The sequence below is a fragment of the Sus scrofa genome, chromosome 13 (genome assembly GCF_000003025.6).
Source record: "Sus scrofa isolate TJ Tabasco breed Duroc chromosome 13, Sscrofa11.1, whole genome shotgun sequence".
Classification (NCBI taxonomy): domain Eukaryota; kingdom Metazoa; phylum Chordata; class Mammalia; order Artiodactyla; family Suidae; genus Sus; species Sus scrofa.
The window spans coordinates 101,011,650-101,083,738 of record NC_010455.5 but is presented as its reverse complement, the minus strand read 5'-3'; the positions used below and the strand labels follow the sequence as shown (position 1 = coordinate 101,083,738).

General features: G+C 38.4%; 1 protein-coding gene across 7 annotated transcripts; it reads left to right on the top strand.

The window, feature by feature from the left end:
• Positions 23,822-60,501, top strand: SPTSSB (serine palmitoyltransferase small subunit B). Of its 7 annotated transcripts, none has more exons than XR_002337741.1 (4): positions 23,822-24,040; positions 24,561-25,437; positions 34,864-34,957; positions 52,467-52,711. XR_002337741.1 is itself a non-coding variant. In XM_005669959.3 (4 exons), the coding sequence occupies exon 4, from the start codon at positions 52,498-52,500 to the stop codon at positions 52,726-52,728; it is 231 nt and encodes a 76-aa protein (XP_005670016.1). In that variant the 5' UTR covers positions 25,178-25,437; positions 34,864-34,957; positions 50,064-50,164; positions 52,467-52,497; the 3' UTR covers positions 52,729-55,795. The 7 variants fall into 7 exon arrangements, 4 of the variants coding, with proteins under 4 accessions (XP_005670016.1, XP_013837628.1, XP_005670015.1 ...); XR_002337743.1 differs by adding an exon at positions 59,146-60,501 and having other exon boundaries at positions 23,823-25,437; XR_002337742.1 differs by lacking the exon at positions 23,822-24,040 and adding an exon at positions 24,246-24,351.

Sequence of the window (72,089 nt, the reverse complement as noted above, 5' to 3'; positions counted from 1 at the left end):
TCACTGCAGCAACAGGAGTAGAAGGGGCAAAGGAAGAGAGACCGTGAGTTTGAGAAGAGAAGAAACCCAAGTGCCTCTGACACTCTCCTTGTGCCTCCTCCTCCTACAGAATGACTGACATAGGCTTATATTCCTATTACAGGTTCTCAAATGTTAGCCTACATCAGAACTACTGGGAGCAGTGGGAATGTCTAACAAGTCACCAGGTGAGGCTAATGCTCCTGGTCTAAAATCCACTTTGCAAACCACTGACCTATAATATTAATCCCTCCCAAGCCTCTGCTGAAATATCTCCAACCACAAAAGACACCAAAGTGAAATGAACACTGCCCACTCAATAAAGCAGGAAGTTACACCTTTACTCACTGTCCATGAGGAGATGCTGCCAAACGTTAAGTAGAAAAACACTTTGTAATAATAAATTCTAAAGCTATTTATTTCTTAAATACAAACAAACATTACTATATTTCACTAAAAAAAAGAGTCATACTTTATTTTATTTTAAATAATTACCAGAAAGCCCAGGTCAAAACTGTCCATGTGCCATATTTTTGCCTGGTCAGAAGAAAACCCCTGCATACTCAGAGGCTAATGCACAAATTCTGCATAAACGCTGACAGCCAGAGTCTCAGTTGAGCTCATTTATTTTAACAAGTCTCTAGTTCCAGTTCACAGTGAGAAGCAGAGATCAATAAAACCTTCATAATGCTTTTCTGTTAGTCTCCAGACTTTCTTTGCTCAAGATGATAAAGGATGAGCAAGGGTCAATAGTGTGATAGACATAAACCTAGAGCTGCCCACTCATTAGAGCTCCCTGCACACAGAATTAGCTGACACTTTTTTACAGGTTTCTATATTTGTCTGGGGTCATTTTGGAGAAATCCCTCTTTCTTGGTTGATCACCAGTCATCAAATCCTAGGCTGAAACGGGCCTTAGAAATCTTTTGGTTTGACTTCTCGACAGCCTGTATGGTAAAAATTTTGCCTACAATACCGTTAGGAGATACAAGTATGACAGTCCTCAAAAAGGTGAAGACAGATCTTCAAGACTTGTCTCTTTCAGAGCAACTTTACCTGGCTTCAGTGATAAGATTATTGTTTAAAATAAATCCTTCAAAACTACAGTATCTAAAACAGGCTTGGAAGGGAGTCAAAACTGCTCAACTAAAGAATTTACCATCACAAAAATAAAACTCCGTGAAGGGAGGAAATCAGCCTGTGTTTTTCACCACTCTATGCTAGAGTGGGCACAGCTGGGCATAAGTGCCCAATAAATATTAACTGGATAAATTAGGGAGTGAATGAAACCATCCTGGTATTCATGGCTATCATAACATTTAGTAACTTTCCAGAATTACCCTAAATGACTTGGTCTATTGCTGAGGATCCCACCAACCTCACTGGGCTTCAGATCGGAAGGGACTGTGTTTTACATCCAAAACACTTGCTAGTGATACTAAAGGGACATTTTAAAATAGTCAGAAGAGATTTCAAGTGTGTTAAGCCTTGGATGCAAATATGAAATATTAAATTAAATTACTGTGGTTAAATTTGAGCTTTTAATTTTAGTTGGATTCTAACAAGACTCTCTGTATATTTGAACATGGAATCTATTCAGAAAGAAAAGTGGAGCCTTAATTAACCCATTTAATTTTAGACTGTAATCTTGCCACTTTAAAAAAAAATTTTTTTAACTTTCCTTATGAGCCTCACTGTTAAGGAAGAAAAGAAATAACCACCAAGCACCTGCTCTATACAAGGCAATGGGAAAGACTCTTTCACAAGCATCATCTTACTCACCAAATTATTAGGGACTAACTCACAGATAGCCAGGTAATCTAGACATCCAGATATCTATTGAAATCAACAGTAAGCCAATCAGGAAACTTATGTGTTAAATTTAAATTAAATGATCCAACAGCTAAGTTGAAAAGTGAAAAAAAAAATTTTTTTTTGCTTCTCAAGGACATGTTATTTTATTTTATTTTATTTTATTTTAACTCAATGAATTTTATTACATTTATAGTTGTACAATGATCATCACAACCCAATTTTATAGCATTTCCATTCCAAACCCCCAGCCCATGCCCCCTCCACCCCCCCCCAACTGGTCTCCTTTGGAAACCATAAAATTTTCAGTCTGTCAGTCTGTTTCTGTTCTGCAAATAAGTTCATTGTATCCTTTTTTTAGATTCCACATATAAGTGATAGCATATGACGTTGGTGTCTCACTGTCTAACTTCACTTAGCATGATAATTTCTAGGTCCATCCATGTTGCTACAAATGCCATTATTTCTTTCCTTTTTATGGCTGAGTAATATTCCATTGTGTCTATGTACCACATCTTCTTCATTCACTCCTCTGTCAAAGGACAATTAGGCTGCTTCCATGTCTTGGGCTATTACATATAGTGCTACAGTGAACACTGGAGTACATGTATCTTTTGGAGTCATGGTTTTCTCTGGATAGATGCCCAGGAGTGGGATTGCTGGATCAAATGCTAATTCCATTTTTAGTTTTTTGAGGAATCTCCATACTGTTTTCCATAGTGGTTGCACCAATTTACATTCCCGCCAACAGTATAATAGGGTTCCCTTTTCTCCACACCCTCTCTGGCATTTATTGTTTGCAGACTTTTTAATGATAGCCATTCTGACTGGTGTAAGGTGCTACCTCATGGTGGTTTTGATTTGCATTTCTCTAATAATGAGTGATGTTGAGCATCTTTTCTTTTTTTTTTTTCTTTTTCTTTTTTGCTTTTTATGGCTACACCTGTGGCAAATGGAAGTTCCCAGGCTATGGGGTCTAATTGGAGCTACAAATGCCAGCCTGCACCACAGTCACAGCAACTTAGGATCTGAGCTGCATCTGAGACCTACACCACAGCTCATGGCAATGCTGGATCCTTAACCCACTGAGTGAGGCCAGGGATCAAACCCACAACCTGATGGTTATTAGTTGGATTTGTTTCCACTGAGCCACAACAGGAACTCCTGCCCTTTTTTGATGAAGTAGTTTGGTTTTTTTGCTATTCAGCTGTAGGAGGTGTTTATAAATTTTGAGGATTAATCCCTTGTCAGTTGATTCATTTGTAAATATTTTCTCCCATTCTGTGGGTTGTCTTTTCATTTTGTTTACAGTTTCCATTGCAGTGCAGAAACTTTTAAGTTTAATTAGGTTCCATTTGTTTATTTCTGTTTTTATTGTCATTACTCTAAGAGGTGGATCTGAGAAGATACTGCTATGGTTTATGTCAGAGAGCATTTGGCCTATGTTTTCCTCTAAGAGTTTTATAGTATCCAGTCTTATATTTAGCTCTTTAATCCATTTGGAGTTTATTTTTGTGTTTGATGTTAGGAAGTGTTCTAGTTTCATATTTTTGCATGTAGCTGTCCAGTTTTCCCAGCACTACTTATTGAAGGAACTGTCTTTTCTCCTTTTCTCTGTTGTATATTCTTGCCCCCTTGTCACAGATTAGTTGACTGTAGGTGTATGGGTTTAATTCTGGGCTTTCTATCCTGTTCCATTGGCCTATGTTTCTGTTTTTATGCCAGAACCATACAGCTTTTATGACTGTAGCTTTGAAGTATAGTCTGAAGCCCAGGAGCCTGATTCCTCCAGCTCCATTTTTCTTTTTCAGGATGGCTTTGGATATTCTGGGTATTTTGTGCTTCCAAACACACTTTAAAATATTTTGTTCAAGTTCTGTGAAAAATGTCCTTGGTAATTTGATAGGGATTGCATTGAATCTGTATATTGCCTTAGGTAGTATAGTCATTTTGATAATATTGATTCTTCCAATCCAAGAGCATGGTATGTCTTTCCATCTGTTTGTGTCATCTTTGACTTCTTTCATCAGTGTCTTACAATTTTCAGAGTACAGGTCTTTTGTCTCTTTAGGTAGGTTTACTCCTGGGTATTTTATTCTTTTGGATGTGATGGTAAACGGGATTGCTTCCCTAATTTTGCTTTCTGATTTTTTCATTGGTAACATATAGAAATGCAGTCAATTCCTGTGTATTAATTTTGTATCCTGTGACTTTGCCAAATTCATTGATGAGTTCTAATAGTTTTCTGGTAGAGTCTCTAGGATTTTCTAGGTATAGTATCATGTCATCTGCAAATAGTGATAGTTTTACTTCTTCCTTTCCAATTTGGATTCATTTTATTTCTTTTACTTCTCTGATTGATGTGGCTAGGACTTCCAAAACTATGTTGAATAGTAGTAGCAAGAGCAGACATCTTTGTCTTATTCCTGATCTCAGTGGGAATACTTTCAGCTTTTCACCATTAAGAATGATGTTATCTGTGGGTTTGTCATATATGGCCTTTATGATGTTGAGGTAGGTTCCCTCTATGCCCACTTTCTGAAGCAGTTTTATCAGAAATGGGTGTTGGATTTTGTCAAAGGCTTTTTCTGCATCCGTTGAGAGGATCAAATGGTTTTTATTCTTCAGTTTATTAATGTGGTGTATCACACTGATTAATTTTTGGATATTGAAGAATACTTGAATCCCTGGGATAAATCCCACTTGATCATGATGTACAATCCTTTTAATGTATTGTTGGATGTTATTTGCTAGTATTTTGTTGAGGATTTTTGCATCTATGTTCATCAGTGATATTGGCCTGTAGTTTCTTTTTTTTTTTTTTTGTGGTATTTTTGTCTGGTTTTGTTATCAAGGTGATGGTGCCCTCATAGAATGAGTTTGGGAGTGTTCCTTCCTCTGCAATTTTTTTGGGATAGTTTCAGAAGGAGAGGTGTTAGCTCTTCTCTAAATGTTTGATAGAATTTTCCTGTGACATCATCTGGCCCTGGACTTTTGCTTGTTGGAAGAAGTTTTTTAATCACATTTTCAGTTTCAGTACTCGTGATTGGTCCATTCATCTTTTCTATTTCCTCTTGGTTTAGTCTTGGAAGATTGTACTTTTCTAAGAATTTGTGCATTTCTTCTAGGTTGTCCATTTTGTTGGCATATAGTTACTTGTAGTCATCTCTTATGATCCTTTGTATTTCTGTGATGTCTGCTGTAACTTCTCCTTTTTCATTTCTAATTTTATTGATTTGAGTCTCCTCTTTTCTTGATGAGTCTGGCTAAGGGTTCATCAAGTTTATTGATCTTTTCAAAGCACCAGCTTTTAGTTTCACTGATCTTTTCTATGGTTTTCTTCATTTCTATTTCATATATTTCTGCTTTTTATGATTTCTTTCCTTCCGCTAACTTTAGATCTTGTCCTCTCTCTAGTTGCTTTAGGTGTAAAGATGTGAGCTTTTTCTTGTTTCTTGATGTAGGCTTGTATTCCTATAAACTTTTCTGTTAGAACAGCTTTTGCTGCATCCAATAGGTTTTGGAGTGTTGCGTCTTTGTTGTCATTTGCTTCTAGGTATTTTTTAATTTCCTCTTTGATTTCTTCAGTGATCCATTGGTTGTTTAGCAACATGTTGTTTAGTCTCCACGTGTTTGTGTTTTTTGCAATTTTTATGTTGTTGTTGATTTTCAGTTGTATAATGTTGTGGTCAGAAAAGAGGCTTGATATGATTTCAATTTTCTTAAAGTTACCAAAGCTTGATCTGTAGTCTAGAATGTGATCAATCCTAAAGAATGTTTGGTATGTACTTGAGAAGAATATGTATTCTGTTGCTTTTGGATGGAATGTTCTATAAATGTCTATTAAGTCCATCTGGTCTAATGCATCACTTAAGTCCTGTGTTTCCTTATTAATTTTCTGTCTGGATGATATGTCTATTGCTGTAAGTGGGGTGTTAAAGTCCCCCACTATTAATATGTTATTGCCAGTTTTTCCTTTTAAGGTTGTTAGCAATTGCCATATATATTGAGCTGATCCTATGTTGGGTGCATAGATATTTAAAATTGTTATATCTTCTTCTTGGATTGATTCTTTGATCATTAGGTAATGTCCTTCTTTGTCTCTTAAAATATTCTTTATTTTAAGGTCTATTTTGTCTAATATGAGTATTGCTACTCCAGCTTTCTTTTGATTCTGGTTTGCATGGAATATTTTCTTCCATCCTCTCACTTTCAATTTGTATGTGTCTCTAGAACTGAAGTGGGTCTCTTGAAGACAGCATATATATGGCTCTTGTTTTTGTATCCAATCATCCAGTCTATGTCTTTTGGTTGGGGCATTTAGTCCATTTACATTTAAGGCAATTATTGATATGCATGTTCTTAAGGCCATTATATTAACTGTTTTTGATTTGTTTTTGTTGGTCTTTTTTCTTCCCTTATCTTATTCTCTTCTCTTATGGTTTCATTAATGTCTTTAGCATTGTATTTGGATTGCTTTTTTCTTATTTGTGTGTATATCTATCATAGATTTTTGGTTTGCAGTTACCCTGAAGTTTTGATATAGGAGTCTATATATATATGAGATGGTTTTAAGTTGTTGGTCTCTTAATTCCAAGTGCATCTCCAGGGTCCTTCATTTGTACCCTCCTCGTCTCACAATTTCTGGTTTGGGTAGCATATTTGTATGTGGAGGATTTCCTAGCTTTACTATATGTATGCCTATATTGGTGAGCCTTGTCATTTGCAATATTTTTGCTTCTAGCTGCGGCCTTTTCTTTTCGTCTAGAGAAGTTCCTTTAGTATTTGTTGTAAAGCTGGTTTAGTGTTGTTGAATTCTCTTAGCATTTGCATATCTGTAAAGCTTTTGTTTTCTCCTTCAAATCTGAATGAGAGCCTTGCTAGGTAGAGTAATCTTGGTTGGAGGTTTTTTCCTTTCATCTCTTTAAGTATATCATTCATTCCCTTTTGGCCTGCAGGAGTTTTGCTGAAAAATCTGCTGATAACCTCATCAGGGTTCCCTTGTATGTTATTTGTTTCTTTTCCCTAGCTGCTTTCAAGATTTTGTCTTTGTCTTTAATTTTGGTCAGTTTGATTAATATGTGTGTTGGGGTATTCCTCCTTGGATTTATTTTACATGGTACTCATGCTTCCTGGATTTGATTGAGTGATCCCTTCCCATATTAGGGAAGTTTTCAGCTCTTATCTCTTCAAATTTTTTTTTTTTTTTTTTGGCTTTTCTCTTTCTTCTCCTTCTGGCACACCTGTAATATGGATGTTGGTGCATTTAACATTGTCCCAGAGTTCTCTGAGACTGTCTTCATTTCTTTTCAATCTTTTTTCTCTTTTCTTTTCTTTTTTTTTTTTTTTTTTGTCTTTTCTAGGGCCACACCCATGGCATTTGGAGGTTCCCAGGTTAGGGGTCTAATCAGAGCTGTAGCCACCAGCCTACACCAGAGCCACAGCAACACAGGATCTGAGCCACATCTGCAAACTACACCACAGCTCACAATAACACTGGATCCTTTAACCCACTGAGCAAGGCCAGGGATTGAACCCACAACCTCATGGTTCCTAGTCAGGTTCATTAACCACTGCTCCACTACGGGAACTCCCTTTTATCCCTTTTCTGTTTCACATCAGTGATTTCTAACTAGTCTGTCCTCCACCTCAGTTATTCTTTCTTCTGCCTCCTGCTGTTTGTTTCTTCTAATGAAGTTTTTATTTCAGTTATTGTATTTTGCATCTCTGCTTGCTTAATTCTTAAATCTTGTATTTCTTTGCTTTACATCTCTTATAATTTATCAATCTTCACCTCTAGTTTATTTCTCAGATCTTGAATCATCTTCACTATCATCAAAGTCTTTTTCATAGAGGTTGATAATCTCCCAATCACTTAGCTGTTTTTCTGGTTTTCTGTTTTTTTTTTTTTTTTTCTTGCTCCCTTATCTGAGTCACAATTCTCTGCCTTTTCACTTTGTATAGACTTTTGTTGTGGTCTCCTTTTTGCAGAAAATAGAGTTGTAGCCTCTCTTACTTCTGATTTCCACCACCCTTGTCACTGAAGTTGGTACAGGGGCTTACTGTAGACTTCCTGATGGAAGGGACTGGTGCCTGACCACTGGTAGGCAGAGCTTATTCTCATCCCACTGGTAGGTGGGGCTTCATCTATGGGTAGATTAGAGAATGGCTGTGTGCTGGGGGGTGTCTTTAGGCAGCCTGTTTGTTGATGGGTGGGGTTGTGATCCTACCTGGATTATTGTTTGGCCTAGGGCTTCTCAGTCCTGATGGCTGGGGCCATATTTTTCCAAAATGGCCACCTCTAGAAGAGCACACACTGATTATTATTCTCGAGAACTTTGCCTCCAATGTCCTTCCCCCACAACGAGCCACAGTCACCCCCTGTTTTCCCAGGAGATCCTCCAAGAACTGCAGTCAAGTCCGACCCATATTCCTATGTAATATCTGTCCTAGGACCCAGTACATGTGGAAGTCTGTGTGTGCCTTTCAAGAATGGGGTCTCTGTTTCACCCAGTCCCACGGAACTCCACTGGCCTTCATTGCCAAATACTCCAGGGGCTCCTTTTCCCAATGCTAGATCCTCAGGTGTGGGGAACTGACATGGGGTTCAGAACTCTCAATCCCATAGGTGAGTCTCTGTAATACAGTTACATTCCAGTCTGTGAGCTGCCCACCCAGTGGATATGGCGTTGCTTATATCGCATAATCACTCCTCCTACCATCTTGATGTAACCTTCTCTTTGTTTTCTGGAGTAGGATATCTTTTTTGATATCCTACTCCAGTTTTCAGTGTATTTGGTTGAAGGTTGTTCAGCGGTTGGTTGTAATTTTGTTGCTTTTATGAGAGAAGGTGTGAAAAGTAAATTCTGAACACCTAACACACTCCTTGCATATGTGTTAAGTGACCAGAATTAGAGAAAATAAACATTATCTTTAGTAGATAAGAGTAGGAAAAATACTTAGTCAAGTGAGGTATCCTATTGGAGATAGCTGGAGATGACAGGCATTTCAAAGGATGTTTATAATTTTCTCATGGAAAAAAAAAGGTCAATCAAAAGGGCTGCAAATGATATTTTAAAAGGATACATGGAGGGTAAATATGGTCATCCCATCCCTCACAAGAGGTACAGAAGTCAAAACCCTCCCCTCATACAGTATGGTTTATTAGGATAGTTAAAATGAGGGTAATTCTTGAGCACATTTGCCACTAAATCCTCCATCCCATCTCTCTCTCTATTCTGTCTCTTTCCCCAGATGAACCATTTTTTATTCTTCTTTTTGTTCAAGGGAAAAACTGCCCGATTGATTTCTCCCCATCTTTTCATCATCCCCATCCTTGTTTTCCCACTTCCTTCCTTCCTCCCTCTCTCTTTTAATGGCCATAATATAGGATTGAAGTCTTTGGTGGTATAGTCCTTGGTCGAAAATCTTATCATTCTCCCTTAAGAAGTCCTCAAGATTTTTTTTTTAATGAGCTTCAATTTTGTTTAAAACTCAAAGTTTTGAAATTGTCTTGAAATATGCTAAGACCGGAAAAACTTGTTCTATGCCTCCATGAAAGATAACTTTTAAATTACCTGTCATTTTACTGTGATAAATTTTGAAATTCGGAAGTGAGAGAATTGCAATTTTGTTCTTTTCTTTTAAGATTATTTTGACTATGCTGGATCCCTTGCATTTTCATGTGAATTTTAGAATCAGCTTGCCTATCTCTGTAAAAAAAGGCAGCTAAAATTTCAATAGGGATTTCTATCCCTCTCTACAGCTTGAATCTGTAGATCAATTTGGGGAGTATGCCGTCTTAACAGTACTAAGTCGTCTGGCCCATGAACATAAGATATCTTTCCATGTATTTAGATCTTCAAATCAGGAAAAGAATGACTTTTGCTGACGCAAAGAAATACACACTGCAAGAGTGTGTATGTAGCTAGGAATGCCTAACCACTTGTAAAGCCAATCAACAGCTTTAAAAAAATAAAAAATAAAAGGCAAAATGAAAGAAAAATCCCATTATAGAAGATTTAGGGCAAATAAAATGCACCATTACTGAGATACAGTGACTCAAACTACTACATGGTTTTAGTGTAAGTAATGAAAACCTGAAGCAGAAAAGGGAAAAACTGTTTGTCTTAATATAAGTTATTTTTCAAAGGTAAAGAGAAAGTCCAAATGCTCATTTTGTTTCAGCTATTGATCTACCTCTTAATTGCTCCTTCTTTTGTCATTATTGATTTCAAAATCAGGAGGTCTTCACATTTATTTATTTGTTTATCCCTCAAATGCCTGCAGGGAATGGGGGAAAGGATGGTATCCTCTTGCCTCTGAAGCTTCTAAACTTAGAGACAGACTTGGAGCCAAATACCTCAAAAGGGAGGACACAGATGCTGATATACTGCTAACTGAAAAGATTTGTCCTGCTTATAACCATCAAAGAACAAATATCTGTGCTCCAAGACTCTTTTCATCTTTAGCACCACCATCAGGTACAAATTCATAGTGCTGTCCTCTGTTCTCCCAAATCAAGTCCTTTCTTGCTAAATTCAATGAGCCCCACTTTGGCTTTACTCTCCAGGGACCTGAAATATCCTTAGTCCTTAGAAGGACTTAGGTTTAGGTTTGAAATTTCCAACATCTTCTCAGAGACCTCCAAGAAATTCTGTGACATCCAAAGAATAAAAATCACTTTCACTCTTATAACCTGGAATTGATCATTATGCACACAACACTTTGAGGAAAATGCCTAGAGAACCTATTACTCAAAACTGTATCTCAACTTTCCTTAGCAACGACAATAATCTGATTTTTTTCTTTTCAAGAAATGATGAGCTTACTTGAAACAAAGATTAAAAAAAAAAAAACTCATGCAATTTTTAATTTTGATACTGAGTATGGTAAGAGCAGCTTCATGTCAAAAGTTTTCCCCTTCCTACTATTCATCATCTCTAAAAACTCCTAAATATAAATGTGGCACCAGAGTTCCCTCTATGGTGCGATGGGTTAAGAATCCAACTGAAGCGGCTCCAATTCAGTGTTGCCACAGGTATGGGTAGGTTGAAGCTGTGGCTCAGATTCCATCCCTGGCCTGGGAACTTCCATATGCCACAGATGAGGCCATAAAAGAATGAAAGAAAGAAAGAAAAAGAAAAAAAAATGTGGGAAGACGCCATCTCCTCCAAATAAACGTGGTGATTTAAGTTGTAAAGGATAAGGTTAACATGAAATAAAACCCAAGTAATTCAAATATTTTACTGAAAATGTTTATGTTACCCCCTATATATTTTTACCAGAGCTACTGGAAAATTAAAAACGAAAACAAAACAACTTTTAAAGATTACCTCTTATTTATTAGATAGGTCACTTGCTGATTAAACAACTTGCTCTTTCATTCCAACCTCCAAGTCAGAAGTCAAGCTTGCAGCTCAGCAAAATTACAAATTTCCTGGAGTGAAAGAATGATCTGAATATAGTAGAACTAAAAATCCTACATTCATATATGTCAAGGGTCTATTTCATGGCCTTCATTAAATGTTTGCCTTTCCTTTATATTTATTGGTTTGACTTTTAACAATTAATAGACAACATGTATGTGGTTAATAGCAATTCATCTCATATCTTCATCTGCAAGTTCTTTTGTGTTTAACTCACATTTTAGAGTCCCCCTGTCTGTCTACTTACATTTTCCTACGAAAAGACATATCCTATTCTTTTTACCTGGCTTCCTAAGGGAATACTTCCTAGACTATAAAGTCATTTCTTTTTTAACCATTTATAATTAAAATTTCTTCGTCTTGGGTCCAGACACCTGTCATTATCCATCCAGTTCAGACTGAAAGTCATCAATCAGTCACAGAGGTTTCTGCTAGTTCACAATGTCTAATACACTTGATAACAACTATTCCCCCCCCCCATTTTCTAGAGTTCTATTGAAATACAGTTGATTTACAATGTTATGATAATTTCTGCAATACAACAGTGATTCAGTTATACATATGCACATCTGCTCTTTTTCAGATTATTTTCCCATATAGATTATCACAGACTATTAGGTAGAGTTCCCTGTGCTGTACAGCAGGTCCCTGTTGGCAAGTAATTCCATATACCACAGTGTGCATAGGAATAGGCATTTCTCTTAATGTACCTGTTTCCATCATCAAGAAACACTCAATGGGGCTCCTTTCCTCTTTCTAGTGAGAGTTACACAATCAGTAGCCAAGTCTACCACTCTTCTGTTGGTCCCTTCAGTTTCCTGACCTTGACAATGTCATCCTGGTTGGTAAGTGTTCCCAGTAAAGGTTAAACACCCATATGTGGCTCTCCTTTCCATTGCAATAATTTAATACCCATTTCATCCCAACCTTCTTTATCAGATACTAAACCAAATGTTCTACTGGATGCTCAATTCTAAACCCTGAGTCAGAAACCATTCTAAAAGGTGTTAACTCATAAAAGAGATCTTTGAAATACAAGTAGAGGAGAGAGTCTACAAAGTTTGCCACATCTTTTAACTCCATTTCTGGTAACTAGACTTTAACTTTCATTTAGTCAAATTTCTTGTATCTTCATATCAGTGAGTCGCTGAAATGTGGCATGGAAATAACTGTAAGCCTTTTTGCAAACACTTTCCTAATTTAAAACTCAAGAAAGAAATATATCCCCAAAGCAAAACCCTTATTTTTGCCCTGAAGAAGCTGGATGATAGGACAATATACATTTTTAATATAATTCAATAAAAATCACTCAGTGCCATACCCCATTTCCACCTGATTTTCTCAATGTGCTTCTTGGCTTAAAAGCTTTCAGAATTAATACAATGCCAGGGGAAATGTTGAATTTTCCTCTTTCTATTTGACATGAACTGAGTACCTTTTTCTGTTCCAATGAATCTTCTTGGCTTTATATATTACCCATCAGTTAAATTTCTTATTAAGTGAGGTTAATATTTGGTCTGTGTTCTTAAAGGGATGCTACAATATAAAGGAAAAGATATTATGAATTTTATATAATTATAAAAGGCATTTTCTCAATTTACTTCAATAGGCACAGGAATTGCCAACCACAGTTCAAGATACTAAGCCAGGTAGGAAGGATGCTGGGTTAACCAAGACATGATTCCTGGACATTGCCAAGCTTTATTTATATTTGTGGTTTAGAATAAGAGTTTAACAAAACTGCAAAACTTATACACTGACAATTATTAGACACTGTTGAAAAAAATTAAAGAATATCTAAATAAATGGGAAGACAGCTCATCATCATGGATCATAAGACTTAATATTGTTCAGATGGCATATTCCCCAAATTGATCTATAGGTATAACATGTAGAAAGAAATAGAAACCCCTATTAAAATTTTACCTGCCTTTTTCACAGAAATTGGCAAGCTGATTCTTGAAATTTCAAAAGTCTAGTCTTTAAAACAATCTTAAGAACAAAACTAGAAAGTCAACACTTCCCAATTTCAAAATGTATTACAGTAAAACTACAGTAGTCAAAACAGTGTGATAGGCATAAGGCTAGATATATTGATCAAAGGAATAGAATCGAAAGTCCAGAAATAATCCCAGCATTTATGGTTGTCAGTTTAGGCTGCTATAACAAAAATATCATAAACTAGGAGTTCCCGTTGTGGCTCAGCAGGTTAAGAACCTGACTAGCATCCATGAGGGTGCGGGTTCAATCCCTGGCCTTGCTCAGTGGGTTAAGGATCCAGCTTTGCTGCAAGCTGTGTAGGTCACAGATGTGGCTCAGATTTGTTGTTGCCGTTACTGTGGCATAGGCTGGCAGTTGCGGGTCTGATTTGACCCCTAGCACGAGAACCTCTGTATGCCGCAGGTACAGACCTAAAAGAAAAAAATATATATCATAAATGAAATGGTTTATAAACAGCAGAAATTTATTTATATTTATTTGACAGTTTTGGAGGCTAGAAGTCCAAGATCAGGGTATCAGTTTGGTCAAGTTCTCAAAAGGACCCTCTTCCAGTTTGCAGACAGCTGACTTCTTCCTGTATTCTCACAGAGTGAAAAGAGAGTTATCTAGCTCTCTAGCCTCTTCCTATATGGGCACTAATCCCATTCATGTGAGCTCTACCCTCCTGACCTAATCACTTCCTAGAGGCCCTATTTCCAAATACCCTCACACTGGGGATTAGATTTCAAAGTATGAATGTTGGGGGACACAAGCCTTCAGTCCATACCAATAGTCAATTGATTTTGGCAAGTGTGCTAAGACCAGTCAATGGAGAAAAAATAGTCTTTTCAACAAATGATGTTGGGAGAATTTGATATTCATATGCAAAAGAATGAATTTGGATACTTCCCTCACACTATGCACAAAAATTAATTCAAAATGAATCATACACCTAAATGTAAAATCTAAAACTCTAAAAGTCCCAGAAGAGCATATGAGTGAATCTTTATGACCCTGGGTTAGCAATAGTTTCTAACATACAATACCAAAGGAACAAGAGGTCAAAGAAAAAAAGATAAATTAGAATTCATCAAATTATTTAAAAACTTTTACACTTCAAAGACCACCATCAAGAAAGTGAAAAGACCCCACAGGATGGGAGAAAATATTTTCAAATCACATATTGACAAATAACTTGTATCAAAATATTTAAAGAACTCTTACAACAACAATAAAAACATCCAATTATATAACCAAATTTAAAAGATGGACAAAAAACTGAATATATACCTATCTAAAGATAAATACAAATAAGGAACAAATTTATGAAAAATTGCTTAATGTCATGATTCTTTAAGGAAATGCAAATGAAAGCCACAGTGAGATACCATGTCACACCCAGAAGAATGGTTAAAATTACAAAGACAAACAATAACAAGAGGTGGCCAGGGTGTGAAAAAACTGGAACCTTCATACATTTACTGGTGGGAATACAAAATTGTGCACCCACCCTAGAAAATAGTTTTGCATTACTTCAAAAAGTTGAACAGGGCTTTCTTATCATCCAGTCATTTCACTATTAGGTTTATATCCAAAAGAAATAAAAACAACTGTCCACAAAAATATATATACACAAATGTTCACAGCAATGTTATTTGTAATAGCCCAAAGTAGGAAGAACTCAAATACCCATCAAATGCCCATGATAAATAAAATGTGGTATAGCCACATAATAGAATATTATTCAGCAATAAAAATGAATGGATAACTGATATATCTACAACATGAAAGAATCTTAAAAATAAAATGTTATGCTAAATAAAGGAAACCAGGCATAAAAGACCACATATTGTATGATTCCATTTATATAAAGTATCTAGAATAGGCAAATTTATAGAGACAGAAATTTGGGTAGTGGTTTTGCCTAGGGCTGGAATTGGAGGTGAAGAAATGAGAGGTGACTGCTAATAAATATGAAATTTCGGAGTTCCCGTCATGGCCCAGTGGTTAACAAATCTGACTAGGAACCATGAGGTTGCAGGTTCCATCCCTGGCCTCGCTCAGTGGGTTGAGGATCTGCCTTGCCGTGAGCTGTGGTTTAGGTCGCAGATGTGGCTTGGATCTGGTGTTGCTGTGGCTCTGGCATAGGCCGGCAGCTGCAGCTCCAACTAGACTCCTGGCCTGGGAACCTCCGGATGCTGTGGGTGAGGCACTAGAAAAAGACGAAAAGACAAAAAAAAAAAAAAATTAAATTTCTCCTTGAGGTCATAAAAATATTCTAGAATTAAATAGTGGTGATGGTTGCACAACTCTGATTTAGCAAACACACTAAAACCAACTGAACTGTACCTTATAAATGAATGAATTAAATGGTATGTGAATTATATCTCAATAATGCTGTTTTTAAAAATAATAGGTAAAAGAAAATGGTAGCCATTTAAGAAATAAAAAGATGAAGATCAATATAAACTTTTGATGCCTAGTCGTGTGACAATCTGTTTTAATTTACACAGATAATGATAAGTTGTGACCTGCCTGATATTTAAAGTCTAGTTCTACTGGAAAGAATTTCTTAGGTGATTAATAAATGGTTTGTGAGAAGCTTCACCAAATTACCTTTGCCTTCCATAAAGCTGTCATATATATTTCAAATACAGGTCACTAGATCAGCTTTTAAACACTGGGACAGACTACCTAAAAAGACCATGGCTTCATTTCCAGTTGCCATTGGTGTTTCCATGAGCTTCTTTTCCTGTTGTTTACTCTTAATGTCAGCATTTTCTCTTGTTGCCGTATTTTCTTATGTCTTATTTTCACTCAAGGTTTCTTCTTTTTATCTCTAATTCAATCCTGGCCCAAAAGTTTAATTTGACAATATTTAAAAATATTTTACAACAAATGCCATATCCTCCACAGAAAAGATGTCACAACACTAGAGAAGCTAAAAATTTCCATAGTGCATAAGAGTCAGAGAAAGAGGCTTTGTTGAAGATGAGGGAACAACTCACCCAGTGGGGAATAGGCAACAGTGGGGCTGGAGTCCTCCCTTTCTCATCACACAGCTATTCACTATAGCTGACCAGTCTTACTCCAACTAATTAAGGAAAAGAAAAGAAGCCAGAGAAGATTGTTGCTAAAGCAAAAGCCTTAAATGAAGCAATAAATCCCTCAGCAAAGTACAAGCAAACTAAATTTGTTCTGGGAGAGATGCAATCACATGTCAAAACCCACAGCTAAATGGCTGGATCAAGCAAAATTTTGGGCCACTGTGATGATGAATTTTATGAATTGACTTGACTGGGCCATAGGGTGCCCAGAAATTTGTTCAAACATTATTATGAGCGTGTCTGTGAGGGTGTTTCTGGAGGATATTAACCTTAGAATCTGTTAGACTGAGTAAAGCAGATTGCCCTCCCTACTGTGGCTTCCTCTGATGCTACTAAAGACCCAAATAGAAGGAAAAAAAAAAAACTAAGTAAGAGGTAACTCCTCCTGTCTGACAGCTTGAGCTGCATGTCAGTCTTTTCCTACCTTCAGACTTGAACTAAAAAATCAACTCTTTTCAGAGTTCCCAATTTGTCTCAGTGGGTTAAAAGCCTGACATAACGTCTGTGAGGATGTGGGTTTGATCCCTAGCCTCACACAGTGGGTTAAGGATCTGGCGTTGCAGCAAGCTGCGATGTAGGTCACAGATGCAGCTCAAATCTGGCGTTGACATGGCCATGGCACAGGCCTCATCCACAGCTCTGATTCGATTCCTAGTGTGGGAACTTCCATATGCCACAGGTGTGGCTGTAAAAAAAAGGAAAAAATATATAAAAATAAAAAATCAACTTTTTTGAGTCTCAGGCCTGCCAGGTTTTGGACTAGAATTTATGCCATCAGCTTTCCTGGGTCTCCAGCTTGCCAATTGCAGATTTGGTGACTCCTCAGGCTGCGTAAACATGAATGAACCAATTTCTTTTAATAAATATCAATAGATGGATAGATGATATAGAGATAGATGATATAGAGATAGATGATAGATAGGTAAATTGGTTCTTTTTCTTGGAGAACCCCAACTAATACAACTACTTTAGACCAATCTGTATCTCAGATATTGATAGTTCTGTCATTATTATCCTTATTCAATCAATCTTTCTTTCATAAAATAGGAAGTTTTTATCTTTGAGCTAATTTCTACTCTCAAAACCAGAGAATTCTTTTTTTTTTTTTTTTTTTTTCTGCACCCTTGGCATATGAAAGTTCTCAGGCTAGGGATCAAAACCCAGAGGCAACACCTGATCCTTAACCTGCTGTGTCATAGCAGAACTCCTGATCATTCTCTCTCTCTTTCATTTTAATAAATTTCTGTTTTAGCAAAAATCTCTCAAAAAGATAGTAGTAAAGAGTTCTTTCCCTGAATATGTGATAATGAATTAAAGTATGTTTTATGTTGCTCTGGAACATTAGGATAAACCAAGCATCTCCCTGAAAAAAAATGGTTCATAGACAACAATACAGTTGAGTAAGTCATTATTGGGACAAAAAGTGAGGAAGGAGAGAAGTTAGGGATGGATGGAGGGAAAGAGAGAGGAATAAATCATATTCCTGAAAGACTATTTTAAAACTGTGTATGTTCTCTGAACACATCACATGGAGCAGGATGGGAAATGATGCTCTATCATTGTAAAATATCAGCACCTCTTCACCTCCATTTATCAACTGAAATGATAACAAGAGAGTCTCCATAGCAGTCCAAATATTCATCCTTAATAGTTCTTGCCAAGGCTCGGTTTTTCTAGAAGCACACGCAGCTCTTTGTAAAAACATAGATAACACTGCAAAAGCAGAACTACACCCAGGTGGGAGGGTAAAAAGTTTCTAGTCATGTGTCAAGTGATTAGTCATGAATGCTATCAACAGCAGTTGGGGATATGTGGGAGAGATGGATGAGGGCAAGAATAAATGACACAGATGACAGTAAACTGTTCAGTGAGTTACCCACTGACATGAAACCTGCAAAATACTCCAATAAAGTTACTTCCTTCTACTTTAAATGGAAGATTCCATTACCAAAGTATGAGAATCTCAAAAGTCTAATTTTACTAAAGAATAAAAATATCCTCACCCCCTTCAATGGTGACAGGGTAAGTAAGCAAGTATATTGAACCAAATGCAACAATGCTATAAGAATTTGGAGATTCCTGTGTCATGGATATTGGTAGAGAATAGAGGTAAAAGCAGAGACAGGAGAAATAAAGAGAAAAAGACAACTCTAAAAAAAAGAGAGAGAGAGACAAAGAACTAAGTAGGGGCTTTTAGGTCATACATTTTCCTTCCTGTTTTGTTTACATAACTTGAGTGGAGAATTCCAGCAGGTAGTAATTTTATTACTCCATCTCAGTAATGGCTTATTATCTACTTTTCCTTTGGAAACCGTATTTTTATTTTATTAAGGAATCTGTTTCCATGACTGTCACAAAGCCCAGGCTGAGGTAACAGAAATGGGTTCTGGAAGTCACTACAACCTGGTCCGAACTATCTGGGTTTACAACCACTGTCTTCTCTCTCTACCTCAACTAAAGACCCAGACTCATGACACCCCAATCCCTGCCCTCCCATTCCTGGAAGATGCCAAGGCCAATTATGTAAGAGGCTTTTTCAGGGGAGAAGACAGCTTTTGCCTTCCCAGAAGACAAACCCTCTACTTTGCTCTATGAGGCAGATAGCAACCCCAAACCATAGACAAGTGGGGGCCTGCGCAGGCCTCAATTCTCACTGTCAATTACAGCACCAATCTTCTTACCCCAATGCAAAATATTTTAATTACACAGTTTATGTCATTTTTTTCTCTATTTCATTTGAATTGGTAACATATTTAAGTTGATAAGGCAGTTAACCCGCTTACACTGAAAGTTTTGTCGAAAGAGAACATATATGGGTGAAAAATATGTTATATATTAACAAAATATCATAAATGCAATAGAAACACTTTACAATAGAAACACTTCACCTAATAAATATCATATTCTTAAAAATAAAAAAATTAAAATAAATAAATAAAACTGTGTATGTTGGATTTCCTGTCGTGGCTTGGCAGTTAATGAACCTGACTAGCATCCACAAAGACACGGGTTCAATTCCTGGCATTGCCGTGAGCTGCGGTGTAGGTCTGGCTCTGATTAGAACTCTAGCCTGGGAACTTCCATATGCCACGGGTGCAGCCCTAAAAAAAAAAAACAAAAAAAAAAAAAAACAAAACAAAAAAACCTGTATATGCTACAAAAATAAACATTTTTAAAAGTGAAATCATTTATTAAGCATTTTCTAAGGGCCAGACACTGAATTAATTTACATGAATTATAATCTTACCAAACTATCCAAACAATAGTAGTGAACAATTATGGGACATTTACTCAATGCCGGGCAGGCTTCTACATGCTTTTTGTATATTAAACATACAAGAGGCAATTCAATATGCAATTCAATATACAATCCAATATGGTTATTATCTTTTACGGTAGGTAAGGAAATTGAGGCATTAGAGTTAGCTGTCCTCATTCACAAGATTTAAGTGGTCGAGGTAGGATTTAAAATACGGGACATTAGGCTCCAACACCTGTTCTCTTAACCAGCACAACTCAGTCACCTTCTCTGAGAAAAACATCAGGAAAAAAGACATGTGAGCAGTCATGGAGAAACTGTTTAAAGTGAGCCAACAGAGTATAGGGTAAAAGACAAGCTTTGGTATCCAGCTCTTAAAATTATGCCATCTTCAAAGAGTTATGACCTCTCTGATCCTTGGTTTACTCTCTATAAAAATAAAATAAAAGCTCCTACTTTGCAAACTTGGGGCAATAAAAAGAGATGATTTTGGAAACTTTAGTGGGAGCAACAATGATAATCATCATTGTTATCATCATCATCATCATCATTATTATTATTATTGTTATTATTATTATTATTCTTTTGACATTTGGCAGAGCTCTAAGACCCCAGCCATACAACTTTCCTGTTTTGTTTCTTCTTTTGTTTTTAACCTAATAGGCCTAATTAATGCAGAAAATAAAATTCTATATCAATAGTGGAAAACTGAAACAAAAGGACTGATAGTAATGGAGGATATCAGTTATATCTTGATTGTTTTTTTGTTTTTTAATTTTTAGGGCTGCACCTGCAGCATATGGAAGTCCCCAGGCTAGGGGTCGAATAGGAACTAGAGTTGCCGACCTACACCACAGCCACAGCAATGCAGGAGCTGAGCCTCATCTGCAACCTATACCACAGCTTATGGCGATGCCAGATCTCTGACCCACTGAGCGAGGTCAGGGATGGAATCTGCATCCTCATGTATACTAGTCAGATTTGTTTCCACTGTACCACAACGGGAACTCCCAAGGTGCAGCTTTATAACAATGCATCCAGGAGAGGAGAAAATGTTTTGAATTATAGTTTGAAAAAAATAAGAATAAATATAAATTATTAGAGGGACTTTAGCGAGCAGGAAATTGGAGGTTGGTTTCTTTAATTGATTAAAATATTCCATTAATCTCTTCAAGCACCTGAGTTTAACAATGATATAGTTCTGGAGAGGTTAGCTGGTTTGGTCAAAGGTGTATAGAGGTAGTTGGTGACTCACTGGAGACTAAAATATGTAAGTTTCATTCACTTATGACAATATATTCAAATACCTTTAGAAATCTATTGAGGATTATGCAGAGTTCTACTCTGGGAGAATAATAACATTTTATGCCACTGTCTACTGAAAAAATAAAAGTCACACCCTAAAAGATGAACATTATGTTATATTTGGCAATTACTAAGGACTGCAGCCCAGGAAGGCATCCTCTCAGATAGTTCCAAGGAACTCTTCCAAAGAGGTAAAGGAGGAGTCAGAATATATAGGAGTTTTTGCCAGGGGTGGGGAGTGAGGGGGACAAGTAGTGGAACATCAGAAGATTACTGCTAATTACAAAAAAATCAGACATCTCAAGTTAATGATTCTAATGCTTTTCTATGTATGGGACGATGCAAGATTCTGGGCTCATTGAAATTATTACTTTAATACGCATCTTAACTATCTAGGGTCAGTATCCTCTTTTTCTCTATCCTAAATTCCCCTCAGGGTTCACCAGTGGGGCAGCTCCAGTGACTGATGGCTTGATGGAGGGCAACATTGTTTACTGGAATGGCAGGCAACATTCTTTGCCTAATGAAATAAGTGTCAGGCAACCTTTTGGTCACACCCACCATTAAAGTAAGTAGTATTTATTTGTGGCACAATGGGTTAAGGATCTGACATTGTCACTGCAGCAGCTTGGTTTGCTGCTGTTGCACAGGTTTGATCCCTGGCCTGGGAGCTTCCATATGCCACAGGTGTGGCCAGGGGAATAAAAAAGTAATGCTAATCTAACAAGGTTTTAAAAATAAGGAAGAGTTAATATGTACATTGTGAAAGCAAACCAGAAAGCAGTAAAATTTACCTTAAATTTCTGTTCTTGCTTTTAAATACTCACATTTATTTCTGATTTTCTTTTTCCCCTCCTGATAATAAGACCAATAAAAGAGAGTTAAGAGTTAACACACGAAGGGAGATATTGCTGATATAGTTATTTGGGGGCTTATTTTTTTCTCTTGATTCTTTTGATTTTCATTGTCTTCTCTCTCTTCCACAAACAGATGTGAATACACATTGAACATTGTATGTAAAGACAATGTTTGAGGCTGCATAGAATAGATGCTTCAGAAACACCTCAGGTTTGGAGGCTTAAATCTGACAGAAACCCACATTTCAGTCTGTTTATTTTGGTCCCCTGGAGGAAAGGCCATCAGCAGCAGAGGCATACAAGATTGGGAACCTGACTGCTGGTCATTTTCAGTGGATTTTTGCATCATGTCCTTTCTCCTTCCTGGTGTTCTGAACTCCAGAGATATCCCAGACTTTCTGGGTCATAAATACAGCTTTTACAAAATGATCCTATTCCCTGCCTTGTAATATCTTTCCCCCAAACTCCCAGGTTAGCTTGAGAGCATATAGTCTTTTATTACTTTAACTTTTTATTACTTTATAAAGTTTTCTACTCCAGCAAGCATGTGTTCTTTAGTTATTCAACAGCTTTATGGTAATGGTGATGAAAGGCCTGGTTCAAAATGTTCTATAGATACAATTAGAAATACTTTATATTCTTATACTATTACATGCTAAACAATTTTGTCTGGTTCTTCAAATCTTATTTCTCTTCCCAAAAGCTGTGGTGGGTTTTAACCATTTGTTATCTCATAATTTCTAGTTATTATCACAAAGGAATTATGTTATCTCATGATTTCTATTATTATCAGCATGCCTCTTCATGGGCAACAACATCTGTTTTTTGTTGTTGTTTTTCTGTTTTGTTTTGTTTTTAATAACCTAGTCATCTGTGGTTATATACCACTTTTCTTCCTAATGTTACTTGTATCTTTGTTTCTTGTTTTTTTCCTTGATCTTTTTAAAAAGTTTTTCTTTTATTGATCAATTATCCTTGTTTTTTACCTTTCTGTTTCATTAATTTCTGCTTTTATCTTTAGCATTAGTTAACATAATTATTTAGCAATTTCTTCTAAGTTTCTTGGTTTGTACACTGTTTTGCAATAAATACATTTAACATTGTATGGCTTTTTTATACTCTCCTGATATCTCCTGATAGATTTGCTATGTAGGATTTTTGTTTTTCTTCTGTTTCTAAACAGTGGTTTCTCATTTGTGCTTCCCTTTAATCTACATATAAAGCATTTTATAATCTTCAATTGTACTACATCCATCAGGGGGAAATGTGGTGTATATGATTACTACCATTTAAAATGTGTCCATCTTTTTTTTTTTAAAGTGTTGATCTTTATCTTGTGAACTAGTTAAGTTTTGAGAATGTTCTAGGTTTGTATTTAAAAAAAAAAGTCTTCTCCATTTGGGGATGCAAAGATATAAAAAGGTGTATCTGTGTGTAGTTATATTACATACATCATTTAAGATTATTTTTAATGTTCTAGATGTTTCTGCCAGGTATAGCAGCTTCTCCCCACCTTCAGCTGGAATTACTGTAAGGTCTCATATCTATTTCACAAACCTTTGGCAGAAAGAAGAAAAACTTGTTTCTGTACTTTCACAAATGTACGATCCCAGGGAGTAGGGGGAAGGTACATCATGATCTGGTAAGAAAACTAGATAATCAATAATGAGACCTAAAAGCTAATTTAAATAGTATTGGCCCCACCACAAAACTGGCTTAGTGACCCTGGGTAAGTCATCTCTCAGGGTTTCTATTTCCTCATCTCTCAATAGGGGTAGTCATACTTCCCCTACCTACATGACAAGGTTTGTCAGGATAAGCCAGGAGATAATGAATATCAACAAAATAAAGTGATAAATAAAAATACTAGTAGGGGTTGCTAATATATAGGTCCAAAATAACGAAAATATAACAACGTAAAACTGCCACCACGGGTTCCAAGGCGTTCAGTTTCTATTGGTTCCCTTCCCTGGCCCCAACCACCGTCAGCTTTCTCTGGGACACCTCCTTCCTGCTTGGAGAAACCTCCACCCAATTATATGAATCTCTGTCTTCGTAGCACCAGCAGTGTGGAACCTGCTGGAAGCGCTTTGTGAAATGTGCAGAAACCTGCCCGCAGCTAAAATTCGCGCTTCAGCACAATCAAGGCGAGCATGTGCAGTACAGCCTCCTTAGGCGGTTGGGGGCTGACTGGCAGACGTTGCCCAAATGCTCATTAATCAAGAGAGGCTTTAGCCCCGGACGCCCCTGGGTCTTTGGCAGAGTCTCAGCTACGTAGGTATCAGGTCTGAGAGCCTCAAGGGCCTCTGCGCTTTGAGCAAGCAGCCGCGGCGTTAAATCTGAGCACTCGGTTTTCGGTAGAGAAGGAGCGATGGTGATCTGGATGCGGGTTTTCAGTGAAACTGCTCTTCTCCGTCTCGCGCCTACTCGGAAGATAATTGGGTGCCGAGCCGGAGCGCTGGGTTTTCGGGCCCCCAAGCCGCAGCAGCCCGCGGGGCGTGTGTGGACACCGAGCCTCCTCCAAGTCCTCTTTACCCAGTTTGCCTTCCTGCCGCAGTCTGGGCCCAAATTAATTGTCTTCACTTGTGAGTGAGCACACGCAAGTTCCCCGGGCACGATCCTTCCATCTGTTTCCCCGAGGGGGTCCAGCTTTTCAAATATTAACCTCCCAGCCACGGGGAAAAGGAAGGCATTGGATGGAGGAAGTGGGGCTGGGAGAGGCATTTTGCACGTTCAAAGGCACCAAAATTAACTGCCAAAGCTAAAAGGATTTGCTTTCTTCCGTTTTTGACAGACGAATGAAGTGGGATGCCTGCTAGGCCAACTGCTGCCCCGGCCGGGAGCCCTGGGCTCACTTCGCAGCCTGCTGCTGAGTTTCAGACCGCAGTCCTCAGCATCTGCCCAGCTTTGCTTCCCTGCCGAAGTCTGCGAATCGATGGATGTTGGGCGCAGGCTTTCCTTGGGTGGGTTAACGTTGGCTTAGGCTAAAGCCCCACAGCTTCCACCTTGTGCCTCCTGTTTATCTGCCCACCCGCACCACTACCACCGAAGTACGTGCACCTTTGGTAGGGTCGGGGCTCCCACCCGAGAAAGGGGGAGGGCGCCTCCCCATCCCCTCCTCCGCATCCCCGCCGCGACTCGGGGTTTTACTGCAGCAGCCGGAGGTGACAGCGACGCCTTAGCCTCCTCCAGCTCTCAAAGCCCCGGCTTCTCCTGCATCCAGCGCCCCCTCCGGAGAGGTTGGTCCCCGGAGAAGTGCTAAGGAGCTTCAGGAAACCAAATTTTAAAATGTAGAAGTCGCTGGGCCGCATTCCTCCGAGGACGAGCCCGATCGCCCAGGACCGAGAGTGGCAGCGTGTGGGAAGTTGGGACCGTAGAGCAAGTGGGGGAGGGGAGTGGTGCAGCCGGCATTCTCTTCTGGAAGGAGTCGCTGGGAACAGTGCGGTTGGACACAAGTTTGCCTGGGAGTGTTTTCCTTTTGTCAATAATTAATCACCGGAATCAGTCTGGCAGAATTGGAGTTTTAGCAGTAGTGCAGAGGGCGGGGCCGAACACCTAACTCCCGGAGGCTGGAGGCACCCCGCACAGTGGGAAGCTCGAAGCAGCTGGGGAGGAGCCAAAACCTTGGTGCTCGCTCACCTAAGCCGCAGGGAGATACACCCAACCGGGAGGTAAGCATCTTCCAAAATATCTGCTTGAATCATAAAGTAGCTTTAGAAGGATAGAATTCCTGTCTTTATAAGGAAAAAAAAAAAATACTGAGCCATAATGCAGTGTTATCTGCTTATTATTTAACTACATTAAAAAAATTAAGAATTGAATGGGTTTTTCCATTTGCCTTTATGTTAGAAACTAAGATGCTTCACTCAACAAAAGCCAAACTTTATTACTGAAACTTTTCCAGCCAAAAGAAGAGAAAATTACTTGCTAACTACTTTCATTATTTACCTTTTGTGTAGTTCAGTAATAACTATTCAGAGAAATACCTTTGGGAGATGCTTGATTTCATCCTTAAAATTCATCTTTATCTAGTTTCATGCTCTTATACAATACTTTTTTGCTCATAAGGGCTACTTGAGGCATTAACACACACAATCAACTGCCCCGAAAGTGCAGAATTTCCAACAAGGAATACATTTTAACATTTTCTCATGATTATTAGGCAGTATGTTTTTTCTCAAAGATGGTTAAGTGATCATTTATAAATAACAAGACTTCTAAACTCAAGGAGAAAAGTACATATAGTCAACTTTGTTGTGGAGGTGGGGATGTGGTACAATGGATAGAGAGGGTTTAGTTATGAGCAGAGTTTCTAGATTTGTTTCAACTAAAGTGACATTCAACTTATTATCAATTAACATATGGGCCTAGCCCTTAATCAAATAAAGAATCTGAAGAATTGTTAAATGTAAATCTTCGCCTAAAACTACAAAAAAAAAAAAAAAGAAAAAGAAAGAAAAGAAAGAAAAAAGCACCAGGGAAGTTGGGAAAGTTGTTTTCCCACAAGACTTTGTGGCCTTGTGGTTCTTTTGAATAAAGCAAAAATTAAGAAATAAATGATTATTTTTGCTTGTGAAATTCTTAGATTAGTGCATAAGACTAATGAGGTTTTAATAACTTGATTTTCACATCTGAATGATTCCCATGCTTTTTAAAAGAGGCATCATTTTGATGACTGTTTCAATAGCTGTTATAGCTTTGCACATAGATTACTACAACAAACTCCTATGAAGTGCACTATCACTCATATTCAAGTATTCTTACACAACTATTTAACAACAATAAATTAACAATGATTTGTCAAACCAAATTCATGGGCATTCTAGAAATTAACTGGATATGAAGTTGAAAGTCAATAGTCCTCAACTTCAATTGGTTTCCTTAATCCACTGTAAATCTGCAAATACTTTTGTAAAAATTGTTCTTTGTAATTCTCTATTCCCTATAGTACTATATCGGTATAACCTATTTTACCACCAAGTGTACAAGGTACAAAATCTTCATTAAAAACTACCTAGATGGGATTCAACTTCCAGAGTGGTGGTGTGAAGAGCTCTGTAAACCCACCCCTTAGCGAAATAACAATAACTTTAAAATTATTATGGAAAATTGTAGATAAACAAAAGGTCTCTGGAAACTGTCAAGAGAAAATAAAGATAAGTTTGTTCTAGACAATCTACTAAATTTCAGTACAAACAGCAAGAGTTTGGATTTTGAGCCACAACCCAATTCCCACTCTAGGTGATGGTGCCCCACTCTAAGGAAGAGGGGTAGGCCAAAAACACAAGGCTCCCTCTCAAATTAGACTTCAGTCCAGGGTTATGATATATCCCCTGGGAAAGCAGGCCACCAGAATCTCATCCATCCAGCTTTGTGCTATAAGAGCGGTAAAAGATCTGAGGCTCTCTTTTTCTAACCATCCCCCTTTCCTAAGGCAAAAGAGGAAAAACTCAACAACTACAAGTTAATAACCCATTTGAAAATGGGCAAGGAATTTTAGACATTTCTCTAAAAACAAACGAATGGTCAATCATCACATAAAGATGTGTTTGTTATCATTAGTCATTTGGGAAATGAAGATCAAAAACACAAGATAACACTTCAAACCAACCAAAATGGCTATAATCAAAAAGAAAGAGAATAGCAATGGTTGGAGAGGAGATGGAGAAATTAGAATCATCATAAATTTACTCGTGGGAATGTAAAATGGTGAGTTGATGTGGAAGATAGGTTGGTAGTTCCTCAAAAATTAAACATAGAGTTACCATGTAACCCATATAATTCCACTCCTAGTATTATCCAAGAGAATTAAAAATCTATGTCCAGGTAAGAACTTGTGCACAGATGTTCACAGCAGCATTACTCATAATAGCCAAAGAGTGAAAATAATCCAAGTATCCACTGACTGAGAAATTGATAGATAAAATGTGATATGGAATGGAACAACAGAATATTATTTAATAATAAGAAAGAATAAAGTACTAATACATGCTACAACATGGACATTGAAAAGACTATGCAAAGTGAAAGACTATATGTTGTGTGATTCCATTTATATAACATATTTACAATAAGCAAACCTATAGAGACAGCAAGTAGATTAGTGGTTGCATATGGCTGGGGTGGGGGCGGGAGGAGTGGAGTTGAGCAGGAATGGGGATTTGCTGCTAAAGGGTATCTTTTTAGAGTGAAAAATAGTCTAAAATTCATTAGTAATCATTGCATAACTGCAAGTATACTAAAAACCATTGAATTGTGGGCTTTAAATTAGGTGAATTGTATGGTACTTGAATTATATCTCAGTAAAGCTAGTGTTAATAAATTATTCAAGGTATTAAGAGAATATGTGGGTTTAGAACTTAGAGTACCTGAATTTTCATGTACTACCAGACCAAGAGTTTATGTAAAGCTTTTTCCTGAAGGTCACATTGAAATAGATGAAATAATAAAGAGTGCACAGGTGATACACAGTTATGTAATTTGCATCTGTTTACACACCTGCCCAAGCTTTCCTCTCTTTAGAAATGTCCAGTGTCATTAATTCAGTCTTACAGAGAATTTGTTTGTGATGCCCTAACTTTTTGGACTCATCCACTCATATTAATCCAAGTTCAGTGAGGTCACTCGTTCCTCCTCTTTCTAGATAAAGTCTAGTCCTTTATTGGTTCTTCAGAGCAGTCCTTGAGAGAGGCCACAATGAGTAAGAGAAGGAGGGTACTTGATTTCAGCAAAAATGTACTGGTCTGCCACTCAGAACCATGGGATTGGATCATAATGCTTTGTCTAGAAATAGGAATATAAAATTAGTGAATCTGAGTTTCATGGGGGTGGTAAGCAACATCTGAACTTGTTGCCAGGAACAGGTATGAATACACTGAGCCAAACCATACCCTTAACTTTAGGGATTCAATTAAGTCTACTTGCACCAGAAAACCTCAAGATTCTCCATTCTCACTAGGCCAAGCTTATCTTTCCAGGTATATGTTTAGAAGAGCATACCATGTACATGAAAATGAGTTCTATGCAGGTTTTGACCACCAAAGCTTTGGTAGAGATCCTACTGTCATATTTTGTCAGATTTCTACAAAGGCATTTTAAAAGTCCAACAAGATGTGTATAAATTAAATACATATGGGGAAAACTTGATCATAGTTAAAATATTGCTTTGATCAGTATTAATAATTCTTTTATTCAACATATTTATTGTGCATCTACATTGTGCCATGACAATTCTAAGACCAGAATGAGTAATAAAGAAAACAGACAAAAATTCCAATCCTTGAGGAGCTTAAGTTTTAGAGAGGCAGTCATATACATATATGTGTGTGTGTGTATACATATATATATGTATATATTAAGTGAATTATATAGTGTATGAGTAGGAGGTAATGGCTTTGGAGAAAAATTAAGCAGGGAAGGAAATGAGGTACGATTTTACACTGTGGCATCAAGCTAGCAAGTAAAATTACAGAAACAGATAATGTAAAGATCTTGTACGGGATGGGCCATAAAGATTACCTGTTCCACGTTAACTTTTCCCCTTGAGAGCTTTGGTTTCCCCTTCCCATCAGCGTTGTTTTACTACTTTGGATTTATTGCTGTTTCACCAAAGAAAATATTATATTTGTCCCAACACATTCCAAGCAAGCACAAGGAAGACATAACTCCATACCTTTTCTAAAGAACCACAACCTAAATAAAACACCGCCTTATAACAACAAAAATTCTTGTTAAGGGAAATCATTAGCCTGGGCTTTCAGTTTTCTTCTGGCCTTTCTCTCTTGCTTTGCCCTGGATTCTTGTAGTCTGCCAGAGAACTGTATGGTAAATAATTAAGAACCACTTTCTCAAAGTGAACACCTTTTGAAAGAGTGAAGAGGGTAGGGGAAAGGTTGAAGGGAAGAAAAATTTCCAGGCCACTCTGGAAAGGTGAAAGGAGAACACATCTTTCAGAACTATAGAACAGAGATGGACCCCCACAGATCAACTGGAAAAAAAAGGGAGAAAGCAATGAGAGAGCCTCTGCCTTCCCAGACTGTCCCAGAATCTCTACTCTGGGGCACCTGGCTTAAAAGACACCTGAGGACACATTGCTCCTGTAAAATATAATAGGTGTGGCAGCTCTCCTGAAATAGAACTTTTAGAAAACAGCTTAAAAGGGAGCAGGGGCTTGACTTTTTTAAGTCAAAAGGGAACGTTTATTTTAGGCTTAGAGGAGAAGCGTTGAAGAGTGTTCAGTGTCAAGTTAGAAATAAGTCAAAAGCCTCCCTGCAATAATGGTGTTATTATGGAACACAGAATTCTCATTCATTTATTCAACAGATTTTAGTTGAGCAACCACTATGCGCCAGGTATTCAGGGAGCAATACAGACCTTGCTTCAAAGATCTCTCTTTCTGGAGGTTACATCATATGCCTCTTGCTACAAAGTAGTCAAAGCACATAGTGATGGGGAAAAGAACTTTTTGACCTGCCTGTCCTGAGACCCCCTTCTAAACTGGGTTAGAGCCCCCTTTGTAATACTACATGTCCCTGTCATAGCACTCACCACACTATATGGGATGCTTGAGTGACTGTCTCTCCTCCTCTCTAGAAAGTAGGCTGAGGAAAGTTAAGTATGTCAGTCTTATTTCCTAGTTTATATCCCTAGTATATGCTTACTGAATATTTGATTGGATTGATGGATGGATGGATGATTTGCCAGGTTGTGACCAGAGGTCTCTGCATAAAGAGACAGACTGCCAGAGTAGTTAAGAGTGTGTGCTCTACATTAGCTGTGAGACTTTGGGTCAATATTTAAATTTCCCAATGCCTCAGTCTCCTTATTTGCATAATGACTATAGAAATAGTGCCTCTAGGAGTTCCTGCTATGGCACAACGGCGTGGGTGGCGTCTTGGGAGCACTGGACACAGGTTCAATCCCTAGCCTGACACAATGGGTAAAGGATCTGGTGTTGCCACAGCTGCGACTTAGGTCACCAACTGCAGCTCAGATCTGATCCCTCACCCAGGAACACCATATGCCACAAGGTGGCCAAAAAAGAAAAAAAAAAAATAGTACCTATATTACAGTGTTATTAAGTGAACTGCCTAAAGTAATACATATAAAGTGGTTAGCAAAGTTCTGAGACTTAAGTTGCTCAATAAATATCCACTATTATTACCAATACAGAATGGCAGTTTCCTGGGTGACAGTTTGCTATTCAAATATTACATCCCTGCCCTTTCAGCTCAATTATAAGATCAAAGGATGTCCATAGGAATTCCAAGCTAAAGTTATCACTTTGGGTTCAGGTCTCTGAAAAAATTAAAAAGAGAATTTGAGAATGAATGTAAGTAGGATATTGAACAAGAAAATTACAAGGACTAGAAAAAGAAAGAAGGAAAAAAGTGCAAGATGGCACCTCCAAAGCAATTTTTGGGGGGCAATAATATTCCTGCTCTCACACTCATCAGCCAAAGTGCCAGCTCATCTCTGTTCTGAAACATACTTGTGCCTCACAGAATGTCATGCCCAGTAAACATCAGTAACTGTTCACTGATGCAGAAGAAAGAAAAGTGGAAAAAAAAATTTTATTTGAAGTCAAGTCTTATCTAAACCTAAGAGTCTTATACTATATTTTTGCTTCTTTTAAAAATTTAATAATCCTCTTTTTGTGTAAAACCTTTAGTCAGAATTATCACAGTGCCTCTGCACATGCAGTTGAGTATTACCTTCTGAAGATGAAATGCCAGCCTGTGACCAGCATATGAAAACCTAGTAACTTTAATGCTTCCCTCTATTGCTTTTAAAGAGAATATCCCCCTTCAATGGGATATTGAATTCTGTTGTAGAAATAGTATCTTAGATTCCTCACCAACCAAGGGGGAAATCTCCTGATTTTTATCTTCTCCTAAGAATCGTAAATTGCTTCACCTTTATTAACTCATCCACTTAAATTCATTTTTAAGTAAACTTAGCTTAGAGTCACTTTATGGGTAGAAAAAATTAGGCAAAGGAAGAATGTGTGGCCGATACTGATATTTCAGTCACCAACTGTTTTTATTCTTTGAGGCTGCAGATACTTTACTCCACAAGGGAGAGCTTGGTCCTTAAATTTTTAATAGCATATTTTATTGTCTAAAACTTTAAACAAAGAAAAAAAATCAATCAGGTCAACCTAGTTTTGGCTTTGATGGGCAAGAAAATCAGGTTATAATTCAGGACAAAAAAGTTGTTCCACAGGTTTCCTCCACTTAGAAAACAAACCCTGATACAAACATAAAACAGATGTTATGGTCATTCCTCCCAACTCCCAACCCCTCCTCCCGCCCCATGACCACGTTACCCACTTACAGCATTTGTATCTGACAGGTTCAACAGAGTCACCTGAAATGAATCTCTTTAGAGAAGGAAGAAAATGCATGTAGAAAATAAGAGGAAGAAATAATTGTGATAAAAGTTATCATCTGTGAGCCATTATTAATATCAGGCACCATTAAGCATCTTTTACCAATGTCATGTAACCTTCATGACAACACAGAAATAATCAACCATCAACCATCTCTGTGTCACCATGTAACTTCTGTTTACAGAGGTTAAACAATATCCTGAATATCATATAATGGCAAAGTCCAGTTTGCCAATTTCAAACTCCACTCTTGGAAAAGAATTTAATGATGTAAATCATTCTCCAATGAGATATTGAATTCTGTTGTAGAAATAGCATCTTAGGTTTGATTAAAGTTTAGTAATCTCTTCTTCAACCCTTCCCACTGATTAATAGCAACTCTCAGAAGGTGTTGTCCAGGACTCTGTTTGAACAGTGTTCCTAATAGAATCCTCACAACTTCAGTCAGCCAACCCCTTCCCCCTTAAATTGCTCTCATTGTTAAATGTTTTCCCTGAGGAGTTCCTGTCTTGGCTCAGTGGAAATGAATCTGATTAGTATCTATGAGGATGCATGTTCAAATTCAATCCCTGGCCTTGCTCAGTGAGTTAAGGATCCAACGTTGCCCTGAGCTGTGATGTAGGTCGCAGATGTGGCTCAGATCTGGTGTTGCTGTGGCTGTGGTGTAGGTCCACAGCTATAGCTCCAATTAGACCCCTGTTGGACCCTTAAAAAAAAAAGTTTTCCCTGAGATTAACCTCTGAAAACAATAAAAACAATTCTAAACCTTCCCCTCCATAATAGCTTGTAACACTGTTTAAAATCTTTTAGATCTTTTAAAATCTCCATGATGCATTCCTTCCCCAGAATCTTCTCATACCATTTCCCATTGAAAACCTAGATTTTCTCTATCTAGCTTCCTGTCGATGTGCTCAACTTACCGGACTGAATGTTTTTGTTTGTTTGTTTTTGTTTTGTTTTGTTTTTGTCTTTTTGCCATTTCTTGGGCTGCTCCCGCAGCATATGGAGTTTCCCAGGCTAGGGGTCTAATCAGAGCTGTAGCCACCAGCCTATGCCAGAGTAATGTGGGATCTGAGCCGCATCTGCAACCTACACCACAGCTCACAGCAATGCCGGATCCTTAACCCACTGAGCAAGGCCAAGAATCGAACACACAACCTCATGGTTCCTAGTCGGATTTGTTAACCACTGAGCCATGACAGGAACTCCCTGGAATGAATGCTTTTAACAGCTGGAAGAAGATGCTCACAAAGCCAAGAGCTGTGGCTCCCTTTCCTTATCTGTGGCACAGTACATCTATAAATACTTAAGCATATTGGTGCAAGTGTCTGATTGTCCCCCCCATAATTCATATGTTGAATCCTAACCCCCAAAGGAGATGGTATTAGGAGATGGCCCTTTGGGAAGTTCTTAGGTTGTGACAACAGAACCTTCATGGTGAGATTAGTTTTCTTATACAAGAGGCTCCAGAGAGATCCCTTGTCCCCTACACCACATGAGGACACAGCAAGAAGGTGGCAGCTAGGAATAGGAGGAGAGCCTTCACCAGAGCACAGCCATGTGGTACCTGGATCTTAAACTTGTCAGTCTCCAGAATGGTGAGAAATGAATTTCTCTTCTTATAAGCCACCCAGTCTGTGGTGTTTTGTTGTAACAGTCCGAATAGACTAAGACAATTAATTGGACCGCTTATTTGTCAACCATTTCACAGCACTATTGGCTCATTTTGAAGTCAAGTAAAATTCCTTAGTCTTTTTTTATTTGAACTGATTGGGGGCCCCATTTTCCCATTTTATCCTTGGACAATTGACTTTTCAAACTGAAGAACAAGACTTTATACTTTGCCCAAAATTTCACCCTCAATTGTTCTTAGAACTCTGTAATCTGCTAAATTTTTTATAACGCCACCCCATAACTTTGGTTCATCTGCAAATTTGATCACCTATACTTTCTCTGACATAATTCAGATGGTCAGGAGAAAATGCAGAGTCCTGGGGCTCACCATTAAAGACCTGCTCACCATCTTTATGATGCTTCATCAATTACAAAACAGTTTCACAAACATTATTTTGTCTAATTCTAACTACCCTGTGAAAAAGAGATTATCACCATTCTAGATATGAGGACAAAGATTCAGAAAGACTGACTTGCCTGAAGTGATACAGCCAATAAATGACAAAATACAAAACAAGCCTTAGGGCTTCCGACTCTGTTTCCAGTGCTTTTTCAAAGCCAGATATTTACAGTGATTAACCTAATCTCTCCAACCTCCCCCACATAGATACCAACAGAGACTAATTAAAATCAAGAAGCATTTTCTACAAACAAAGGAAACCCAGTTTTGCACCTAGAAACCCAGTGTATAAAGCAGATTAAAAGCCAGCTACTCTGATAGAAGTGAGATGGGAGACTCTTAGCTTCTGACTCTTTGTCCCACCTGGGGTCTCCCCTGCCATAGATGATGATCTATCATTTTCTGGTCCTTAGAGTACACTGGGAAGTCACTAGCCAATGACATGTGCTCAAACTGTAACCTGTAAATAAATTTTAAAATAAGGCTAGCTTGTCATGTCTTGTTTTTATAATGTATTCTAGAGTTTTGTGGAAGATTATACCTCTAAAGGTTTAATAATCTTTTACACAGAATAGAATTGTATTAAGGTTTGAAGGTATCTTGGTTTATTAAATTCAAATCTTAATTTCACAGATGAGGAAACTGCAACACAGAGAGAAGTAACACACACAGAATCATTCCTCAGAGGAGCAAGAACAAGAACCCAGACCTGGACCCTCCTAGGCAGGTAGATTCTTCTGATTATATCATGGAGTCTCGCCTTTAGATATCTGCCCCTGTTTGCTAACAAGATGACATCTTTAACCAGATGGAGCTTCTAGCTCTCACTTAAGCAACCAAGAAACATTGATGATATACTTGATATTATAATGGCATTTAAGATGATACAAAGAAGTAAAATGTAGCAATAAGCTTTAGTAAAAAAAAAAAAAAAAAAAAAAAAAAAAAAGCCTTGGAACAGTGGTTCTTAGCTTACAGACATTAAACACAAATAGTACATGCCCAAAACTGTTAAATCAAAATTTGCAAATATTTCAAGGGTTTCACAGATTCTACCCCCACCCACCACCACCAAGTTTTTGGCCTCCTGGTTAAAAACCTCTGGCCAATTCCAGTACAAGTGCCAGGGTCAGTATTACATAGCACCAGCTACTATCTTATTTATGGGTTTGCTGGTTAGAGCTGCTTCTGTTTCGGCATCCTTAATCTTTTATTTAAACGGAGCAATATCATATCCTGGAAGCCCCTTGATACAAAAGAGGAGTATGTTTCAATAAGTACTTAGTTAACCAGAGGGCACAAATTAAGAGAGAAATACATTCAAATGAAAACACGTTTTAAAAAAATGTTAATGAAAGTAAGGCTGGTTAGTGTTCATATGGGACATTCATTTTCTTTCTGTTTAAGAAAGAAAAGTAGAATGGGAAAAAACCTAGATCTACCCACTTTTATTAAATCTGTAGTAAATGGGAAAAAAAGAGTAGAGGGTGTGAGCAAAAAGAACCTGATTTCTCTTCTGAATGATTGTTTCCTACTCCATCCTGTTTTTTGCTGTAATGTTTTAAAAGATTTATGGTTCTGAAACAATTGGCATCTGTTCTGCATTTCAAAATAGTTTGGGATGTCCCACTATTAAAGTTATTGATAACGAGGCTTAATTTTGCTTATTCAAAACTAGTTGTTGGACACAGCCTTTGCAAAGCATTTGTAAAGGCAGTTGGTGCCATAGAAAGACCACTTTGGAGTGAGGGTATCCTAAGACTGAATCCCAGTGTTTCCTCCTTGGCTTCTGACAGTAGGTGATGTACAAAACCTTAATGAGTATCAGTTTCCTCATCTGTGCAATGGGGTAATAATATATTTTTTTGTCTCCTTTGTGACAAGCACACCAGAACTGAATAAACATTTTGGAGAAGCTTGGGCTTATCAGACACAACTTAGAATAGATTTACAAGGAGATCCTGCTGAATAGCATTGAGAACTTTGTCTAGATACTCATATTGCAACAGAAGAAAGGGTGGGGGAAAAAATGTAATTGTAATGTACACATGTAAGGATAACCTGACCCCCTTGCTGTACAGTGGAAAAATAAAAAATAAAAAAAAATAAAGTGATATTTAACTTCTTCCAAAGCTAATAAAACTATGGGAAAAAATATAAAAAAAAAACATTTTGGAGAATAATCTCTAAAAGTGGCTTCTAGCTTAATAAGCGATAAAGTTCACACATTCTCCCTTAAAAATGATCCCATTGTTGTACTCTTTTTTTTTTTTTTCAGGGCCACACCCACAGCATATGGAAGTTCCCAGGCCAGGAATCAAATCAGCTGCAGCTGCCAGCCTATGCCACAGCCACAGCAACATGGGATCTGAGCCACGTCTTCAACTTACACCACAGCTCAAGGCCATGCTGGATCCCTAACCCACTGAACGGGGCCAGGGATCTAACCCATATCCTCATGGACATTAGTCAGGTTCATAACCCGCTGAGCCACAATGGGAACTCCCCATTCTTTTTTATTCTTTGCCTGGTATTCATAGCCTTAGCTATGAAGTATATTAGTATAGTGTAATAATCATAAGAGCTAACATTCTCTTAGGCTATGTCCTATGTATTATACTAAATACTTTATAACTTTTAATCATCCCAGAAATTATATGAATGAAATTCTACAATCATTTCTTTTTTTTTTTTTGCAGTAGAGGAAATTGAGTCAGAGAAGTTGAGCAACTTAACCAGGGTCAAACCCAGGCAGGATCCAGAGCCAGACTTCATAACAACTTATCACACTGCTTCTAAACAGGATTCTTGCCCAGCTCCCCATGTGGTCACAATGAGACTTTGGGCATCCATTGCTTCATTTTTTTTTCCCTGACTTTTTAGGGCCCCACTGGGCACATGGAAGTTCCCAGGCTAGGGGTCAAATTGGAGCTGGAGCTGCCAACCTACGCCATAGCCACAGCAATGCAGGATCCAAGCCATGTCTGCTACCTACATCACAGCTCATGGAAACGCTAGATCCTTAACCCACTGACCAAGGCCAAGGATTGAACCCATGTCCCCATGGATACTAGTCAGGTTTGTTAACCACTGAGCCACAGTGGGAACTCCCATTGCTTCATCTTTAAAGTAGGAATCATTTGAGTGAAGCCTTTAGCCATAGCCTACCACGGTGATACTTAAAATATATTTCTGTTAATTGAAAAGGAGTCCACATTATAAGATTCTAGTGTTTTTACGGAATAGATCTGAATTCACTTTGTAGGGCTTCTGTAGCCACATACTCCAACATTGGTGGCTTGAAATAAGAGAAAAATATTCTCTAATAGTTCTAGAGGCTAGACGTCTGAAATCAAGATGTCAGCAGGGCTGCACTCCTTCCAAAGACTCTCAAGGGGAACTCTTCTTTCCTTCTTGCGGCTTCTGATGGCTTCCTGATTTATGGCTTCATTAACTCCAATCCTTGACTCAGTCTTCCCTAGCCTTCTCCTTTCTTTTCTGAGGACACTTGTCATTGGATTTTGGACTGACCTGGGTAATTCAGGATGAGCTTTTGCAGGATGAGCTTTAGCTAATTCCTGCTACAAAGACACTTTTCCCAAATAAGGTCACATGCACAGATTCCGGGATGTGTACATATCTTTTAGAAGGCCACCATTTAACCTACTACAATATCTGAACCCAAATATTTTTCTGTCCTAGTAGATTTCCTCTGGTATTCTTGACAAACAAGTCCGTGTTCATTCCAAAAGGGAAAAGAACATTTAATCTCACTCAGATTAAGTTTATAGTTAAATTGGTTTCAAAATCTACTGGTTGAAAATATTTTTTCTAACATGCCCAGCCTTCTCCACATTTACTTGAGAATCAACAAAGTTCTTAGGAAACGAACAATTGTTATCTCATTTAAAAGAATAATCTTGGAGCTCAGTCCTTTTCTACTTTTTACCAGAAGCATGCAGGTACCCATGCACTTGGGAGCAGGTGAAAAAGAATGAAGTCAGTGTAATATGTCTACACCGATTTGCTCAGGAGAATGAGAAATCCAACAGGCCCAATTGTTGTTGAGACTTTTTTCTTTCAGTATATCACTGAAGCACAAGATTACAATATCTAATTAATTTAATTGCCTGAAAGCAACATGTCTTGACATAACTTTATAAACTCCTACCTTTGCTTTCTCACCTCCTCTTGCCCCACCCCAGAAACTAGCTTATCTGGAATACTAACCAACTCAGTAGGGAAATGTCCACTGATGTGGGGGTTGGCAGAGAGAACACCTCAACAATACTGTGTCTATTTCCAAGATCCTTGGAGCCAGCCTAGCTCTCTCCGCTCATTTTCCTAAAAGCAGAGATAAAGAAGCAGATCAGTCGAGGGCAGTAAAAGAGCAACAGACTAGATCACTATTGTCACACCAAAAAATCACACCTATTAAAGTTCAGTGTTGCTGTTCACCAAAATAAGAAAAACACTGAGCTCATCACCAGAAGATTTTTAGACAATGAAATAAGAAATAAAGAATAAGCCAGAAGAATGAGAAGGAGGAAGAAGGACAGAAAAATAAACAAAAACGACAAAAAGTTTTATGAACAATGTCATCCCCAAAATGTCTATTCAATACTATCCCCAAAATTGCAAGAAAAACAGAAAAGTAGTGTTAGAAAATATTATTAGAAGAGTCTTGGTTGACCAGTTGCCTTTGCAACCAGATTTCCTTTGGCAGAACACTGAAAACAAATGCTTAGCAGGTATGCTTTTGACAAATCAGTATTGCAGTAACTCCCTTTCTTTGCCCTCAAAATATTCCCGAGGGGGGGGTAGTATTCTATTTCTGAAGACATAGAAAATATAATGATAATAGACAGAGATGAAACAAAGGCTTGATTTTTCCTGCTAAAGATTCTAGCTCCTAAGAAAATTGAGTCCTTAGAAGCAGAGTAAGCAGGTATTTCCTTTACCAAAATGTTGGTTTGATGGCTGGGGAAGCTAGAAGAGCTGGGAAAGAAAAGAGACAGGCAACTTTGTTATGATATGCATGGCACATTGTAGCCAAGAAAGGGGTTTGTAATGACAGTAGAAAAGTAGCCACTTTTCCACTTTTACTCCTTTGTAAATACTCTGGATTTGGGGATCCCAAGAGCCCTTTGTTTCACATCCTTGTCAAAAACAGGTAAGCATATCACAGAATTTATAATTCTCACAAGTACCATAGGAAACTAAGCTACTAGAATTTTGCTGATGCCAAGAATAAACTTAAATAGGTCTACCCTCCTCTCAGAAGGTTCTTTGCAGTTCAGCAGTTTCCAATTTTCCTCTTACATCCTGAAAGCCAAGAAGGGAACCCCAGTTAGGATCTAACAATTATTATTTGAAGACCTTTTGAGGTTATTAATTTACTTAGCTTTGGATGGTACTGCTATGCAATTTTGCCAGACTAGTAATGCCCCACTACAAATTGAGACTCTCAGTGACGTTTTAAAAATATTGTTCAGACTATTTTAAAGTGTATTTAAAATTTCAGTCCTTCTGAATTTTTAGAGTTATTCATGGATGTTTAAAATGCTTAAATTGCGGAGTTCCCATCGTGGCGCAGTGGTTAACGAATCCGACTAGGAACCATGAGGTTGCGGGTTCGGTCCCTGCCCTTGCTCAGTGGGTTAACGATCCGGCGTTGCCGTGAGCTGTGGTGTAGGTTGCAGACGCGGCTCGGATCCCGCGTTGCTGTGGCTCTGGCGTAGGCCAGTGGCTACAGCTCTGATTCAACCCCTAGCCTGGGAACCTCCATATGCTGTGGGAGCGGCCCAAGAAATAGCAACAACAACAACAACAAAGACAAAAAAAAAAAAAAAGAAAAGAAAAAAAAAAAAAAGCTTAAATTGCAACAAAATGCACATAACATAAAAATTCACCTCCTTAGCCATTTTTAAATGTAAGCTTAGTAGTGTTAGGTATATTCACATAGTTGTCCAACCAGTCTCCAGAGTGTTTTCATCTTGCAAAGCTGAAACTTCCTATCTATTGAACACCTCCCAATTTCTCACTGTCTCCGGCCCTTAGTAACCCCTGTTCTACTGTTTTATGAGTTTGACTATTCCAGATCTCTCAGATAAGTGAAATCAAACAGCATTTGTCTTTTTGTGACTGGCTTATTTCACTTGGCATAATGTCCTCAAGGTTCAACCATATTTGTAGCATGTGTCATAATTTCCTTTCCCTTTAGAGATAAGTAATATCCTATTGTATGTATTGACTATGTTTTGTTTATCCATCCATCTGCCAATGGACATGTGGGTTGTTTTTGGCTATCGTGAATAATGTACCTTAACACGTGTGTACATTTAATGACTTAAAAAATGACTGTAAATGTGTTTTCAGGCCACTGTTAGTGTTGCAGCTCTATTCATTTTTTACCTCTAAAAACAAATTGACAGCCCTTGGGGACAATACCTTCAGAAGGAATAAGCCACCTAGAAGCTATACTCTTTCCTCTTTTCCTTCTTTATAGGATAACAGGGGTTCTTTTTCTTTTTTAAAAAAATAAAATAGTAACAAAGAGGTTCATCCTGGAAAATGGCACGACGGTTAAAAACTTGACCTAGGAAGCCTACTCTCCACTCAAAAATTGGGAGAAATAAAGAAGGACGCTTAAAATAAAGAATATATACCTCCCATAGGAGTCATTGAAAAGACACCAGGAACAAGGCAAGACATATCATCCCCAGTTACAAGTTTCTCTTCCTATTCATAACATCTGCTCAGCCTTAGTATACATGCTGCTCTTCTTTAGTTTCATTCTATGTATCTCCTTACGATAGCTAGAGAACATTGAAATTGGTATAATCTGTACTTGGTATCTCCTAAATTATTATTTATAAATTTCTGCTAAAGTCAAATTCCACATTTTCTTTCCCAGCCCTAAGTATTTCATTCATACATTCCTCTGGAGTCTGTCATAAGATGCCAATCAACACGGGCTGCTTTGAAATTACAGTATTCAACACACACCATGTTGCCCAGTGGCCTCAGTTGATAGTGAGAATAGAAGTACCTGTTTTCTATTGCTCTGCTTTTGTTGGTGTTAATGAAAACTGCAGGTAATAAGATTGGTTCAGATAGCCACCAAAAAAACCACTCTACTCTTGTGTATATTTCAAATACACACCATACCAACAATAACTTGGCTAAACTGTTGGTCAGTCTTTTTCCTTTTAGTATACTCTTTTAGTAACTCACTTCAAATGTACAATATTATAAAACTTAGAGTAACTTAGTTGCCTAAATGCAGAAACAAGCTTTGACTTACAATTGTGTGCTTCTTTCTCTCTGAGGAGTCTATAAAATTTTCCAGCCAATTCATGAATGCATAAAGAAATTGCCCTATGGCTGTTTGATTCTCTTCTCTGGCTTTGATTTATCACAAGCTTTTAAGTTGGCTTTCTTAGCTCCCTTTAAAAACTTGAACTTCAAATCCATCACTTCTGGTCTGACTTCCAATATTGTACCTCAGTATCAGCATGAGGAATTGCTTGCCAGAGGGTGACTCGAGAGTATTCTAGGATGAAAAGAAACTGGGAGAAAATGTTAAATAAGAATATTACCTTGTAGGGGACACAGAAAACACTGGAGTTGCCCACAGAAAACTTAGAGCAAGATGTCTGGAAATTGGGAACGATCTTGTATCTGACTCTTACATAGACAAAATATAAGGTTTCACCTTCAATCATACAAACTTTTATCTTTGTGAATCAAATCGTGTTCATGTCAAGAAGCATGATATGACATCTTTGTGACTAGGTCCCCAAGATAACAACCATGGCATAAAGTTGTGCAGTGCACACAATGGTGTGTGGTAGCCCTGCCCAACGTACATTGTTAAAAATGTATAAAGATTGCTGTGCCTTTCAAATAGTGGTTTGTGGTAATAACTATATACGTACATTATTTTATTATTATATTTCAATGTTCTAGGCAGTTATCTAGCAAACATAAATAAGGGCTGAGGTTTTTTGTTTTGGGGGGGTTTTTTACTATAAAATATACAAGGCCCTCCATTGTTGAGGTAACCATTATAGAATATTCCATGAAGACTCTTCAACTCTATAATTTAATAAAATCTTGCAAATAAGGTTGCACCAATCCACAAGGAACAATAAATACTACTATTACTATCACTCTGACTCTTAAAATTATTTCTAAAGTTCTCACAAACTATCCCTACATTCCTTACCACATCACTAGACAGACTTAGAGGTATTAACTATTATCTTCATTTGAGACAGAAAAGCTGTAACACAAAAAGAGTTTGGAACTTCTCCAAGGACACAAAGTAGAGTGAATGAAGAGAAATAAAGAGAAAAGAGAATAAAGAAAATAAAATAGAAGGGACAAGAAAAGAAAAAAAGCTGTAAGAGAATTCAGGTCTCCAGATGTTCTCATCCTGGGATTTTTTTTTTTCCATTAGAGCCACTTTTCTGCCTACCAGTCTTAAATTATTCTTCACCTAGAGTAAGCCCTTGTAAAAAGCCATTTTAATGGGATTTAAAACCACATTAGAAGTTTTTTATTCCCCCAGAGATTCCATGAGCTTTTAACAGTATGGGGAAATTAAAAAGCATTTGTCACAATAAAAAAAAAAATTAGTACCAACTCCCTTCCATCCTACAAAAAGACAGATTGTACTGAATTTGACAGTACTTAGAAAATAATCTGTATAATACTTATTGCCTGAAAGCAGACAGTGAGAATTTATAGGTACCTTTTATGTGCCCCACATTGTGCTATGAAAATATTAAATAAGTACAAATGTGGTCCCTGCCCTCCACATCCTTAAAATTCAATCAGTCAGTCAGCTAATCAGCCAACCAATTCACCAGCCGGTATATACGTACCTTACATTCCAGGCACTGGGGATAAAGAGATGACCGTGACATATTCCCAGTATTCAAAGACCTCATAGTCTAGTGGGGAAACATTGCACATGGCTAATTGTAATACAGTATAAGTGCTACAATGGTAACCCTTAAGAGACATCAGTATACTATCCTTGGAAAGAGTGGTCTCCTGAGAATGTTTCATAGAAGAAAGAAGATAAGCACTACATCTTGAAAATAAATAGGTTTTATCTAAAAGAAAAGGGGCACAAAAATATTTCTAGAAAAGAGGATGAACTAAAATGTGGAAGCTTTAAAGTGAATGGCATTTAGCAGAAGAGTCCAGAGATGATGCAGGAGGGATGGACAAATCAAACTGTGAAGGGCCTTAAATGAATGTGCCATTTCACAGGACATTGAAGGGTTTCAAGCAGAAAAATAAATCTGTAATTTTAGATAATTCCAGCCACAGCATGGCAGATTGTAAGGTGAAGTAGACAAGTTGGACACTATTTCATTAGTCCCAAGCAAGATATGAACAGAGTCTACAGCACTGCCTAATGAAATTTTCTGCAGTGCTGGAAACATTCTATATCTATGCCATCCAGTATGGTAGCCGTGGGTCACATGTGGCTATTGAGCACTAAAAATTTAAATTGCCACACATTGGCTAGTGTCTGTCAAATGTGACAATGCAGAAAATATTGGAGATGCTGGCACTTGAGTTAAGCCTTAAGGGGGTGGATTTCCAACTGCAGGTTGTAACTGGTAGGTTGAAAAACCAATGTGGTAGCTCACAATTGGGGTGTTTTGTAATGAATAAAGACAATAACATAGAACACAGCAGAATCAAATGGAATAGAATAGAAAATAAAATATGAGTTCACACTGCAGAGTATTATTTTGAGAGATATTTATTTCAGTTATATGGCTATGTATATGTGTGTTTCCATGGATCACAATGTGAAATGTATTTTTCCTCTCTACCGTGTTTGAAAATGTTTGAAAATCAATCCTGTATGGAAGGCTATTGTTTAACTATGTTCAGAGTTACAAGGAAGAGTTTTCTAGAAGGATAGAAGAGCATAAGCAAAGTCATTGGAGTTTGGAATAGGATAACTCCGGCCCTTTCAAGTTTTTTCTAATTATTGTTTGCCTTCAGAAAATTTTAACAGATTTTATTGTTTAGAATATTTTTAGACTTACAGAAAAATTGAGGCGATAATACAAAGAATTTCCATATACTTTGCACCTAGTTTCCACTATTAACCTCTTTCATTAGTATGAAACATTACAATTAATGAGCCAATGTTGATATCCTATTATTAAAGCCAACATATTAATCAGATTTACTCAGTTTTTACCTAAAATCCTTTTTCTGTTTCAGGAGTCCATCCAGGCTAACACATTACATTTAGTTGTAATGTTTCCTTAGGCTCCTTTGGGCTGTGACAGTTTTTCACACTTTGTTTCTGATGACCTTGAGAGTTTTAAGGAGTACTAAGAATTTTTTTTTTGTCTTTTGTCTTTTTAGGGGCACACTTGCAGCATATAGAGATTCCTAGGCTAGGGGTCACATCTGAGCTATATCTGCCAACCTACACCACAGCCACAGCAACACCAGATTTGAGCTGCATCTGCAACCTACACCACAGCTCATGGCAATGCCAGATCCTTAACCCACTGAGCGAGGCCAGGGATCAAACCCACAACCTCATGGTTCCTAGTCAGATTCCTTTCTCCTGTGCCACGATGGGAACTCCGAGGGGTACTAAGAATTTTAAGGTCAGGTATTTGGCAAGATGCTGCTCTGTTGAAATTTCCCTGATGTTTTTGTTTTTCCTCATGATTAGGCTGAGACTGTGAGTTTGGGGGAGGAAGACCACAGCAGTAAACTGTGGATTTCATGCCATAATATCATGAATACATACTATCAACATGACTTATCACTGTTGATGTTGGCCTTGATCAGCTGACAGAGGTATCGGTTATCAGTCTCCCCCACTGTAAATTTACTCATTCTTATCACCCTTTTTTGTACTCTTTGGAAGGAGATCATTCTGCTCCTTTAAATGAATCACTTAATTAAAGGAAGGCTTGAATCTGAGTAAGCCATATTGAGTTCTTTCCAAAGAAAGCTGCTTCCGAGGACAGACAGAGTCTCTTTTTAGATACGGCATCTCTCTTTAGCAGCAGGCAGGATACTTTTTCCACTTCTCAGATTTTCAGGTTCCAAATATGAAGCCCAAAAAAAGCTGAGTGACTGACGTAGAATTCCAAAATAAGTTGGGAAGGAGTTCACCCAAAATCGATTGTAGGTCCTTTTGACTTTTCTTTTCAGCCCTAGATTCTGATATTTTAAAAGTAAATGTAACCCAAAATATGTTAGGGTTTTTTTTTCCCCCTCTCAGGAGGGAAGATTCACCATTAGCTAATGTTTAGAAAGGAAAATCCCTTACTTAGAAAATCCAATAATTTGGAGCACTTCCTTTAGGCAAAAGAGAGCTGCAAGATGAAGTCATTTGCAGTATTCCCAAGGCAAGTGCCACTCTAACAAATCACTTGCCATTCATCTTTCATTACAGTTGCCTGTTTACCACTCCCATTCCCATAGACAGAAACCAAAAACATGGAACCTCCTGAGCAAGACTAACCTCTGCTTTTTCACTGTCCTGCATATTTCCCTTACAGTGCTCTCCTTTCATGACTCATACACACAGATTCATCCAAACACGTGGGGATTTCATTGCTCTATTTATTCTAAGTTTTTTCTCTGTTCAGACCCCTGAGTAATGTGGATCACAAGTCCCAGGACTTTTCCTTCTCATTGCAGAAAAAGAGATGAAACTTTATCTTTCCCCACTGTACACAAATCTAGTGAGAGAAAAAAAAACATTCAGTGACATTCAGAAATAAAAAATAGCCACTTACTTTCCAATCAATTATGAGATAACTTCTTAGGGGAATTCCAAGTCCTTACTATTTTCTACTGTCACAGTGTCCCCATTTATTCTCTAGGTTCCCTTTAGGACCCAGTCTCTCTCTGGTTCCCAAGACTCTCACTCTCATTATCCTTCTCTAATACTGTCTCCCTTCTCCCTCTTTCTCCCCTCAACCTTACAAAACTCTGCTTTGAGTCTTTAATCCATGTTAAGTTGTACACTACTAATAAGAACCTTGACTTTTGCCAGTTCCCCATAGTATCTGCAATAAATAGGCATTCAGACTTTCCTTTGACTAGAGGAGAATCCTAACTGGGATTTCAGGAAAGAATCTTGAGTAAGAGCAGAGGAGAATCTGGGGACACAGAGAAGCTGGCTGAGGTCTTCCAGAAAGCTACACACTGAATTCCAGCATTCTTGCTCAACTTAGAGTCTTTGAAGACTACAGAAAACCTCCATTGGAATTTCTACTTCTTTCATCCAATGCCAAAATATGGGATAGTCAAAACCTAGAATAATCTGGTCACTTTAGTTCACCTTGAAAACCAAATTTAATGTCAACCAATATAACTTAAGTTTAATGTTAGCCCCACAGCCTTGGTCTTTTCCTTAAAATGAGTGACTAGGGAGTTCCCTGGTGGCCTAGCGTTTAAGGATTCCATATTATCACTGCTGTGGCCTGGATTCTATCCCTTATGCATGCCATGGGAGCAGCCAAAAAGGATATTTTTAATAAAATAAAATGAGTGATTAGGTCTAGGGATTCTACAGTCCATCCAGCTACTAACATTCTAGAATTCCACCTTAGCTGCCTAACGCATGTGGTAAATATTGTCTAAAATGTGTATTTGTGGAATATACTTAACTAAATTACAATCCTTTGGGACAATGGCCATGCCTGTCTCAGTCACCATGGAATCTCAAGTTTCTGGTGCAATTACCAGCATGTTAATAATTATTTTCAAAAAATAAAAGGGAGGGAAAATATTTCTCCAGTTAGATTCCATCTTCCTATCTATGTACTTCCTCCATACACAAATCCCTTTAATTGATGCTTTGCTTACATTTCTGCTAATCCTCACAGCAACCTTAAACAGAAGGATTATTATATCCATTAACAGGTGAGGGACTTGAGGCCCAGGACGACTAAGTAACTGGGCCAAGGTCACATACCCGGCAAGTGGAGGAGTCAGAACTTGAACCCATGCCTATCCTTATTCCCAAACCCATTATGCAAATGAAATAAAAGCACGTTCTGAAATACATATAATCCTATAAAAATAGAAATTGTTTTGTTATTATTACTAGAGAAGTTCTTATAAACCAAATCCATTAGGTATCTTAGAAAATGGTACCACATGGATTCTTCTGAAGGAGATGTTATCCTGATTTTAAAACAATGGCCCAGAGAAAGCCTTTGTTCAGGCCTCGTAATCCATTCCTCCAGGGAACAGTGCTGACCTTTGCCCCACTCCCACTTCTTACAGCGCCTTTCACCTACTTTGGTTCCACAAGGCTCCCAGGCCTCCTCACTCACCTGAGGGTATCACCACAAAGCTTCCGCTGTTAGAGGCAAACCCACTGTACCATTATACCACCAAAGACAAACCGCAACGTGCCTAGGGAGGGAGTGCCACTTTTGAATGCACAACCTCATTAAGATTTAAGAGGATTCTAAAAATCAAGTTTAGAGGAAACATTAAAAGGAGAAGAAACAAACCTCTTCCCTCCTCTTTTCCATATACAGGAAATTATCTATTAAAAAACACAATTACAAACAAGGAGATTCATGCTGTGTTTGAATACAGTAACCATTTTAAATCCTTTGTTTAGCTCTACTGGGATATGCCATCAAGTCTTTAAGGGCAAATTGATTTCACATTTCATTGTGAAAAACTAAGAGTTAAGATGTTTGCTGTCTTCTAGTTCTAGGTTACCGATGGGTAATTAATTTCATGGCCTTTCTGGCATCATATTTCCCAAATTCAATTTCTTTTCCTAACTTCCTTCTTAGCATTTTTCCATGCCCTTTCCTCCCATTTAGCACTCATTCCTGGCCCCTCATCACTGAGTGTTACATGGTCCAGTTTGCTGCTGCCTAGAAGAGCATCTCCTGCCTGCAATGCCATTTTGGAACAGATTCCTTCTAAAGCTGTTACTACTCAGAAGAAACCACATAGTAGTACTCAAAATGCATTTGTTTAATGAATGAATGAATACTCCTTCCCACATTACTCATCTTAAATTGTCTAAAGTGGTTTTCTTAAATCTTGCATGTTATCCCATAGGAGATTTTAAAACAGACTCAAAAGGAAGTAAAAATATATTACCTAAACAAATCTAGAACCTAAATACAGTGCATAGTCTAACAACAGGTTGAAGCAGATGGTTTACCAATAATAACTCTCTTCTCTTCTCACCTTTGCATAAGCAACAATGAAGAAATAATCTTTAAAATTGCTTTTCATTAATAAGGGGAAAAAGAATCAAAGAAAAGGGGGAAAATCAATGCTTTTGTTGACTCTTAGTCTTCCTGAGACTACGCTGAAATGTAACAATAAAAGCACTTTTCGCATGCCAGAGCTCACTACCGAGAGGGCTTGGAAATGACACAGGGCACTGTAGAGACTGACAAAATTTTTTTAAATCTTAATTCTTTAAATTGTTAGCAATATGTGACCAATGTCTTACCAGGTATCCAGCTTTGGTGTAGCACATGTTGGTATTCTTTAAATCTCTCGTTTCCTTGATTGATTGATTGATTTTATGGCTTAAAACAATGAATACTGACTATCTTAGTTTCTATGGTTCAGAAATCTGAGCACAGCTTAGCTTTATGCCTCTGGCTCAGGGTCCCTCACAAGGCTGTGATCAAGGTGTCTACTGGGGCTGCTTGAGAAAGAAATTTAATTTTTGAAGAGAAAGTAATGGCCAGGCAATTAATTTATACAATTTTAAAAGCTAAAATGTAGAGAGAAAAAGTCAATGTTATTTCTAAATGAGTAATCCATCTCATTTATAAAAGTAACAAGAGAAGTAAGAATATTTTTAAACTGATTTTCAGTACAAGGTTGATTTTGAATGAATTAACGCCCATGGGAGAGCAGAGGCATAGATTTACTGAAACGACTGGTATTCAAACTCATTTCAGCTTGGCTTTAGAATGCAGGGAATGCAACATGTCCATATGAGCTTAAAGCCTCATCCTGTCAAACCCACCACAGCACCCCCCTATTTAAAAACTCTGGAGCCCCCTTACTCATAGCATAAAGACAAAATAATTAGCCTACCCAAATAGGCCCTAGAGTGCTTTGCCTCACAATGGTTGTTCCTTCCTCTTAAGTTTTCTCATACTCCCAGCCTCCCTTCCCAGATCTCTACTCCTTTCCCTGCTCCCCTCAATCACCTAACAAGCTCCTTCTCACCTCTAACCTCTGCACAAACACAAGTTGACCCCTCTGTCTTGGCCATTCTCCCCACCTGACAACATAGTTTATCTGATTCACAGTCATTTCTTGGATTTCATCTCAAATATCTCTTCCTCGGAGACCTACTCAGACTAAGCTAGTTTCTCACAGCCCCTTATATATTATTCTTGTCCTTTGGGGCACAATGTGTAGCTGATAATTATGTATTTGTATATATTATTTGATTGCTACCTGTCTTCCCAACTGGACCAAGCTTCCTAAGGGGAGGGTCTGTGCCTGTCTGAGCCATCATTCTCCCACTTCTTCCTGCACAGTCTTGAACTTCATACCTGATGAGTGGACTTTTCACATTCCTGATCAGTTACTTGGCACCACCCCAAACTCTACCTAGATAATGAAGAGGGAGCAAGTGTGGGTATCCATGAATGAGATTTTTTTAAATAAATTTAGTTTGAAATATATAGTCATCTAGTGGGACAACCTAAAAACTCAAATAGATACCTCCTAATTTTCCCTCTTTTGGCCTACTAGTGAAAAGTCCTGGTTGCTTGTTCACTGAAATTCTCCTTCTGTGACTCATTTTCTCCAAGACCTAACCCTACTGGCTTTCACTATTCCTCTGCAACCAAAGCTAGGAATGAAAAAGAACATTGGAGGTAACTTCTCACTGAAGTCCACCTGCCAGAGCAAGGTATTTATTTATTTATTTATTCATTTATTTATTTTTGTCTTTTCTAGGGCCACGTCCCTCAGCATATGGAGGTTCCCAGGCTAGGGGTCTAATTGGAGCTGTAGCCACCAACCTACACCAGAGCCACAGCAACTCAGGATCCGAGCCATGTCTGCGGCCTATACCACAGCTCACAGCAATGCTGGATTCAACCCACTGAGCAAGGCCAGGGATCGAATGCACAACCTCATGGTTCCTAGTCAGATTCGTTAACCACTGCGCCATGACGGGAACTCCAGAGCAAGGTATTTAAATCCAATTACTTCCTCCCCACTCTGGCTTCTAAGAAAGATGGGAGTCTCACTTTTCATAGGAAAGTAAAACGACTTCAATTTGTATCATTTATTTATTGGGATTATCCTAGCTATTATTACAAATAATCATAATTTGTAGCACAAAGACTTTCTCATTTTAAGCTTATGTGGAAAGGGTTACTTATTATCAAAGCCAAGCCCTTGAAAGTCAGCAAAAACCAATCGTATCCCACTTATGTTGGGACTATGAGTCATCCATAGTTATTTTAATTTGGTTACTTGTCATTCATTCATTTACTCATTTGTTCAGCAGTTATTTACTGATGGCTGTCTCTGTGCCAGGCATGAGGATCATGAGAGTCTCTCTATAGCCTGAGTGTCCATGGTCTTATGGAGCAAAAATATTTTGCTTTTACTCAAGAGAGAATCAAAGGAAAGAGAGATATTTTCAAGTCAGAACATAGAAATGATCTTCAAAAAAATATAGTTGTAATTTGAATAGCAAAAGCCATCAAAGTGGACTCAGATGATGTGGCACCACTATTTTTTAGGAATAAGCAAACAGGCACAAGTGAGTGTTATTCCCAAGGACACTCACCATATCTATGAAAGTCTGTAAAATCTTCCCAAGAATCTTTAAGAAATGATAGATGCCCTTCTGTCTAGGAGGTTTTATATATGGTTTTAACTGTGATCCTATGTGAAGGCCAACAAACATTTTTATATGTTTTTTCTAAGTTCTCTACCAGAAAACCAAATGACCACGCAAAGGTACACTTTGGGTTCCCCTTTGCTTCAGAGGTGCCAAGACCACCCACATGTCCAGTGCTTCACCAGAAAGACTCACAGGATTCAACATATATAAGTACTCACAGCCTTGGTTTATCACAGCCAAAAAGACTTACAACAAGATTGGCAAGGAAGAAGGACACAGGTGGAGTCTGAAGAATTCCATTCACAGGCTTCCAATGCTCCCTCGCTCCCATGAGTGGATACACCAAATGTGCTTCTTTATCAACAAAAAGTGGTGATGCATGTCCAATGTTTCTGCCTAGCAAGGCTCATTAGAGACTCAGCATCAAGGTTTTTCAGGGGGCTGTCACATGGACACTCTTTGCCTGGCAATTACAAAAATTCCAGACTCCCAGAATAAAGCAGGTGTTCACCATAAATTACAGTATTTGCACAGTCTAGGCATAGTGAATCATCCTGATCCATTAGGGAATGGAGAGAACATTCCAAAAGCCAAGTTCCCAGATACCAGCCAAGGGCCCTTCTAAAGATAGCCTCAGGCTTGCTACATTAACACTTTTCTGCACACCATTCTTTAATCTTCTTCCAGAATATATGTTGCAGGAAATAGAAAATTCACATTTATCTCTCTAGATATATAGAGCTAAAGAAAATGTGGTTAGCCTAAATTTATAGATAATTATTAGTAGGGTTATAATAATCTATAAATTATTGTAGCAATAATAATAGAGTTATGACTAGCAATATTTTTTTTTTTTTTTGCTATTTCTTGGGCCGCTCCTGCGGCATATGGAGGTTCCCAGACTAGGGGTCAAATCGGAGCTGTAGCCACTGGCCTACGCCAGAGCCACAGCAACTCGGGATCCGAGCCGCGTCTGCAACCTACACCACAGCTCACAGCAACGCCGGATCGTTAACCCACTGAGCAAGGGCAGGGACCGAACCCGCAACCTCATGGTTCCTAGTCGGATTCGTTAACCACTGCGCCACGACGGGAACTCCTTATTTTTAAATATAATTGTTATTAATAATATTATTGCTATCAATTCTAGTAGTAATGGTGATGGGCAATGGAAATATTATTAATTCCCATGTTTAATATACTGTGTGTTATTTCCACATAATATTCCTATTAATAATTCACTCAATGATCACTAACATACTTTGAAAAATTTTAACATGCTGAGATCTAAGGAGATTCTGTGTTTGGTGCCTTATTTTGTTTTTCTTCTAATCTGTTACCTTTTTTTTAACAGGGAAGACTTTCTGCAGCTTGAAGAAGCCAATATGGATTTCAAGGGCGTGAAGGACTATTTCTCCTGGCTCTACTATCAATACCAAATCATTAGCTGCTGTGCTGTCTTAGAGCCCTGGGAGCAATCCATGTTCAATACCATCTTACTAACCATTTTTGCTATGGTCGTGTATACCGCTTATGTTTTTATCCCAATCCACATTCGCCTGGCCTGGGAATTTTTCTCCAAAATATGTGGCTATCAAGGTATAGTTTCTAATTGATCTTGTTTGTATTCTATGAATGGGCATCACATATGTATATGTTGCTTACACTGTATTGATTTAGGTGGATACAGTGGGTTCTTTCACTATCTGACCTGAAAAGCTCTCTCCTCTATGCATTTGTATATCCTGCCTGAAATTTGACATAGATTTCTCTTTACCTGCTACATTGTGCGTCAGACCATAGATAACACAGTGACCTTACCTCACCTATCAGATTCTCTCAACTTAAATCTGGGACTTTAGAATTTGTTTTTAATCAGGAACTTTCATATAAACTCTTTCTGGAAAGTAGGCTCATAAGAAACCTATCAGATTCATACTGAAAATGCTCCCTGGATACCTACTCTATAGTGAAGGATATATTTTTAAAAAATTTGTTCACAGACTACTGTCAAAGGTATCCTATCCTTGTTTACAATATACAAAAATATCTGAATAAATTACATAGATCCCCCCAAGTCTTTTTTTCTAGTAACCTGTTGATACCTAAAATTCTTTTACTTCAAGTGTAAAACAGTGGGTTGAAGGCGATTATCTCCTTTCATACATGGTTCATGAATTGTTTCAAATGCCTCTAAAAATCTGGCTTTATAACAGTTTAAAATCTAAAATGTTGATTTTTAGATAATCCAGTAAGTATTATGATACAAAATAATTTTAAATATAAGAAGCAAGATATAATCAAAGTAAAGTCAGATATTGTGACTTGTGAGGCTGCCTTACCTTGCGTGATGCTGGGGGAAAAGAGACAAGAAATTGCTTCTTTTCTGTGCTTTCACTCAGTGGAGGGGGAGAAAAGTCATATATTGGGCTACAGGAAGAAAAGCTAATAAATAGACTGGAAGTAATATTCTGCCAGCAGGAACTCGACAGCTCCAGTTAAATGCTTTGATATAGTGGCTCCTTTGCAGAGCAAAACCAAGATTTATTAAATTTCCTTCAAAGTGTTTATCTTAAAAGAAATTAAATACAAGGTTTTTAATTATACTGCTGAATCAAATGTGAACGCCAAAGACCAAATCTTGTAGCTTTTCTTTCCTCAATAAATATTAATGTTGGTAATTCTGGAGGGTAAAAATATAAATGGGTTTTGGACAATGTTTTCACACTCGTTTGCGTTCTGAAAAAAAAAATTCCAAGGACAGCTAGAGAGAAAGATGTTTGGCATGCTGAATTAGCTTGCATGTTTGTTAAAAGACAAAGACACGTGTTTTGAAGATAAACCAGATCTGAACATGTATTTGTTGATTTTTGCAAAATAAAATTAGGTTTAATTTTATAAATAAAATGTCCACCTCCAGATTTGCTTTTTCCTCATATTGCACTAAATATCTAGGCGCTTTCATCCATATTTCTCCCCAAACTTACCATTTCTAACTAATTCAATGTGGTAACTGACCTTAAGACAGTAGGGTAAGGCTTACATTTATCAAAGGTTTTCTCCAAGGTAGACACGTTTTACACATTGAAGTAGGTATTAAGGTCTCCCAGTTATAGGTAAGGAAGCTAAAAATTGGAAAGGGTACATTTCTTTCTCAAGGTCCTTTAACTACTAGTGGCAAAGCCAGGAAGTAAATCCAGGTCAGGACCACATGGGCCCTGAAATATTTGCCACATGGAAGTCCATGGGAGGACAATGTGAGCAAATGAAAGCTAATGGGTTGGGGTCACCAACATGATGGAAAACAGAACACCATCAATAAAAGGGGTAGGAGACTGAGAATACAGCTAAGATTAGAGGAATAAGAAGCCCAGGCCCCAGCTCTGCCTTTGCTGTTTACATGGTACTGCGTTCACCCATTTCAATGCTGTCCAGGCCCATATGCCTGTTTTGAAAGACTGCTTTCTCTTCTAAATATTTAACAGAAGATTCTCAGTTAAGCATGAACTTGGATGCATTCCCAGTTCACAATGATTCAACACCCTTAAATACATGGACCCCTGCTAAGAACTCTTGGAATTTAATCACAAAGATACTACCTTGACCTTCTTAAAATCCTCCTTCTAAAAATAAGAATTAAAATAAATGTGAATAGACACAGAAAAGCTTGATAAAGGATATTGCAAAGCACTACCCCAGGATGTCACTTCAAAGGTAAGCATTTCCTCTGTGTAATCAAAATAATACATACAAGGTCCAAAAAATATAATCAAACATAGCTTGAACAAAAATCTACACGCAGAAGGGAAGAAAGCTCCACCAGCCCTGCCTACTCTGTCAGTTTTTCTAGACTAGGCAGAGATGCTCTTTACCTTGACCATAGTTAGCCTAGATTAGGAACACTTTTTATTTGCTTTTGTTTTGCTTCTATTATTTGTATATTTTAATAGTATGTATAGAACTTAAAAAAAAAAGCTAAGGGTTTTATGAGTCAAATGGGCTTGCATTTTTCACTCACTAAACTAGGCATCGTAAGATACTTCTTCACTGGTATTGGCCAAGTCAACAATTACTTTTATCTACTTGTGCAACAAAAAACACAAAATGCCAAGAAATCAGGCAGTTTTAACATTGAGTTAGCATAGCCCTGTCTTTAATAACTCATGTGAGGAAAAAAAAAAATCACTAGTCCACATTTTCTACTTTTCTTTTCTATCATTAACATATCTGGGTCTTCCCACTAGTAGAGCATGTGTCCCTGAAAGGCAGGAAATTTATCCTTATTTCTGCATTCCCAGTTTCTAGCCCAGTGCTTAGTATAGAGCTGAGCAGATACACATCCTAAGGAACATGACATAGTTCCCATACCCTTTGTCCACACAGAAACAAGGAAGCTCTGTATTTGTGTTGGGCCAACCTGAGAATGGACAACTTCTGGATATTGACCAAAAGAGAAACATTGATTTGTTTATTTATTCAATAAATGTATTAAAAGTCAACTATGTGTTGATGGGTAAATACAGGAATGGCAAGATGACTAGATATGTGAGGAAGAAAGTAGAGTAGAAACTATGGGGTAGGTATTCAGGTGTTTGTTAAAAAAAATTCTCCTAACTTTACATATGCTTGAAATTTTTTTTTAAATATTTATTTATTTATTTATTTATTGGCCATGCCCATGGCATATGGAGGTTCCAGGGCCAGAGATCAGACCCAAGCCACAGCAGTGACCAGAGACACAGCACTGACAACACTGGTTCCTTAACCTGCTGTGCAATCAGGGAACTCCTGAAAATTTTTATTAAAAAATGCTAGGGGATGGAGTTCCCTGGTGGCACAGAGGGTTACAAGTCCGGCATTGTCACTGCAGCAGCCTGGGTTGCTGTTGCAGCATAGGTTTGATCCCTGGCCCAGGAACTTCTATATGTCTTGGGCCAAAAAAAAAAAAAATGCTGGAAAAAAAGTTCACCAGGTACTAGTCATTAAGCTGACTACTAGGAAACAAAGATTAACAAGGTAGAGAATCATCCCTGTATTTACAAACAATGCAATCTGGTAGGCAAAATGACAGAAGAAAAATAAGCAAATGAACTATCTACAAACTGCGAAAAGGTCTTATGAAAGAAAAACCGGAGTGATAGAGAGAAAGCAACAGGGGGGTTGGGGACAGTGTGGGACGGGGTGAAGGGGATTGTATCAGGGGAAAATTCAAATTTCTTTCATTGCATCAGAGAAGTAAAAGAAATAAAAGGAATCCAAGTTGGAAAGGAAGAAGTAAAACTATCACTATTTGCAGATGACATGATACTATACCCAGAGAATCCTAAAGACTCTACCACAAAACTGCTAGAGCTCATCAATGAATTGGGCAAAGTCACAGGATACAAAATTAATACACAGAAATCAACGGCATTTCTATATACTAACAATGAAAGATCAGAAAGAGAAATTAGGGCAGGTATCCTGTTTACCATCGCATCCAAAAGAATAAAATACCTAGGAGTAAACCTACCTAAAGAGACAAAAGACCCGTACTCTGAAACTGTAAGATGCTGATGAAAAAATCAAAGATGAAACAAAGAAATGGAAAGACACACCATGCTCTTGGATTGGAAAAGTCAATATTATCAAAATGACTATACTACCTAAGGCAATATACAGATTCAATGTAATCCCTATCAAATTACCAAGGACATTTTTCACAGAACTCAAACAAAATATTTTAAAATTTGTTTGTCATAGACACAGCTTGGATCCTCTGTGGCTGTGGCTGTGGTGTAAGCCAGCAGCTACAGCTCTGATTAGACCCCTAGCCTGGGAACCTCCATATGCCACAGGCAAAAATAAATAAATAAATAAATAAATAAATAAATAAATAAATAAAATTTGTTCAGAAGCACAAAAGACTCAGAATGGACAAAGTCATCCTGAAAAAGAAAAATGGAGCTGGAGGAATCAGGATCCCTGACTTGAGACTTTACTACAAAGCTACTGTCATCAAAACAGTATGGTATGGGCACAAAGACAGAAATATAGATCAGTGGAACAGGAGAGAAAGCCCAGAATTAAACCCACGCACCTACAGCCAACTCATCTATGACAAAGGAGGCAAGGATATACAATGGAGAAAGGACAGCTTGTTCAATAAGTGGTGCTGGGAAAACTGGACAGCCGCATGGAAAAGAATGAAATTAGAACACTCCCTAACACCAGACACAAAAATAAACTCAAAATGCACTAAAGACCTAGACATAAGACCAGACACTATAGAACACTTAGAGGAAAACATAGGACAAACACTCTCTGACATCAACAACGGCAACATCTTCTCAGATCCACCTCTCAGAGTAATGACATTAAAAACAAAAATAAACAAATAATCAAACTGAAATGTTTCTGCACAGCAAAGGGAACCCTAAACAACACGAAAAGACAACCCACAGGATGGGAGAAAAGCTTTGCAAATGAATCGACTGACAAGGGATTCATCTCCAAAATTTATAAGCACCTCCTACAGCTCAATACCAAAAAAACAAACAACCCCATCAAAAAATGGGCAGAAGTTCTCAACAGACAATTCTCCAAAGAAGACATATGGATGGCCAACAACGCATGAAAAGATGCTCAACATCACTCATTATTAGAGAAATGCAAGTTGAAACCACCATGAGGTACCAGCTTACACCAGCCAGAATGGCCATCATCAAAAAGTCTACAAACAGTAAGTGCTGGAGAGGGTGTGGAGAAAAAGGAACGCTAGTACACTGTTGGTGGGAATGTAAATTGGTGCAACCACTGTGGAAAGCAGTATGGAGATGCCTCAGAAAACTAAACATAGAACTACTATTTGATCCAGCAATCCCACTCCTGGGCATCTATCCAGAGAAAACCATGACCCGAAAAGACACATGTACTCTGATGTTCATTGCAGCACTATTTGCAATAGCCAAGACATGGAAACAACCTAAATGTCCATTAACAGAGGAGTGGATCCAGAAGATGTGGTACATATACACAATGGAATATTACTTGGCCATTAAAAGGAACAAAATAACGACATTTTTAGCAACACAGATGGATCTAGAAATTATCATGCTAAGTGAAGTCAGTCATACAATGAGACACCAACATCGAATTCTGTCACTGACATGTGGAATCTGAAGAAAGGACAGACTGAATTTCTTTGCAGAACAGATACTGACTCACAGACACTGAAGAACTTATGGTCTCTGGAGGAGACAGTTTGGGGGATGGGAGGATGTGCTTGGGCTATGGGATGGAAATCCTGTGAAACTGGATTGTTATGAGCATTATACAACTACAGATGTGATAAATGCATTTGGGTAATAAAAAAATAAAATAAAATAAAAAGTCTAGAAACAATAAGTGCTGGAGAGGGCATGGAGAAAAAGGAACGCTAGTACACTGTTGGTGGGATTGTAAATTGGTGCAACCACTGTGGAAAGCAGTATGGAGATGCCTCAGAAAACTAAACATAGAACTACTATTTGATCTAGCAGTCCCACTCCTGGGCATCTATCCAGAGAAAACCATGACCCAAAAAGACACATGTACTCCAATGCTCATTGCAACACTATTTGCAATAGCCAAGACATGGAAACAACCTAAACGTCCATCAACAGAGGAGTGGATCCAGAAGATGTGGTACATATACACAATGGAATATTACTTGGCCATTAAAAGGAACAAAATAACGACATTTTTAGCAACACAGATGGATCTAGAAATTATCATGCTAAGTGAAGTCAGTCATACAATGAGACACCAACATCAAATGCTATCACTTACCTGTGGAATCTAAAAAAAGGACACAATGAACTTCTTTGCAGAAAAGATACTGACTTACAGACTTTGAAAAATTTATGGTTTCCAAAGGAGACAAGTTGGAGGGTGGGGGGATGCACTGAGGGTTTGGGATGGAAATGCTTTAAAATTTAGTTGTGATGATTGTTGTACAAATATAAATGTAATAAAATTAATTGAGTAATTAAAAAAAACTTCTCTCATTGCAGGTCTTTAAGCAGTGGGGCAACGTGAGAGTGGGATGATGCCATTTACACTGAAAGATAAAGATACTGGCTGCTGTGTGAGAGTGGATGGGATGAGGACCCAACACAGATGAGATCCCAATGGAGGTGGAACATCAGAGCCAGAGACACACAGTCTGATATGACATATATTTTGGAGCTAGAAAGTCAATACACCTTGCTTATGGGTTGGATCAAATGGGTAATTCCATTAAATACATAAACCCTTTAAAAGAAAAATCTAACCCACCTAAAGGAAATTTCTTCCTTATTTTGGGAAAGTTACTTCTAGAGCTGATTTGATCAGTTGCCCATAAGAAAGGATAGAATGTTTTCAAGAAGTCAGAGGAAACAAACTTTATAGAGTTCTACCACTTTTTCCAGCTTTTAAGCTTCACTGTATCTTTTCAAGAGTCCTCATATTCTGATTGGAAGAAAGGACTCCAGTTTCCACAATAAAACAGAATGTTATTCCCTAGGTGCTTTGCATCATCAAAGTTGACTAACCCAAACATTAGTAGCATGGTTGTTCCTAGGGATTAAATTAGCCCAACACTAATTCTAGAATTTGAAAAGGTTTTGAGAACAAATTTCAGGGTTTGGGTTCTCTCTGATTCATTCTTGAATTATTATGTTGACAATAATGAATATCATAGTACTGAGAATGTTTAATGGTGGCGTTAGCAGGGCAGAGCTGACCAATTTTTTATTTCATTACTTGCTTGGAAATTAGGAGTTCCAAAATAAAATTACAGTTGCTTCTACTGTAATGACAAAGCCTATTTCTGTATCAATGATGACGGATTCCACTGACAATATTCACACCTTTAATAACTTCCATATGAAATTCAAATTGCTCCTTTTTATTACTGTATTTTTATTTCTAACAGAAGTAACACTTAACCCAGATGTCTGGCTATATGGGGCAGAGGGAGACTGCAAAATAGAAGAGAGAGCTCCCTACGCCTCACCCTCCTGCTTCTGCCTGGAAAAGCTGTACCCACACACACAGCAGGTGAATGTGGATACCTGTCTGGATGGCATGGTCTTGATCACTAGGGAAGCACTAAGTGAGGAAAGCCTCATGTCACACTCAGCCTGGATTCCCACTCAGTATATAGCACCAGACTGGAGAAAGGGGGAAGAGGAGAGAGAGAGACTGGGGGAGAGTACCGAAGAGGAAAAAAGGAAAAGGAAGAAGTGTTATCTTTTGGTTTTCTAAGTTTACACTTCCAAAGAACTTGCAATGCTTCTCTTTATCCCTCAAAGAATTTCCCAATCTCATTTTTTTTTCCTAACATGAGCCATATCTAAATGGGTTTTTTTGTTTGTTTGCTTGCTTTTTAGGGCCGCACTCATAACATATGCAGGTTTCCAGGCTAGGGGTCCAATCGGAGCTACAGCTGCCAGCCTACACCACAGCCACAGCAATATCAGATCCAAGCCACGTCTTCGACCTACACCACAGCTCATGGCAATGCCAGATCCTTTAACCCATGGAGTGAGGCCAGGGATATAACCCGAGACCTCATGGTTCCTAGTCAGATTCATTTCTGCTGTGCCAGGACGAGAACTCCCGTATCTAAATGTTTTACATCTTGCTCAGACTGATATTTCAATTTCTTTGGCCCAAGGCTATGTTGACTTAAAAAATGAATGCACAGCCTGAAAGTTGAGAGTTAAGTTTTATTTGGGGGCAAAATTAGGACTTAAACCCGGAAGACAGAATCTCAGGTAACCCTGAGAAACTACTCCAAGGTGGTGAGGAGGGAGCTAAGATATGTGAGCTTTTGCAACAAAGGGAAGGCAATAGGAACAAAAGATTTACAGAAAACCAGATTTACAGAAGAATATTTGCAGAAAACCAGTTTCTATGGGAAGATGTAAAGGTCTGGGCTTACTGGAATCTTTCCTTTGATAGGAACCTCAGCTGTTTCTTTCCTGAGTTCCCTCAGGGCTCACCAGCCCATCCTTGGAAGTGACTGCATTGACTGATGACCGTGACATCTCTTGTTTGTCCACTTAACTATAGCCCAAGAGGCAGTATTTCAGAACAGTATCTGAAATACTGCCCCAAAGAGAAAAGGGGAAATATCAAGATACAAGTGATAAAGGTGAAGGGGGAGGTGTGTGCAGCCATGCACATATTTTACAAAGTTTGCTGCTGGTCTCATGAGGGTTACTACTAGTCACAAGGAGCAGACACCACCATGAAGGGTTTTAGTGTTTTTTCAGATATGAGATGAAAGAAGTGGGCTCACAAAATCTCCTAAGAATATCTATATATCTGAAGACCTGTTCTTCCAGTTTTCCCACAGCACAGAGTGCCTCATTCCTCATCTACACCCTGAGCTCTGCTCAGGAGGTGCTGTGGGTCGGCAGCAGCAGTGACTCATGATTTAATCCATGTAGAGGCAGATGGCAAGTGACAAACTCCAGTTCACAGTTAAAATAACCATGTAGCTGATCTCTCCATCCTTGGGTGAGTGTTTTGTCTTCCCTCCACTTACAAACTGGCTTATAAGATTCCCCCTGCCTCACCCTATCCCATCCCCAGTCCCTCATGATTTCTCCACTTCATTAGAAAATTAGGGATTGAAGTCTCTCCAGTGATTTTTCCAATTAAAAAGTCTACTATCTACGAAATTCTAGTGACTCTGCATTTCAGCTCCCTGAAGCTTTGGTTATTGATAGGAACCTGACCTTTCTCTGAAATGCTAGGGCCGTTATAATGCCAGCACCAACCATCATTGTTGTATGAGAAAGGTAATACAGTCCGTAAATAAAAACAAATGAGCAAATATTCAAAAATCCCAAAGAGCAATCAATCAGTCTTTTACCTGAGATTAAGGTGAGAAAATCTATTCATTCAGTGGGTGGTGGATTTATAGGAGCGGTCCCCCTGGGGGCTTCATCTTGCATTTCATTAGCCACCCTTACTCTACACCCCCACCCCTCCTCCCCACAGCCCCTCTGTCCTTTTAACCTCCTCATGGCCCTCACCCTGTCTACTCTCATATTCAGCCCCAGGAAGGGTTTACTGTCATTCCCTGCAACATCAATTTTCACTACTGAATGGGAGGAAGAGGAGAGATGGAGGGTTGGGAGGAGTAAAGCTCACAGGGAAGCAGTTCATGTCCTGGTCGAGCCAATATGCAAGGCAGCCAAAAAGTCAGCTGTCAAACGTGACCTTCTGGTAGCTTATCTCTTCCACCTTATTATGCAAAGGCAACACCAACCTCCCAGCCCTGAGTTATGTTTTCCTGAACCAGAAAAGTATTGGGCTCCAGAGAAGGAGGAGAAAAGTCCATTGCTCGTAGGTGCATATTCTGTGCCTCTCGTATGTCAGTTCCCACAAGGTTATGCAGGTGTTGCTTCTGGAGAGCACAGTCTCCGCTTTTCTGGCCTGTGTATTCTTGTAAAAGCTCATTAAGTTAACAGATTGATGAATAAAAGTCCTTTTTATAATTTCAGGTTAGGAGACATAGAGTCCTATTCCAGACATGATTTGCCATTAGAAATTGTTTTGAGTGATTCACCTATGAGAAGAGTTTTAAAACTCTAAACAAGTAAGTGAAGGTTTTGAGAAACTGCTGCATTCCTTTGTATTCTCCAATCTGCTGCTCCTTCTCTTTGTGCCTATGTTTACTCTCATAGCAATCCCTATGTGAGCATTGGTAAAAAAGAAGGATCCAAAAAAAAAAAAAAAAAAAGGCTAATTGATGTATTTGCTGCTCAAGGACCACAGCATTGGTGTGCATCTGTGGCTATACATTAGAATCATCTGGGAGCTTTAAAAACCACCTATGCCTGGCCCCACCCAGAGAATTAAATCACAGTCCTTGCAGGTGGCCCCCAGACTAGGAGTTTTAAAAGCTCCCCAGTTGATTCTAATATTCAGCCAAAATTGAGAACCACTTTACTAGAGTTTCAGCAGTGCCAATTAAGTCACTCAGATCCAGCTTAGAGCTGGACACTCCACTTACTCTCTTCCACTTGCCAGGTTCCCTGAACGTGTTGATGATATGGTCAAGCCTCTGCTGTTTGTCTGGATGCAGTCTTAATTGCAACAAACACCTCTTCCCTACAGTTCTTCAGGAAAAGTACTTAACACTCCCATAAGAACTCGAAGTGCTAAATCATTAAGAACATCACACTCCCTGCTGGATATTGTTCCACCTAATGATGTCTTCAATCATTTAATCATGCATCATTTAAAAGCAGTAAAATATCACAATTTATGCTTACAGGCACGAAGCTATAAGTACACTCAGTCTGCTGTTGATGAGCCTGGTGGTGCTTTTTCATTTGCAACCATGAGTACAAGATCATGTCACAATAATTTGGTTAAGTCAGATAGATAGTGCCATCAGCAGTGCTGCAGAGCAAGCAAGGCTTATGAATTTCACTATAATGTTGTAGGGCATCTCATGGATAAATGATTGTACCTTGCTTGCTTTTGTTTTTAATTATTGCAGCTATACATCTTTAATGTAATATATATGATATGATATTGTTAAAATAAAAAACAAATGGAGACCAGCCTGGAAATTCCCTGAGCAGACAAAACCAGTTTAATCACACAAGCAAAGTTTAATTTAGCTTATTTTGCAAGACTAATTTACCTGGGTCATTTCTTGCTTCTGCCTCTGAGAAGTATAAGCAAAACTTAAAACCATTTCCAAAATGGTTATGCGGTAGCCACTAACCAATTCTCTATCATTTAAGAAAATTCTATTATTATAAACGATCATGGTGAAGAAATAAACAGTCACTGTCTTCCCATTATGTAAACTGCTTTATAACAAGATACCCTGAGCCCTAGTCCATGTTTTAATCTGAGAGCTCCTGGTTCATAAACTGTCTTTGTGGTGTGCGCACAATGAACTTTTATTACTTCAATGATTCATTAGTTTTACTTCTGTTATTTATGAACTTTTGACAATATATACACACACATACATACACATATATGTTTATTTAACCATCTAAAACTACATCAATGTAATTGTTGGCAGAAGCCATTCTAACTAGAAACTCAGCTAATCAAGTGATCTCCTAGGAAAATAAATACCAGTCATATATAATAGGAAGAAAAATACCAACCAGAGAGTAGAAAACCCCAAGTTCCAGTTCTTGCCCTGGTTGGCTGGGTGGTGTTTGGGCAGTCACTTCACTTCTCTAGGCTCCTTGTTTCTCTGCTATGAAAGGGGGGGACTCACCTGGGAATGACGTGTGTGCTTTTGTCTTTTGGTTCCTCCAGTCACTGGCAGGGCCTCCCTGGAGGGCCGTGTTGAGAAGCATTCTGAGGCTGCGTCCGCTCACTGGGACAAATACCATTATCAACATGTTAGTGTCTGTCATGAGCTCAGGAGAAGGGAAGTGGAGTTCAAGTTCCACTTGGCCAAATACTAGAGACTCACTTTCCCAAACCAATGCAGTGAATGGAGACCAGTAGAAATAAAATGAAAACAATTATTTATACCACCTTAACTGCTGGTCTTTACAGCCTTATGAAAGTGTGTCCCCACATACTGGTAAAAAATTGTCTTTACCCAGGACACTTATCCTTCAGCTCCATTTCAAATTCTACTTCTTCTACTAGACCAAGCACATGTCATAACAATAATTGGTAATATTTAGGGACCAGGTACTAAGTGTCAGACACTGTTCTAAGCATTTTGCATATGTGATCCATTTAATCCTCACAGCAACACTGTTACGTAGATATCATTATTATCCCCATTCCACAGATGGGGAAAGCTGAGGCACAGATTAAGTTACTTGTTTAAGATTACAGTCAGTGAGAGAGCTGGCATTTGAACCGAGGCAGTCTGTTCTAGAGAAATATGTCTAACAACTGGATAAAATGGTACCTTCTTCTAAATATCTAAATCAATCATCCCCTACACTATACTCTTTTTTTTTTTTTTTGCATTCTCTCATTTACTGATTTTGTGATTATAGCAGATCATTCAGTGTGGTAAGCACTTTGAGATTTAGACATAACTTTATAGAGGGTCATATATCCTGTTTGCTGACTCAGTTTCTTTGGATAGAGGTGGGAAAATTCAGAGTTTTCCCTACATAAAGTGATGTCTGAGTTACTGCGTTATTAAATGATAAATACCAGTTACCTACATTAAAATCGGTGACTAGGATAGGCTTGTTCTCTAACACACAGATTCTTCTTGTTAACTTGTTATATTGCTTGGACCCCAGGATACATCCTTTTGTAAATGAAGTTGACCAACCCTCCCCAAAACTCAAAGAAAACATTAAATTACCTACAAGAATAAAGTTGAGTCCTGGGGGTTCAGTGATGGCAGCTCCATAGCTGGAAATGCAGTCCTGGCCGAAGTCTCTGGCAGAAGAAGTAGTGAAGAAGAAACCTCAGGCCGCTGCTGAGATGAGTGGCAGGAAATGCCAATATGCTCTGGCATAACTGGAGAGTGTCCTCAGCCACCTAGCGGGTCTCTGTGACGTACCGTGAACGCTAATCCTCCTGAGGGCAATGCCCTAAGTCCCAGGGAGTTCTGATACCTACTTGGGTCCTTGGACTCTTTAACCCATAGAAAGCGTTAAGAGGCCAGATGAGGCATTCAGGCAGGGCTACACATGAGAGAAGTGGAAACAAGTAACAGGTGCCTTTGCTAGCTCCCTGAGGAGGGTGGGCTTGTTCCTTAAATGGGGTGAGGGTTGGGGTGGATTGATGGGTAGGAGTGGCTTAGATGGTCTGCCTGACCCTTTGGTGGTGCTGTGTGCAGGGATCATGTGCAGCACTCTGCTTTTGCTCTCAGAAATGGTAGTTGGGTTTGTATCTTATTGCTTATAATTGCCCCAACTGCACATGCATGTAGTTATTTTCAGTCTTTACAGTTTGTCTTCTGTTGCAGGAGAAAACATTTGTCCAGGTGCAAGTGAAAGCATGACAGTAAAGGGTCCCATGTCCCGGCCAGCTCAGTTCTATGACCCTGACTTGCCCCACTCGGCTGCCAACAGAATGGAAATAAGCTGAGCACGGCAGCTTGTATGCATCATCTCTTCCTAAGCCATTTTCATGACTGGTGCCTTCAGTGCACTGCAGGCTTCTCTGCTCTTGGGCACCATGGCCATGGCTGTGACTATGGAGAAGAATGACTGCAATCCAAACTCAAGTGCAGAGTGTCCAGCCACGGCCACAAACTGATTGTGACCCTGTTCTGTGTCTGACCTTCCATCCCAACCACAGCTTGGGAGGATTACATTTGGTTCCAGGCACTAATGACACCGAAAGTCTTCCATGCGTGAATGGGAAGGCTTCTTAATTGTGAACACAGGGGCTCAATTATCTTTCCCCTGGTGGCACCAAGTGCCCCAACCTATCTCTTGCTTGGAGCTAGTTACTTCCTGATGAAGGTAGGTTCTATCCTTCTGGCTGCCTTCCTCTCTTCGTTAGACTTCCTGGTGGGCTGTAATACCATCATTGAACAACATCTTTTTGAATCAAAGGCTGATTTCCCCAGAGGGAGCTGGATTAGGTATTTCTGTTTGGGGTTGGAAAGCTAACATGGGCCCATAAACAGACATTTCTATGAAGGTAGCCCTTTGCTGTTTTTTGCTGAGGCCTTTCAGAACTTTTACCAGGGACATAATATGGGTGTGACTCATGAACTTTTAAATATAAAATGAATGGATTCATATTAAATTTTCCTGAAGCAAAACGAAACAAAAAGTTCAGTCCTATCTTAATTGTGGTAATTGACTTACATATGAAAGCTTAAAATGTTACTTCCAAGAGATGTTTGTGGGTTGCTAGAAAGGGAGGGAAAGACTTAATAAAACTCTGCTTAGGAAAGAAGAAAATGTTTCAGAGCACAAGAGAGTGAGGGAAATAGTTTTTTCTTACAGTCAAGAGCTTTGGTCTCTCCAATAAATCGAAGATAATGAGCCAGCAACTCCATGAGGATGTGAAGGAAAAGATGCTACATTTTGGTGAATTCCAGACAAAGTTGGTTCCACTTATATACTCTGAGACCTAGTTTAGGGAGGATTGGCTAACAAGAAAGCAGGCTGATAAGAGAGAAAATAAAAAGGGACAACATTGGCACTCTACTTTTTTTGTTGTTTCTGGTTCGGTGATCATGACTTTTATTTAACAGTAATATTTTTCCAATTTATTTATTTTATTTTATTTTCGTCTTTTTTTTTTTTTTTTTTTTTTTGCCTTTTCTAGGGCCACTCCCGCGGCATATGGAGGTTCCCAGGCTAGGGGTCTAATCGGAGCTGTAGCTGCCGGCCTACACCAGAGCCACAGCAATGCGGGATCCGAGCTGCGTCTGCGACCTACACCACAGCACACAGCAACACTGGATCCTTAACCCACTGAGCAAGGCCAGAGATCGAACCCGAAACCTCATGGTTCCTAGATGGATTCGTTAACCACTGAGCCGCAACGGGAACTCCTCAAATTTATTATAATAATAAACAATTTTCAACCTGACCATGATGGTGACTTTATAAAGATAAAAGACCTGTAAGACTTGCAAGCACTGAGATGCTCAAAGAAATGTAGGAAGGACACAATGGCTTCTCACTTCTTCAAAGACACACCAGGTTGACTCTGGGTTAATTAGCATAATAGGACACTCAAACCAAGCTCAAAAGTCCATCTGCTTTAAAAATAATCATATATCCTGGAAACTTGAAGTTGCTTGTTGCCTCCCAGACAACAGGCAAGGGGAGAAAATGATGAAGCCTATAAGGAGGGTGGGAGCCCAACTCTCCTAGAGACAGAAACCAACTTAGAAACAACAAGAAACAGTTAGAGGTGATTTCAGTTTACTGGGCAGGAGTTTAAAACTGAGGTCAGGATCTGGGCAAAAAGGAAAATAATCAGGAGCTAGGAGAACAGAAATCGGGGGTCAAGATCAAGTGAGAAACTCTAGAGGCCAGGTGGGAATGCTGCCCAGAAACTTCACAGTTCCCACCCCTGGAGTGTCTGGAGGTTCTAAACTGCAGGCTGCCTCTGGGAGGCTGGGGGTGGAAGGGACATTTGGTCAACCTAATCCAGCTTCCCAGGTTTAGAGCTAAACATCAGCTCCACCACTTTTGGAGTACACTTTTGGGACCATTCTTGACTTTGAAAAGCTGCCTTGATGAGTCAAAAGATTGAAGTAGGCAGCAAAGCAAGTATCCACCTGGAGTCACCTAACATCAGTGCCCACAATCATAGTGGCCCTAACAGTCATAGCAAACCCAGGGTGCCCACTGGCACACTTCACTACAAATCTGAACATTTTTTCATAAAGATGTCATGACCTTTCCTCCATTAATTTGCTTAGCAAAACTTTTGTTCACAGAACCAAGGTGAACCAGAGCACAACCCTATTTGAATGATCGCTAGTCCCATAAGAGTACACTTTCTTCCTGTTGCAATTTTCATAATGTGTGACATGATTGACTCAATGTCAATTCTCCCTTTAGACAATAATCATCAAGAGGGCAGGAACTGTGACTATTTTTGGACACTATTTTATCCTCATCACCTGAAATACCATCTGTCACCCAGCAGCCCTCAATAAATGCTGACTGAAAACACCCACTCAAAAAGTTATGAGCACTAAAAAAGAAAATATATGTGAAGTACCCATCCCAGTGCCTGGCAAATAAAGCAACATTTTTTAAGTAGAGTGAATTTTTTTTTGAGTAGAGTGAATGAGCGAAGAAGACTTTACTACACTCGTTCTTGGTGCCCCCTCGGGTTCCCTTCTTATTTCATAGCTTTCTTTTGTTTCATACTTTTCAAATGAGTGCTCAATGCTTTTATTTCCTCTCTGTTACTCTCCAACTTGTTCCCTTTCCACTTCACTGAAATGATTCCCTCAAAGCTGTTTTAAAATCCAAACAATTGGCAAACTCTTCTCCTGGAAAGTCTCTTGATGTCTGTGACACCACTACAAATTCTCCTGCAACATTTCTCCATTTCCTGTCACTGACTCTCAACTTTCTCCTGTTCTCTCAGTGAGAGTATCAGCAGGATTCATATCATGACTGCCTCCTTTTTCTTTCACTAAAACTGAACTTAAGGAGTTCCCATCATGGTGCAGTGGAAACAAATCTGACTAGGAACCATGAGGTTGTGGGTTTGATCCTTGGCCTCGCTCAGTGGGTTAAGGATCCGGAGTTGCCATGACCTATGGTGTAGGTCGCAGACGCGGCTCGGATCCTGCGTTGCTGTGGCTGTGGCATAGGTAGGCAGCTGTAGCTCCAATTGAACCCCTAGCCTGGGAACCTCCATATGCCATGGGTGTGGCCCTAAAAAAGCAAAAACAAAACGAAACAAAAAGCAAACTGAACTTAGCCAGTCTAGGATACCAATTATCACTTTTTGCTAATGACTCAAAAATTTTCATATTTTCATATTTTTCCTGACCTATAAGCCCATACTCCCCAAACCTTGGGGGAAATTGTCCTTCCATTGTGCTTGTAGAACATTTTCATCCCCCTTACATACATCACCTATATGTCTGTCTCTACCAGACACCTTTAGGATAAGCCCCATTTCATAGTTTTTTTATATCTCCAGCACCTAGCATTAAGTCCCGGCACAAAGCAAGTGATCATTTGTTGAATGAATGAATAAATGAATGAATGGGTTTTATAAAACTATTATTAAAACATTTTCATTTGAATCTCTTACAATATTTCAAACTCTACACCAAAATGATGTTCTTTTCCCCAAAATCCCTTTGCCTCCTGAGTTTCCTGCTGTCAGTGGCATCCACCTATCTGAGTCTAAAATCGCCAAGTCCTATGTGACTCCTCTCTGTTTCCCTCATACTCATCAAATCTTGACTGTTTCCTGTGGTACTCTATGTCATATCCATTCTCCATCCCCACTATCAATAGGCAAAACTTCAGGTCCCATCTGGACCTCAGTCTCCCTATTCCCAAACATGCAAAAAGGCTCTCTGCTACGTATAAGTAGCTTGATATCTGATATCCTTGACCTGATTTTCAGGAATCTCCATAATCCAGTCTCCTCTCTTCCTCTATTACTGAGTAATAATCCAACCTCAGGTCAACATCCACTGCCCACTCCAGGCAGGCTCTTCCTGTCATTGACCACTCCAGTGGTGGCTTATTCTCTATCTGAAATCCTTTATTATTCCACCATCTATGGAATTATGCCCACAATTCAAGACTGATATCAAATATTTTTAACAGCTTTATTGAGATATATTTTACATATAAAAATTACATATACTTAAGATGTACAATTTTTGATGTATTGCTATTCAAATAATTTATGCAGGAAACTTATACTGACCATTCTAGTCCCTAACCCCCTCTCTTCCAATAGCCCTTAAAATTTTACACTAGGACCTCATTCAAATCTTCATTTGGGTTTTTCCCTGATTTCTCTGTGTTCAGCTTATTTCTTCAAAGACATTGTGAGCTTATTGAGGACTGCAGCTATGTTGTCAGTTCTCAGCAAGTGGTAAGTTAACACTTGCTGATTGATTAATTTTATCAGATTTAGATACAACTGTGACTCATTTAAAAGATGTGATATAGTCACTAAAAGCAGACTATCACAGATAACTTGGAAGAATCAAAACTCATTCCATCTCCCTGTAAAGTTGGAAATGAGTTCTCAACAAGAAAAACTGTACTCAGCATTTCATTAAATAACCTTTAAAATTCAACACAATTTTCAAATCACATTTGTCAAGGAATAGCAAGATATTTTGGTGGAGAATGGGAAAGTGAAGACAAAATAAAATCAATAAAATTCCTCACATAAACCACAGTACACAAATGTTCTCAAAGAACTTTATCTTGTCAACTTGCCTGAACCTCTAAAGATGGTCCCAAAGATTTCAAACATTTTTTTCCCTTCTCAAGAGGAGAGAATCTACTGTATTTTTTTCTTTAAAAAATTTTTTTCAAACTTACCATTTTTAAATAATTTGAAAATTACAAACATAGTACAGGGAGTTTCCATATATCCTTTACTTAGCTTCTTCTTTTCGTTCATTCATTCATTTTTTTCTTTCTTCCTTTCTTTCTCTTTATTTCTGGTTGCACCCGAGGCACATGGAAGTTCCTAGGCTACAGGTTGAATAGGAGCTGCAACTGCCCACCTCCACCACAACTACAGAAATGCCAGATCTGAGACGCATCTGCAACATACGCTGTGCCTTGTGGCAACACCAGATCCTTAACCCACTGATCAACGCCAGGGATAAAACCTGGATATCTTCAAGGATACTACTCAGGTTCTTAACCTGCTGAGCCACAACGGGAACTCCTAATTAGCTTCTTCTAATGTTAACTTGTTGTATAACTTCAGCACAATTAACAAAACCGGGAAATTAATATACCAATATTCAATCAATACTATTGACTGAACCACAGATCTTATTTGAATTTGTCTTTCTCTTAATGTCCTTTTGCGTTCTAGGATCAATTCAGGATCTCACATTATGTTTAGTTGTCTTCTTAGTCTCCTCCAATTTGTGACAATTCCTTGGTCTTTTCTTTCATAATGCTTTTAATGAGTGGTAGACAGGTATTTTGTAGAGTATCCCTCAATTTCGATATATGTGATGTTTTCTCATGATCAAAGAGAAGTTTGTGCTTATTTTGGCAAGATGACAGCAAAAGTGATCTTATGTCATTCTCAATGCATTCTATTAAGAAGTATGAGACATTAATATGCCTCAATACCAGGGATACTGACTTTGAACATTTGGTTACTATGGCATCTGTTGGTTTCTTCAATGCAATGGAAAATACTATTCCAAGTCACTATTTACCCTAAAAGGTGATATTTCTGAGATTTTGCTAATATCCCATTTCTATTACAAAGTTTACCCACTGATTTCCTGTGTCAGTGAAACTTGCCTGCAACAATTATTATCGTGGTATTTGCCTAATGGTGG

Coding starts and splice junctions, on each gene's coding strand:
- SPTSSB (XM_005669961.3), top strand. CDS start 52,498: ATGGATTTCAAGGGCGTGAAGGACTATTTCTCCTGGCTCTACTATCAA.